At 39.1% G+C, this 72,089-nt stretch overlaps 1 protein-coding gene across 2 annotated transcripts; it reads right to left on the bottom strand.

Annotated features, from left to right (window-relative positions):
• Window positions 1–18,628: 18,628 nt before the first annotated feature.
• LOC145087166 (pectinesterase-like) lies at window positions 18,629–55,001 on the bottom strand. 2 transcript variants are annotated; one of them, XM_079025087.1, is made up of 3 exons: window positions 53,925–55,001; window positions 19,423–19,539; window positions 18,629–19,314 (listed from the first exon to the last, which is right to left on the bottom strand). In XM_079025087.1, the coding sequence occupies exons 1-3, from the start codon at window positions 54,883–54,885 to the stop codon at window positions 18,848–18,850; spliced, it is 1,545 nt and encodes a 514-aa protein (XP_078881213.1). In that variant the 5' UTR covers window positions 54,886–55,001; the 3' UTR covers window positions 18,629–18,847. The 2 variants fall into 2 exon arrangements, with proteins under 2 accessions (XP_078881213.1, XP_078881205.1); XM_079025079.1 differs by having other exon boundaries at window positions 18,629–19,539; window positions 53,925–55,000.
• Between the last annotated feature and the right edge of the window lie 17,088 nt (window positions 55,002–72,089).

Genomic DNA, 72,089 nt, shown 5'->3' on the forward strand with positions numbered 1-72,089 from the left:
ACTGATCATTACCAAATAACCAATCTAATAAATACCAATAATTACCAAAATACCCCTGGAAGACAACTGGTCAACCCTTGGTCAAAGTCAAAGTCCTCAGTCAAACTCAACCTTCCTGGTTGACCCTACTCGCCGAGTCAACCCGTTGACTCATCGAGTTCCTATGCTCAGAAACTCCCATGCCAAGACTCAACTCGCCGAGTCACCCTAAGACTCGTCGAGTCCAACAAACTCAGAGTCCCTTCTTGCTCAACTCACCAAGTCATCCCCCCCCGACTCACCGATTCACAGCTCAACCAAAGTGGTTAGGACTTCACGACCAGACTCGCCGAGTCCAAGAACAGACTCGCCGAGTCCAAGGCAATATTCAACAGACTCGCTGAGTTGTTCTTCCAACTTATCGAGTTCCTGCCCATCTTCATACAACTCGCCGAGTCTAACCATGTGACTCGCCGAGTTATTATGCGACTCAAGATTGATATCAAGCCCGACTCGCCGAGTCATATCCCAGACTCTCCAAGTCCATACATAATATCTTCATTCAGACGATCACATGCCATTCCATTGCTTCCAATACATAGATTTGGACTCCTAGGGCCAGATTCACACGTAAAGTTTCCAACTTTACGTGCATGCAAGGCTCAACAAGCTCTGATCAAGCTAAAATGAAGGTTTAAGGCAAGGACACTCTCAATCAAGCCCAAAAACTGACGCTTTCTGCCCTTATGACTCCATTACAACCTAGATCTGAAGTTGCAACTTCAGATTTAACCTCTAAACCCGAAATGGATCCAAACCAATCTAAAGAATCCCCAAAACAACCACCATAGATGACAATAAGGAAAAAGGCTTAAGGCAGTGGCTTCTTACCCCAAAGATGAGCCTAAACTGATGTAGACTTCAGATCCACAATCCCCCTTGATGCTATCCTCAATTTTCTCCAACTTCTCTTCACAAATTTCCCCTTCCATGTTTCAATCTGCTCAACAATCGAGCCTCTCACGATTTAGGGTTTCTCTGGAACACTCAGGGAAGATAGAGGCTAAAAGGAAGGCATATCATTCTTTAAATAGGGTGCAAACCCCAGGAATTAGGGTTTGTCATTCCAGCACGGACTCGTCGAGTCCAGCCTCCGACTCGGCGAGTCCGGTCACTTAACATGTGCCCGACACACGCTTCGACTCGACGAGTTGAAGCTCCTACTCGCTGAGTCCTTCTTTTCCAAACTTACACTTTACCCCCTGAACTCTTGATTCTGACTTGGGATGTTACACAACTTAAGTCCATAATTTACCAAATATACCCTGATTCCTTAAATCCTTTTCAAGTTCAGCCCACAATTACTAAACAACCCTCAATATTAAAATCCATTGCAATTTAGGTACAATAATTACCAAATAGTCCCTTAGCCTCCAAAATCTCTTCAAATGAAGTCCTAGAAGTTACCATATAGCCCGTGCCTTCATAAATATTACAAAACTAATCTGAAACTTACACTTTTAACCCCCGACTTCTAAAATTATGACAATTAGCTCATCGAGACTAACCTTTGATATATAATTATTTATTTTAGGGCCACTATTCGTTCATTAATTTATTTATTTATCTAATAAATAAAAAGGGTGTTACATGTTTAGAAGGCTATATATAGCCCTTCTCAATTACGAATAAAGTAGAGTTTCTTTTGTCATTACTTTTCTATACAATGCATAGTTAATTCATTTGTGCAGAAAACTTCTTTTCTCTTTTCTGTCATTATAATCGAGTAATAAACAAACACAAGTGTTATTCTTACTGTGAGTTTTGAGGGTCCATAATCTATATTTGGTATCAGAGCACCAAGCTCATACCTGGTTCCTAAAAAGACAGAAAGATGACTGATTGCAACCTTATGTAATCAGGTCAAGAGGAAGATAGCAAGCAGCAAGGTTGATCAAGTTTAGTGATTAGAAGAAGAAGCAACATAAATTTTCTGTATGTTAGCAAGCAAGAAGCAAAACGCAAGCAACAAGAATCATTAATCAAGAAAGCAATCACCAAGAAAAAAGAAGACAAGAAAGTAGTAGCAAGAAAAGAAAGAAGGCAAGAAAGTAGTAGCAAGAAAAAGAAAGCAGTTAGGAAGAAGCAAGAAGATAAGAAGCAAGAACGAGATCAAGATCGTTGTGGAACTCAAAAGTTTAGCAAGAAATGCCAACAAACGTAGGAACTATCCGTGATCAAGTTCATGTACCACTTCAGTGTCCTAAACTAACTGAAACGAACTACACTTCATGGTCAATTATGGTTGAAACGGTGCTAAAGGCATATAATTTATTGGAGTCGGTGGATCCCGGAGGAACTGTGGAAGCAAAGAAGAACCACACCACCAAAGCCAATATCTTTCACACTCTACCAGAAGATATTTTGTTGCAGGTCTCTAAACATGAAGATGCAAAGGATTTTTGGGAAGCGATTTGGGTTCGATACTTAGGAGTGGATCGAGTCAAAAGGCACGTTTGCAAACTCTTAGGAGTGAGTTGGAGATGCCAAAGATGAAGGAAAACGAGACAATTAATGATTCTTCGGGAAAGATAAGTTGCATAATGGCAAAATTCAAAAGTATCGGTTCAAGCCTTGAAGAAGAAGTGGTGGTGAGAAAGCTTCTCAATTCAACCCCAAAGAAATATTTACCAATCATTGCTTCTATAGAGCAATTTTCAGAGATTGAGACCATGTCCTTTGAAGAAGCAATGGGAAGACTCAAAGCATACAAAGAAAGACTCAAAAGCCATGATGAAAGAGATGAAGAAAAAGGACAACTTTTATTAACATTTATCGATACGAAGCTACTTTACACTGAGAGATTTAAGGGATATGTAGATCACTAGTGTAAATAAATGTAAGGTCTGTTTATGCTTATGTTTCGGTATTGATGATGACATCCCTAAGTTTTAATATAAACAAAATACATTTCTTGATAATATATTTATAATGTTTTTCTGGGAACAAATTCCGCAACACTTTTCTTTAAAAGGATACTATGATTTTTAAAATAAAGCATAAACAAATCGATCTTTTCTGGTCGTGAATTTGAGGATGTCACAACCACCTGGGTGTGGTGGGTCCCCGAATCCATCACCCCCATGTCCATGACCCATAACAATGGTCATGGTGTACAGAAACAAGATCCATATCGACACTGTTGCCTGGAAAATTATAAGATATACAAATATAATTTCTATTCCAATTATGGCATTGTAATTTAAACAATTATATTATGCTGTTTTCTATTGTAGTGGTTTACTTTCTGTTTTCATTGTCAATAATAGCATCCTATTATATATATATATATATATATATATATATATTTTACAAAAAATAACATTCTTTATAATAGCATCCTACTTTATTTGTTTTTTCAGTAATAGTATCCTGCAATAATAGCATTTCATACATAACTTATACACACATGCAATCCTACAACAATAGCATTTTTCAATAATAACGTCCTACAATTATAGAATTTTTCAATAATAGCATCCTACAATAATATCATTTCACACATAATTTATACATGCATACAATCCAAAAATAATAACATTTTTCAATAATAGTATCCTACAATAATACCATTTTTTAATAATAGCATCCTACAATAATAGCATTCTCAAATATATATAATTTATACGTGCATACTGATGGGTTTGAGCCATAAGAACTTTCCTATGTGCACATGCAAACCCTAATGCTTGGATCTAGGTTTCTCTAATTGAACATGCAATGTATCCAAGGCTTACAATTCTAGATCTAGTGTAAACAGTTGAATCATATCATATGAAATCAGATCTAAAAGAATACCTTAAGTTGCTTGCTTGAAACTTCTTATTCTTGGAGCTTAGAGTCACAATTGTCACTCCTCTAATGGCTTACAAACACCAACTAGCAAGAGGATGATCTTGAGAGAGAGAGAGGAGGTGAGGAAATCGGCTCAAGGGTTTCTTCCTTGCAAGTATGGCCGATTTCCCTCACCCAATGGGTCTATTTATACTATGAGCTACTAAGGTTTCACCTTTAACCCTAATTGAATAACTTAGGCCCTAAGCAATCTAAAGATCCTCCTAGACATGAGGCTTGGACGATTTTAAGATATCCAAACCCTAAAATCCGTCCACCCTAATATACATAAAGGATACATAGCCCAAAACACAACTATCATACATTTGACAGTTTATGCCCCTTTATTCAGTTAACCTCTTTAAGCCACCAAATTAACTCTCAATTAATTTATGAATTATATCAATCAAATAATATTATTATTCCTTTAATATATTACACTCATAATATATTAAAAATAATATCTCTTCTCTCCTTACAAATCACCCTGTCAAGTTGCTATGGTGAAGGCAACCTAAAAGGACCATGCACAACCGGGTCAAGTACTTACCAAATATAGTTACAGCCTTAGACACTAATCTAACAGTCTCCCACTGGATAAGTCTAGTAATTATATATGCAAACACAATCTGATTAGCAATCGTAGCTCTCAAAGACACTGTCAAACTTTGATCTTATCAATATCCTGTCCTTTAGATAAGGGATCGTACAGTCCTCTGTTTAAATATTGTGCAGACAATCTCATGGAGTATAGTCATACTTACTGTCCAACAGTTGGTTTCTCGATTTCAGATTCATTTGACATAGAACTTAATTGAACACATCAATTCACTCCTGACCGGGCCCGACACATAAGTCAAATCAAATCATCGAGGGGCCCTGATATCGCTTTTACCCTCTTAGGATAAAAGTAACAGATAAACTTCGACTTATATGTATTTACTATTTACTAATCAACTATACACAACAATGCATTTTATGACATCAATTTACTGATGCGGTTTCGTATTGTCAATGCACAACCAATTAATAAACAATAAACCATATATCTTGGTTTTAAGACCATATGATATTATCGTCTTGCGATCACTTGCGTTATATTCCATAAAGTGATTCCAGCAAGCGCGGGTTTATTCCAATGCTTAAAAACTTGTTCATAAGCACTCATGAACGTTGCAGCAAACCTTTGTTATGTCTAATACCTTTTAGACAATCGACACACCAATTCATGACAATCTTCATTCATACCTACTTCCAACATATGAACGATTGTGGACCATTCGAATAATTCGATTATTCTTAATAACTCAATTATTCAGGAAGTCAAAACATGCAAAGTGAAACAATAGTTAAAAAATTAACATAAGACAATAACTTTACTTATAAATAATACCCTTTTATTTAATCATCAAATGTCAATTACATTTATCTATTACATGTTTCCAAACTATCTAATCTAAACTAATATCGTCTTTCAGCCCAATGCTCCTAGCGTGCTGCAAATGTTTAACCCTACTCAGTCCCTTCGTAAGCGGATCTGCTGGGTTATCCTCTGACGATACCCTCTTTACTACGAGGTGTGCTTCTTCTACTCGATGTCTAATAAAGTGATATTTTCTGTCGATATGCCGAGATCTACCATGATCCCTCGGTTCCTTGGTCAAGGCAACCGCTCCTTCATTATCATAGAAAAATTCCATAGGCTCCTTTATAGCAGGAACAACTCCAAGGTCACCAATGAAGTTCTTCAACCGCATCGCCTCCTTTGACGCTTCGCTCGCTGCAATGTACTCTAATTCGCACGTTGAATCAACTACGCTCTCTTGCTTGGAACTTTTCCAAGTCACTGCTCCTCCATTAAGGGTAAAGACCCAGCCCGACTACGAACGGTAGTTTTCCCTGTCGATCTGGAAGCTTGCGTCACATACCCTCGCACCTTTAAGTCATCACTCCCTCCGAGGACTAAAAACCATTCCTTGGTCCTCCGAAGGTACTTAAGGATATTCTTGACCATAATCCAATGAGCTCTGCTAGGGTTCCCTTGATATCTACTGACCATGCTCAAAGCAAAGGCCACATCAGGGTGAGTACAAGTCATAGCGTACATGATTGAGCCAACTGCGGAAGCGTAAGGTGCTCGGCTCATCTCAGCTATCTCGACTTCTGTACTCGGACTTTGAGTCTTACTCAATTTGGCATTACTCTGTATCGGTAGTTCTCCCTTCTTCGAGTTTTCCATACTAAAACGTTTTAGTACCTTATCCAAGTAAGTATTCTGACTAAGTCCTATTAGTCTCTTACTTCGTTCTCTCACTATCCTTATTCCTAAAATATAGGAAGCCTCTCCGAGGTTCTTCATAGCGAAGCACTTCCCAAGCTAGGACTTAACCTCCTGCAGAGTCGGGATGTCGTTTCCTATGAGCAGTATGTCATCGACATACAGAACGAGGAAGCTAACTATACTCCCACTGGCCTTGACATATACACATGATTCATCTTCACTTCGTACAAATCCAAACTCTTTGACTTTCTCATCGAAGCAAAGATTCCATCTGCGAGATGCTTGCTTAAGTCCATAAATGGACTTCTCAAGCTTGCACACTCTATTGGGATGCTTCGGATCGACAAAACCCTCTGGCTGAGCCATGTAAACATCCTCAACCAACTTCCCATTAATGAAAGCGGTCTTGACATCCATCTGCCATATCTCATAATCATGAAATGCAATAATGGCTAGCATCACCCTAATAGACTTTATCTTAGCAACCGGCGAGAAGGTCTCATCATAGTCAACTCCGGGAGTTTGAGTAAAGCCCTTTGCAACCAATCGTGCCTTATACGTGTGCACATTCCCATCCACGTTGGTCTTCTTCTTGAAGATCCACTTGCACCCAACCATCTTACGTCCGGGCACATTGTCAACCAAATTCCTAACTTGGTTGTCATACATGGATTGAATCTCGCTGTCCATTGCCTCTTTCCATTTTGCAGACTCTGGGCCTACCATGGCTTCCTTATAGCTATTAGGTTCATCTAGATTTATTAGCATACCATCACTAATATACGTGTCCCCTTCGGTAGTAATATGAAAGCCATAAAACTGGGGTTGAAATCTAACTCTTTCGGAACGTCTAAGAGGTAAGGACTCGTCAATCGGTTCAACCGGAGTTTCCTCGGATTGAGCGCTAGTGATAAAGGTTCCTTCATCGCTCGACTCTTGAATCTCTTCATGATCTATTTGCCTCCGACTGTCTCCTTGGCTTATGAGTTCTCGCTCTCGGAAAACCCCTCTCCTCGCAACGAAGACAATATTGTCACTCAGTCTATAGAAGAGATATCCAAAGGATTTATGCGGGTAGCCGATGAAAATACACCGCTCACTACGAGGTTCGAGCTTGTCGTGAGTTTCTCGTCTCACGAAAACTTCACAGCCCCAAACCTTGATATGTTCCAACGAGGGAGCTTTCCCTGTCCACATATCGTGAGGTGTTTTGGAAACCTTCTTTGTAGGGACTCGGTTAAGGATATGGGCGGCAGTCTCTAAGGCATACCCCCAGAATGAGATAGGTAGTGAAGCACGACTCATCATAGAACAAACCATGTCTAACAGGGTTCGATTACGCCTTTTTGCCACACCATTCAACTGCGGTTTCCTAGGTGGCGTCAATTACGAAACTATTCCGCATTCCTTGAGATAGTTTTTGAACAAACCTGCCCAATTGATTCTCCACTTCATGTTTGAACTCTTTGAACTTTTCAAACGTCTTCGACTTGTGCTTGATTAAGTAAATATACCCATATCTACTATAATCATCGGTGAAAGTCACATAGAAGCGGTTCCCATCCTTTTTGGTGGATCTAAAGGGCCCACACACACCGGTGTGTATGAGATCCAATAAACCCTCACCCCTATCACAAGTGCCAGTGAAGGGTGACTTGGTCATCTTTCCGAGTAAACAAGATCCGCACGTGTCATCTTCCCTAAGGTCGAATGACTCCAACACTCCATCCTTTTAGAGTTGGGCTATGCGCTTCTTGTTGACATGTCCAAGACGACAATGCCACAAGCATGCTTTATCCATACTATTGGAAGAATCCATACACAACACATCATTTCCTAGCTTATCTACAACCATAACAGTTTCATAAATTCCATTACAAGACATTGCTTCAAAATATAAAACACCATTTAGATAACCATAAATCGAACCATTCTCATTATTAAACGAATATCTAAATCCTTGTCTAAATAAACCATGAAAGGAAATGTTGTTTCTTGCCATATATGGCGAGTAGCAACAATTATTTAAATCTAAATTCAATCCATTACTAAGCACTAGAGAATACACTCCAATCTTGGTCGTAGGCGACGATCTTCTGTTCCCCATGATTAGATTTATTCTTCCATGCTCCACATCCCTATTTCTTCCTAGTCCCTGCAAATCAGAACATATGTGATAACCACATCCTGTATCAAGAACCCAAGAAATAGCATGAGATGAATCATTAGATTTAATTGTGTAAATACCTGCGAAAGATGGCTTGATCTTCCCATCCTTGATGGCTTGCAGATATTCCGGGCAGCTTCTCTTCCAATGCACTATTTTGTGGCAATGATGGCACTCTGCCTCCTTTGGGTTTGGGTTGGGCTTAGCAGGGTCAAATTTGGTCCCACTAGAAGAGGAACCATCTTTGGACTTTCCCTTGTGGTGGTTCTTTGAAGAAGCGTTCCTCTTCTTGCCCATTCCCTGCCCAATAGCCAAAACAGGAGTAGCGGGTGGATTATGAGTTAGTGCAACAAACTTGTCCTTGAGGTTGCTCTCAGCAGTCCTTAGGAGCCCTTGGAGTTTGCTTAGGGTGACCTATTCCTTGTTCATGTGGTAGGTCATCCTAAATTGGTTGTAGCACGAGGGCAAGGAGTGAAGAACAATGTCGATAGCCAAATCTTCCCCAAAGTTAACATTTAACTTGCGAAGACGAAAGACATATCTTTGCATCTTTTGCAAGTGCACGGTTAGAGAATCTCCACTTCCCATCTTAGCAGTGATCATATTCGTTATGATCTCATAGCGCTCTTGCCTCGCGCTTTGGTGGTATCTCTCCATCAAGTCTTGATGCATCTCATAAGGATACATGTCCTCATATGACTTTTGGAATTCGGGGTTCATCGTGGCTAGCATGATGCAATGTACTTTCGTTGCATCACGCTCATGGGTCTCAAAGACAGCCATTTCTTCAGGAGTAGCAATTTCTGGATTGATCTTTTCGAGCTTCTCATTGAGGACATACTCTTTGTCCTCGTAACGCGCAATCGTGCGAATGTATCTTATCCATTCGCTAAAGTTCGATCCGTCAAAAGTAACTTTTTGACAAAGGCTCATTAGCGTGAATGAGCTAGCAGTAGCGTTGTTCGCGTTAGACATCTACAAATAAAAAGGAACAAAGTTTGATTAGAGTTAAGTCCCTAATTAACACCCAAAATAAAAAATTAGGGCTATGACCCAACAACATTATTTACACATTAGAATAGGGATGTCGTAATCCAACATGCAAATATGTTGGAGGTAAGTGAATGACGATTCACTAATTCTTCACCATGAAAAACATAAGCTTAAGTTTTAAATGTATTGAGAATTCCTAGATTTCTTTGAGATTCATTGAAATTTTCAATGGCATGTTTAAATCTCGATATGCCCCTCTAGTTTGTGACTGAGATGCCGAGGATCACAAAGCGGGTGTGAATAACCATGCAAATCTACATGGTGCCTTCATTGTTACAGTCATCTATTCGATGTGCCGGTAAACCACACACGCTCCATCGAACTATGAAAAACAATGAATCACCCTTTTCCACCTTTGCTTAGAACCAATTAGTGTGCTGGTTAACCACACACGCTCCACTAATATCTTAACAAGGATGCAAAGTGTAATTTCATGGGATTGCATCAATTCACTTTTCCTAAAGTAACTAAGATTGGGATTTTTTTTGAAACAAGTTTAGTTAATTTATATAGATTCATTATACTTATTAATGAGGAGAGGATTGCCCTATCCTACTCGTTCGGCTAACGACCCTCCACTAGTCAAGCAAGCGGTGGGTGTGAGTGTACACCCATTAAGCGCCATTTTATAGGCAGCAACCTTATACACACCTTATAGACTGGCTTCGTGAATGAGGCCAACTAACGGTAAGACTAGCACTTTTAAATCATACATACATATATATATATATATATATATATATATATATATATATTAAGCTTGTAACAATATATTAGTATAGTGTTGAATTTTAAACTTGTAAAATTCTAGGGTTTCAAATTTAAATTATTCAAATTAAACTTTTAATCACAAAACATAAATTTCAGTACTTAAGGACAAGTTTTAAATTTTTCAAAACATAAGGATTAAATAGAAAATAATATAAATCAACTAATTAGATTATTTAAATTTGATCTAATCAATATTACTTGCAAGACAATTCACCAATTTAATTCAAATAATCAATTATTATCATATAAGGAAATTATTATTCAATTAAATGGTAATTATCTTTTGTTTGGTCAAGAATATACTCCAATATATCATAAAATTCGGATTTTAATGACCACAAAACAATTAAGGAAAGTATCCTCAAGCAAAACAGCAAGAAATCCCGAAATCGACTCTTTCTGGTGCTAGAAATCGCCGAGTTCCACTGTGAACTCGCCGAGTTCACCAGTCAGAATCACAAAAATCGAATTTTTTAAGCAAAAAGCAATTAACCAAAGCATCAATTCAATAGAAATCAATCAAAGCTCTGATACCACTGATGGGTTTGAGCCATAAGAACTTTCCTATGTGCACATGCAAACCCTAATGCTTGGATCTAGGTTTCTCTAATTGAACATGCAATGTATCCAAGGCTTACAATTCTAGATCTAGTGTAAAAAAGTGAATCATATCATATGAAATCAGATCTAGAAGAATACCTTAAGTTGTTTGCTTGAAACTTCTTGTTCTTGGAGCTTAGAGTCACAATTGTCACTCCTCTAATGACTTACAAACACCAACTAGCAAGAGGATGATCTTAAGAGAGAGAGGAGGTGAGGAAATCGGCTATAGGGTTTCTTCCTTGCAAGTATGGCCAATTTCCCTCACCCAAGGGGTCTATTTATACTATGAGCTACTAGGGTTTCACCTTTAACCCTAATTGAATAACTTAGGCCCTAAGCAATCCAAAGATCCTCCTAGATATGAGGCTTGGACGATTTTAAGATATCCAAACCCTAAAATCCGTCCACCCTAATATACATAAGGATACATAGCCCAAAACACAACTATCATACAGTTGACAGTTTATGCCCCTTTATTCAATGAACCTCTTTAAGTCACCAAATTAATTCTCAATTAATTTATGACTTATATCAATCAAATAATATTATTATTCCTTTAATATATTACTCTCATAATATATTAACAATAATATCTCTTCTCTCTTTACAAATCACCCTGTCAAGTTGCTATGGTGAAGGCAACCCACAAGGACCATGCACAATCGGGTCAACTACTTACCAAATATAGTTACAGCCTTAGACACTAATCCAACACATACAATCCACATTTCATACATACATACAATCCATATTTCATACATAGAAATACACATTATACATACAAATACACATATACACACACATAAGATCCATATTCTTGTTTTCATACATATAAATACACATTATACATATATTCACGTATATATACCATGTAAATACACATAGATATATACCAAATATACACATATGGAAAATTTCACATAATATACACAAATACACAAATTTGAAAATAATATCGAAATTAACATAAGAAGGAACCTATGATGGCTAGAAATCAACAATGGTGGTCGGAAATCAACAAGGTGGTGCAATGGTGGTGGTAATCGACCCAGTGATAGCAACAACTGAGAAAAACTGAAATCAATGTTGTTTTTGCAATTAACTCAACTATAAGATAGGAAACGACATTACAATAGATAGAGAAAGAGAAATTAGGAAGGAATTACACTTTAGTCACCAAAATTGAACTTTAGTTGCTGGAGAAGAAAACCGGTTGCCGGTGATGGAATTGGTGGTCAAAATCGTCGCAGATTGTTGGAAGCAGAAGAGGGAAGAAAGACTCGAGTGAAAATGGAAGCCAGAGAAGTTAGAAATAAAGCCGGAAATGTGTTTATCTGCGTTGGATTTTAGCGGTGACAACTATTACCGGTGATGCCAAGGCAATGGTGGTGACTTATAAGTATTAGAGGTGACGAATTTGAGGGAACTTATTCACGGTTCTTATTTTAGACCTTTAGTGGCAATATTTTTCGACTTTAGCAGCGAATTTTTGTCGTAGGTATTTGGTTTGAGTGAAAAGGAGCCCCAACCATTGGATTAGATACACGATCGGATGGTTGGAGTTTACCAGAAAGGGTTCACGTGGATTCGGTCCCCAAGGCATTACCGGCGACCCTTTAGTAAAAACTAACCACTCTTGGCTCAATTCTTCAGTCATCTTGATCCATCTTCTTTGCTCTTAAGCCTATTCATACACATATACAAGTTTCTTAAAACTTGTCTTAGCCTATTAAGTGCTTAATGACTCTCTTGGTCAAAATTAACACTTAATGCATCGTAATTCTATCTTCTATCTTTTACTTCTAAATCCTATCCAAACAATGAATTAAGCATCACATACTACCTAATTCATTATAATCTACATCTAATGCATCAATCATAACCTCACTAGTTAGGGTTTCAAACCCTAACCCATACTAGGTTTATTTCACCATGGAAATCATTTCCAAGCTTGATTAAAGCTTATGAACAATCTTAAGAGCATAATCAAGCTATAGGTTGATCAATTCAACCAATCATACCAAAAAAACAATTTCACCGAAATGGAGAAATCTTACCTTTTGTGGAGAGGATGAAAATCCTTGCAATCCACCATCTCTAGCTTGTTTTGGGACCATTTTGGTAGCAAAATCTCCCTCTTTATCTCTCTCATAGACCCCCATGAGAATGATCGAAAGGAGCTCTTAACAGGTTAAGACCAGTGTTCTGGTTGTGCGACCATGTTGTGGTGCCCTAACATATTCAATGCCAACATAATTATGCTTCCAAATTGTGGCAAGCTATCCACCCCGCCATGGTGGTTGTAGATCACCATACTACATTGTTGACTCCATTCCAACCATAGAGATAACTTTTGTCCCATATTTTAAAGCACATAACTTCTTCGTTCTAAACCGATTTTCTATAATATTTATATGCACACGAAGGTGGGGATATAATCTACAACTATGTTAAGTCATTTCTCATTGAGTTAATATGGATCCTAATATATTAAATCACAAAGTTGGCTCAAAAGCATAAAATTTCCTATATTACATTTTTGACCAAAATGCATCTTTTCATGTATTTCTTTCCTTGAACTTACACATCCAATCTCATCTTAGTGACTTAAATCTATCTTGGCCATTTTCATGAAGTCACAACTTCATAAACTTACATAATTCTTATAAATGACAATTTTGCCCTTTTGGTTAATATTTTACTAAAAGACAATTCTCTATAAATTTCAGGTTCTTACAATTAACACATTACGATCAGAATCCTCCATGATTGATTTTGGTTCTCTAAACTATTTTCTTGGTATATCTGTCGTTTGAGATTATCATGGCATGTTTCTATCTTAACATAAATATGCAACATAGATTCTTGATCGTGCCAAAATGTCCAAATACAAACCTACCCGAACACATGCTAACACACATTCCAAGTTCGAAGGCACAGGTCATCTGGTTGCTAACCTGACCTTATATTTCAGTCTTGTTGGTGCACTTCAATACTTGACTTTCACACGACCATATATTTCTTATGTTGTTCAGCAGATGTGTCTCCATATGCACGACCCCAAAGAGCCCCATTTTAATGCTCTTAAACAGATTCTTCGATATCTTCATGGTACTCTAGATCATGAACTATAACTTTATGCGTAACATGCACATTGTTTAGTTGCATACTCTGATGTTGATTGGTCAACTTGTCGTACTTGTCCACACCCCACTTCTATTTATTGTGTTTTTCTCAGTCGGAACCTTCTATCGTGGTCGTCTCAACAACAAGGTGTGATTACGTGGTCTAATGTTGAAACTGAGTATCGAGGTATTGCGAATGCTGTTGCCGAGATAAGTTAGCTTCAAAACCGTCTACATGAGTTATCATATCTACCTCTTACTTCTACCGTGTCACACCCCCAAACCAGGATGGCAGAAACATCCGGGGGTGGATGACTTTCATGTATTGTATCATAACATAGATAATAATAGTGACCAAAGCAAACACAACCATCATAAATATAATTGAAAAGGTTACATTATTTCATGAGTTACATGGTTCAAAATCAATTACAAAATGATGATAAAAAATGATTTGTCTGACGTCTTAGCGTCCTATCCTCAAAAGCTGGCAGTTACCTGTTTTAGTGATTACCTGAGAATACAAGTAGTCTTGAAAGAGCGTAAACAATTAAGTTGGTGAGTTCATAAGTGTTTGTATGTAGAGTTGAAAGCCTTTCTTTATAAAAAGATAATGTTCGTTCAAAAAATCCAATATTTTCCTTTTTGAAATGAGTTGTATTCTTAAAGCCCAAAGACCGAAATGTACAAGTATTTTCCATACTTATAATAGTATCTGTAGTTTTAAAAAATATAAAACCGTTTTAGTAAATGCATTCTCGTAAACTATACGTATCGTTGTTTTCCTATGTGAGTTATTATAAACGTGCTATCGACATAGATGGCCTGTTACGACGTTCTTCAGGCTTCAGAATGTTATGACTTTTGTCACCCCAGACCTGCCGGTCTAGCTTTTGCAAGCAACTTAGGTGTGGGATTGTCAGTCTCATATAGATCTATACACAATTATCACGCTCTCTTACTGGAGACTCCGATTATAATACATGACTTTTGTAGGTACACTAATTTGTACGTGAAGATTTTGGCTCACAAAGTTTGATTCAACGAGTTTATGTGTAGTGTAATGAAAACCCTTTTGTAAGTGGAATAATAACCTTTCGTAGGTAAATTTCATAGTGTAAAAGACCCATAAACTATACCGATTATTGCTTATCATAAATGTTTTGTAGTGACGAAAAACCTTTATATATATATGATTATCACCTTTTCATGGAAATAAAATAGCATGAAAATAATCAATATACATTTCCTTAATATTATACACTTTGTTCAACATGTTACAAAGTGTTGATGTTTCATAAACCATACTAGAATAGTTTATTATAGTATTCAGTATTCGCACCCATATGTATGTATTTATACTTACATAGGGGTTAATATACTTAGATATTCACATCCAATAATTATTTTTACATCAAACATAAATACGTGAATCATTTGTACGAAATGGTCATTTTTCTAGTTTTTAACTTTTTTGTTCACGTTTTTAGAAAAATTGTAGAAAAATCAACGTAAGTCAAAAACTGGATTTTTAAACTCTCAGACCTTAGAAAATGAGTCTAATTTGTCCATAATTTTTATCCTGACCTTAAGTGGTTCCTAACCAGAGTGAAAATGTTTGTTTTCACAAATTGGTCTGAAACTGTTCTGAAATGACAGGCAGTTTCGTAAAAATCACCATAAATCGTAGAAAAATCGTATGAACGCGTGCGAGTAGTCCTCAAAAAGTTATAGACCTGAACTATTTTCATATTGTATAGTTTTCAAAAATATTAAGTTTAAGATGGGTAAACAGTCTGTGAACATACCTCAACTTTTCTGGAAAAACTGATTTTTAAGTTTAGATTTTTTTAGTGACATGACTTGTATCCCCCCCCCCCCCCCCGTGGGCCCTAAAATCTTGGAAAAAAACTAAAAAATGTAGGGGTATGAACTCATCTTATGGGTTTTCTTGAAGAGTGGAAGGTTGATGAAGAGTTTGAAGTCAAGATCACTTGAAAATGCTTGGAGATTTTGATGATCCTATGGACATTAATATGTGAATATATGTGTAAATGGTTTACGATTTTTATGGAAGTATGTAAAAATCTTAGAAGTTGGAGGAAATACTTACCAAAAAGGAACCCAATAATGATCTTGCAAAAACGTTGCTGGAGGGAGAGGGTGGGAGTTCTTGTGTGGAGAGAAAGTGAAATTTTGGAGGAAATGGTGAAGTGAGATTTTCATCTCCTAATCATTCTTTTTAAAGGGAGAAATAAGCAATTGGATGGGTTGTTGGGATGTGTAAAGGGATGATGAATTGACCAATGGAGATTAGAGAAGTGACATAAAGGTGACTTGGGTTTGATGGGGGGTCCGCTTGATCCACTTATGCCATTACTTTAAGTATAAAATAATGTAATATTTTTATGACCTTTAGATATTATTTTATGCAAATGTGTGTTTTATATTTAATAAAGCTTAAATAAGAGCATTAAAATATTAGTTTAGGAGGTCTAAGATGTGAAAAATATGAGTTTGATGGAAATCCGACGTAAAAAACTCTTAAAAATGACGAAAAGTGTGAAACTGTCAAAAATACGAAGTTAGAAGGTGTTTCAGAGGGTTTGGGTGCGAAACCTTTGCAAGCTGCAAAGGTGCAGGCTGCGAGAGTCAGAGATGCGAAAGTATGGGTTGCGACATTCGGATACGAAGGTTTTCGCTGCAAGATTGTCCGATGCGAGAGGGTTACTGCGAGAGGGTCACTGCGAGAGGGCCATGAGAGGGTCACAAGGTTCACTATGAGAGTGAGAGGGTTCATAGTGAGCTTGTTGTTTCCCATTTTCTCCTCCCATTTCGATTGGTTTTCAACACATTGAAAGGTTGGGATGGTATGGGTGTTTATGGAAAAGTTTGGAAGTGTGATACTGAGAGAGATTTGGGAGAGATTTGAGAGAGATTTAGGAGAGAAAGAGAGAGAGAGATTGAGAAAGATTGTGTTTGTAGTCTTTGTTATGGTTGTCCCCCGTAGTGTTAGGATTTGAACTCCACTATGTCGTGGTATGAGTGTTATTTATCCCTGAAGGATACGTAGTTGATATTTTATCGTGTTGTTACGTTACTCACCCTATCTAGGGTTTATATTTAACAATTTGCAAATTCCGAGTGATACTTTGTATTATGATAGTCAGTTGTAGATTAGGAAACATAGTGTAAACCCTAACGTACTAGTACAAGTCGAGTTGACTTGCTGACTTTGTGTGACCCAAAGTTGACGGTTGTCACATACTCTGGTTTACTGTGATAACATTAGTGCAATGTAATTGTCAAGCAATCCAATTTAGTACCAACACACAAAACACATTGAGATTGACATACACTTTATGTGTGATAAAGTTACATTGGGGAAAATTTGAGTTCATGTCCCATCTTGGCATCTTTGTTGCAGTATGCTGATATATTCACCAATGAGCTTTTGTTTACTCTGTTTCATGATTTTAGATCCAGCCTGAACATCCGTTCTAGATCTCCCGTTCGGACTGAGGGGGATGTTAGACGTATATGTATGTAATATTTTATATTGTTTGTATCTTTATTAGTTGGCTTGGTTAGGCAACCCAATTTTGTAGTTAGCCCAATGTACATTTGTAGCCTATTTGTATTTTGAGGTATTGTAGTTAGCCCAATGTACTTATTTATATTTTGAGCTATTTAATATATGTGAGAGGCATAATGCCAAATTTATGGGAAAATATAATCTGTAATATTCTTGATGTGACCCTTCTCAATTAAAATCCTTAGATGGTGTCCCATTGATAATAATAGATTAGAAAGATGACAAGAGATAACGAAGATACCAAGTTCTCCATTTCCACCTAAATACCATCTGTTCCATGTTTTTTGCACTAGAAGGTCAAACTTAGCGAATCAAGCAATTTTTGAATTCATTATTTATAATTAAAGCCTTTGTAGTATCTATCTTAACCCGTGAGATAATCTCATTGATAAGCAAAGGTTTGTAATCGATGTTGCGACCATTAATGAAAGATCATTTGGGCCGAACTAAAAATCTCATCAATTACTATTTTTGTTCTTTCTACATAAACTTTCAAGATGATCGTATAAACTTGTGGTTAATGGCTCTATAATAAGAAATAGATAACTAATCAATTAGTTTAGGCACCAAAGTGGTAAAAGAATAGTTCTAACACTACCTAATGATCAAGGATCTCTCGTAGTGACCAATCAAGAAGGACATCCTCTCCAAAAGTTTAGCAAAATTAATTGAGTAAAGAAAATGAAAATCCTCCTGGTCTTGACACTTTATCACTACAACATATCTAAATCGCCTTCTTCACTTATCAATTGTAAATGGTGTTTACAAGAAAGACTTTTGTGAGTAAGATAAATTTGCTTTAAGTTTCAAAAAGATTTGTGTAATTGGTTTTCCTCTCGAGTCACACTTATATTGCTCTGTAATGTAATGCTCTAATGTAACTAGCATTTGAGCCCTCCTCTGTTTCTCTGTTTCTAAATGATTTATGTTTTAAAAAAATTTATCTACACAAAGATTGTCTCAATATTGGACATTACATATTTCAGTCCCAATTAATTTTTATGTTTATATTGTTATAAAGTTACGTTGTTTTTTTATATTATTATAAAATACGTTTTTAGTGCATTATGTTGGTAAAAAAAACACTACATACTAGAAAGGAACGCAGAAAAAACAACAAGCTTTCTACATTTGAGATGAATAATAGAAGTTATCGAAGAAAACATTACACTCATCAACATATTATTAGGTACATTGTTTCAAACCCCAATAAATTTCTAATTAAATGTATTATACACTTTGATGGTATACCAATTGTGTTACAAATTATACGTTCCTCAGCCTATCAAACGTTTTATTTGATTTACGAAAAAAAACTAAGGAAAGTATCACAACCCAATTCAAAGGTGTTGTTAATCAAGAAATAGTTATCATTACTATTAAAAGAGAAGCCAGAAAGGGAAGCCAGTGAATGGCAACCAATACCAACCATCGATAAAGACTGCAACAGAGAAAGGCATCGCATCAAACGCAGTCCACATCACACCCCAACCTTTCCACTTTACCCTCTTTGACGTATCAGCCCCAGGCCCCCAGTTACGGTACTCTCGATAATACAAAGTATTGAGTGCGAAATCTCCTTCCCATGGGGACCATCCTGCAGGATCTATCACGTCGCTAATGAACGATTGCATGATCACTGTTCTTGAATAGTTCTTCCATGGCCTTCCCAGATACGTTTTAAAATTGGCTTTAACCGGTTCTAGGTCAGTAGTTGCAGCTATTTTGCAACCCTGGATAACGATGCCAGTGTTTTGTTGAGGATCGGTTCGGCCTTGAGCAGTGACCATGTTTCCTTGGTGGGGATTAGGACGACGGGCAAGGATGTCGCATAATTGGAATACAACTGCAGCATTACCAAAAATAAAATCAACAGTTCCGACGATCGTGCACTTGACGAAAAACTGACGTCCGGAGGTGACATAAAGGGTATCTTGGAATGCGATCATATTACATCTATAAAACGCAGATAAATCGGATCCAACACGTAGTGCCACAGCTTGATGACCTGAGGCTCCGGCTGTATTCTCAAATGTTATATCACGAGCTAAGAATCCTTCACCCATAGCCGCTGTCGACGTCAATATATATATATATATATATATATATATATATATATATATATATATATATATATATATATATATATATATATATATATATGCTACATATCAGTACTCCACCATACAACAGCTATATAAAAACCATGCATGACTATGCTAAAAATAACAAAACTCCTACCATCAACCCGTGCTTTGATAGAGCATGGTGTACTCTATGGTAGAATCAAATGCACAGATTAAATCAAATAAGAAAGACGATGTAATTATATTTATGTTTATTGTTTTTATAAAAATAAACTCTTATCAGATTATAAGATATCAACATTAACAAGTTATACATAGCAAATGATGTCCAGCCTAGATGGTTGAAGCATCACATTTTATACGCATGTAGGGCGTGAGGTTGGAAGTTCGATTATCTTAAACTACCTCTTGCAAGTATGCTTTCACATAATTCATTAGCCTTTTCCAAAAAATAAAAAACAAGTCAGACATAGTAATCTTTCATATTTATTTGAAATTTGTTTTTTTTTTTTTTTTTTTTTTTTAGTCCTAGTTTGTGATTTAGGAAAAATATTAAAACAAACTATTATATATATATATATATATATATATATATATATATATATATATATATATAAGCTCGAATTCGGGGTGTTCGTTTAAATATTGCGAGTAGGTTTCCATTTTATTCGTTTGCCATTTTTTTTAAAAGTTATACTTAAAAATCTTTCATATTTATTTGAAATACGTTTTTTTTTAGTAGTCCTAGTTTATGATTTAGGAAAAATGCTAAAACAAAGTATTAAATTGAATAATATATATACATATAAAGGTTGTAAATATTTGTCGGGGATTAATGGAGGACAATAAATTATTAATAAAATATTAAAATTAATCAAAGATATATATATATATATATATATATATATATATATATATATATATAATTAATGTTTTAATTAATATTTTGTTATTGAACATTTATTATTATTATAATGATCAATTATAATTCTAACATAATGCCATCTCATGAAATTAAATTCAATATATTGCAATTATCAGTAATTATTAGCAATGTTTTATTTAATGATTATATTATATGGTTAACAATTTTTTTTTTGGAAATGGCAGAGTTTATACTTAAATGAGAGTAAACATGAATGTTAGACACGGGTCCGGTCATAAGCTGGCCTGACCAGAATCGCCGCCTTTCTCCACACACCTAATTTCACCACTTTGGTCCGAGCAAGACTCGAACCCACCATCTTAAGGAGAAAACCACACAAGAGGAAAAACTTGGATGCATAAAGATCATTTGCAACAATTTTTTTATTTAATCATAATGTTTTGTTTATTTAAACTTTGTAACACATCGTATATAAACCTCTATATATGTGTAGATTTTATATATTTAGGTATTGATCTTTTTTTAAGAAATTACTAGATTTTCATTTTTTTTTTTTTTGTAAATCGTTGCTTTATTTACCGAAAAAGTCAATTAACATTTTAAATAATTGTAAAAAAAAATAATAAATCATGAATAAAAATGTTTTCAAAAATAATAATAATAATACATCATGAATAAAAATGTTTTCAAAAAACATCATTAATTTAAAAAAAAAAAACTTTTCTCTTAAAGTACAAACATACTTCTTTTACTGAAATATATCTCTTTAAATCATCTCCAACTTATTTTCATTTTTTCTTTTAAAGTTCAAATAAAAAGTGGGGTAAATAGTTTTTCAACTCCTATCATACTCTATTTTTTACCCTAGTTTTACCTCCAAAAAATATATTCAATTCTTTTAATTTATATAATTGTCAAACGCATCCTTATATTAATTTGATTTTAACAAATATATAATCTATATTTTTTTCATTACAATAATATTAAATAAATAAGATTATATTTATAACACTTAATTATAAGCTTTTGTAAAATAAGTTATCGTGTTCTAAAATTTCAATATTTATTTAAATTTTAATATGAATTTGATAAATAAAAACAAACTTTATATTTATAATCAATTATTATAATTTAATATATAACACAATATTATAAATATTAAATATTACTTTTAAATTATAATTAGCAGATAAAAAAACCAGAAATGTATAAATATATAAAAAGAGATACTAAAATCGACAACTCAAAGTTTATCCTCATTTAGGTGAAATGAATAGTATAACACCAAATATAGTGTTAACTATTCATTTCCCCCAAAATCTAACATAATAAATGAAAATCAATTTTGCCAAATGTCATGTTCTCATTGAATTTGACACATGTTATTTTCTAAGAGTTTTTAAATTATTTCTTTTCTACTTGTCATTTTCTTAAATTTATCATTTTTCTTAAATTTAAAATTCAAATTTTAATGAGATTTATATATGTAAAGTAAATCATTCTATTAATTTTCATAATAAATGCTCTACAACCTTTATTACTTACTTTATTTATTATATTCTTTGTATTTATGTAAAATTATTACTTTAAAAAATATGTAATGCTTATAATTTTATATTAAATTTTTTTTATAAATCTGTGTAATACATGGACCTCACACCTACTAAAGGAATAAATGAGGTAGTTTTGGAGAGGAATGTAAGAAGAAATAGAGAAAATAATGGAAATTAAGAATAGATTGGAGATGCTCTTAATGGGTTGTAAATTATCATGCTTAAAATTCAACATACCTTATTTGATTATGAAATAAGTGGGCCGAAGTGTCTGTATATAAATAATAATAATAATAATAATAATAATAATAATAATTAGAGAAAACAAAAAACAAAAACCAATACCAAAAGATGTAACTCTAGAAAAAAAATGTTTTATTATATATTTATTATTTTATTCTGGAGAAAACTAAAATTTTCGGTGTGGTTTGGATCCATACCCAAACCAAATATCCCGAATTATGTGATTATATATAAGCGTAATTCATTAATTATTTAAAAAATCGAAAGAATTATCATATATTTATGGTTACTATTGAAAATTAAAATAATAAGAGTAAATTACACGAATGGTCCCTATGGTTTGGGGTAATCTGCACGCTTGTTCCCTAACTTTTTTTTTTTTTTTTTAAATTCGGAAGGTCTGTACTATTTGTTTTTGTTACATGCTTGGGCCCTACTGTTTGTTTGTGTTATGCGTTTGATCCGTGTGTTACCTAAAAAAACTATTATTTAAATACGAAAAAATGGTGAGATATGTAAGATAAGGTAAGGGATAGGGTTGAGGCTGTGTTTATTTATATAAATTAAAAAGTGAAAAAGCATCATAAATGGTCCATGTGGTTTCTCAAAATCTGAAGTTTAGTCCCCGTGGTTTAAAAACGTCATAGATGGTCCCTATGTTTTCAAAACTTTTGACGATTGGTCCTTATTGCTAACACTGCTAACTTTTGTCTGTTAACTGAAGAACATTTTCGTCATTTCACTACCACATGGACCATTTAGGATGTTTTCTCATATTTTAAAAATAAATAAATAAATATAATTAAATATATAAAAGCTCTCTCTCTCTCCAGGCAAGAAAAAGTAACACCCGACTTCCCCTGTACCATCTTTTTTTCCTTATTTGACCTGCAGCTTAACTACACATACATAAACACAATTAAATTTGAAACACATCAAATTTATACCAAATTCTGAAACAAATTGTATGGAGATCACCAGAACATGTACCACCGGTAGAAGAATAATGAAAAAATGGAAAAGGAAGCGAAAGACCTAAGAAGAAAAGCACCTTATGTTTATCTTTCTTTCCCTTCCCCGTCCCTTCTTCATCTTTAGCCTGAACATGTGAGGAAAATAATGATTTCAACCTCCGATGTAGAGTCCAAACTCATATATGGAGTCACCGGAGCACCAGAATCACAAGACCCTAACATATAAAGATAACTGAATGAACAGTGAGAAATAAACACCCACATACAAATCAATTTATGGTAGGATGAACACCCACACACAAATCGATTTCTAAAAATGAGAACACACACACTAACTCAAATTGATTTACGGAAACAAAAAAAAAACATGATTTTAGTTTTTGATTCGAATTTAGGATTCTGATTCTTAAGTTACCATTGAGAATAAAGCTCACAAATGATTTCCATCGAGTTAATATTGAGGAAGAAGAACCAGAATGTGCTGGTTGTGACTGGAAAACCGAGATTGGAGGAAGTGGAGTTATAAGTACCATAATTCAACCACCAAACTCTTCATTTGTTTCACTTCCTACCTCCCGACATCATTGTATATCTTTGAAGATGTGTTCATCCAAGAATCAAATTAGTACTTGTCCATAATGAAATCGAAGGCAGATCCAAACCGGATGAATTCGAATAGCCCTAGAAATCGTAAGTGGTTCCTGATGAAATTGATGGAGGAGATCGGTCAACCTTCTTCTCCACCAGGACACCATCAAATACCCTAAATGGGAGCCTCAAATTAAATCCCAAAAAATCCAATTGGAAGCGTCACTATGTATCGTAATTAGGTTTCTAGTTTCTATTTGGGTGAATGTACATGTTTTCCGACGATTGGATGAAGGATTTATGGTATCTTTAGAGATATAGATGAGAAGAGGTGATGTTGTACAAAAGGAAGAAATGAATGAACGAAGGGGAAAAGAAGAGAGAGAGAGAGAGAGAGAGACCTTTTATATTTAAGTATATTTAATTTTTTCTTTTTTAAAAAAGACGAAAAAACATCATAAATGGTCCCTATGGCAGTGAAATGATGAAAATGCCCTTCAGTTAATGGACAAAAGTTAACGGTGTTAGCAATAAGGACCAATCGTCAAAAGTTTTGAAAACACAGAGACAATCTATGACGTTTTTAAACCACGGGGACTAAACTTCATATTTTGAGAAAACCACAGGGACCATTTATGATGTTTTTTCTTAAAAAATCAATGACAAAATAGTCTTTTTAGGTAAGACGGTGACCAAACACGTAACAAAAACAAACAATAGGGACCTTTCGAGTTAAAAAATAAGTTAGGGACTAAACACGCAAACTACCCTAAACCATAGGGACCATTTGTGTAATTTACTCAAATAATAAGCATTTTTTTTAACCGTCGTATATTATTTTAAATTTTCAATAGCAAATGTAAATCCCAACATTTCTCCTATCAAGTGGCCAAGTTTGAGATGGTTATTAGAGCTTTTTTGTGGGTTATTTGGTGGTAGGTATCTCCGACCCAACACTAAAACTTATATTAAATAATATTTTATACCAAAATTTATGCTATAATGCTCCAACTTAACACTAAATTTGTCACTATACTATATATAAGGTTGGTGTTTATCAACACTATATTTATTGTTAAAGTTACAATAATTCATATTAGGGGACAGTTCCTATTAGTGGCTGAAGTTTGAAATTACATATTTTTGTTTATTTCTTATATAATTATAGTTTTTGTTTAATATATTTACCCATGTTGTTAGTTTTAATATTTCAAAATGCAATACATTATTTATATAAAAAACACACACACACACATATATATATATATATATATATATATATATATATATATATATATATATATATATATATATATATATATAAAATATAAAAAAACATAAATGATTACATGTGTTCTTTTAAATAACATGATAATCGATTATGAACATTATCTTGATGTACCAATTAAATTGCAATAGAAATACCACCGATAATGTGGAAACAATGATAAATCTTGCTAACAAATTCCAATATTTTATTGTTCGATATAGACACATCAAGGATAAAGAAGCTCTTTGTCATCCCGACGAAGAGGTATTTTCAATTTTAACCCTATGTATGAAAGGATATTGCATTTTGATCATCGGGATTGAGAAAGATTGCAATAATGGCACATAGTGGCATTTTGGTAATTTTGGCCAATAGATTAGTAAGCTAAGTGTGCGTTGTGTACGCTAGACGTACTGGGGCGGACCCTAGGATGTTGGGAGTACACCGTGTACGCAAGGCATACGTGGTAAATCCTTAAACCCTAATTTTTAGGGTTTGGTCTGTATATAAGCATCATTATCCTCTCATTTCTCATTCCTTCATCAACCTCCATCTGAGAAAATGGCCCTCTAGCCAACCCTAAGCGAGAAGAGTGCATCTTGAGTTTATCTATGTGTTTTGTGGTATTCTTGAAGAAGAAGAAGGTGGTGAGAAGAACTTGGAGCTTGGAAGCAACTTGGATTTGAGAATTAAGATTATCTCTTTGCTAGCAACCTCCAGGAGGTAAAAAGCTCATAACTTGATCATCTTATCTTGTAGATCTAGCAATTTCTTCATCTAGGGTATTTTTGGTCCCAAATAGGATGATTCTTGAGCATGGCATGGTCTTAGTCGAATAAGTCGTCCTTTCAGACCTAATGAGGGGTCTTGAGTCATAAGAATGTAGTCTTGATGCCTAGTTTTTCTTCATACATGCTCTAAATGGTGTTAAGGTGTTAAGAAGTTGGGATTTTGTGTATTAAGCACTTAATGGACATGTAAAGTCATAAATTTAGAAACTTTATGACTCTTAGCAGTATTTTAGCGTTGGATTTGAAATTTGGACGTGAGAGCTTAATGCATTAAGCTCTTATTGAGAAAAGAAGATTTTGAGCGTATGTCGTACATACCCCTGCGTACGTCGCGCCTACGTGGTCAAACTCTCGACTCCAATCAAGGCAGGATTACCCCCACCGTAGGAGCTGAGTATGCCCCGCATACTCAGTTGAGTAGATCAAGTTGACTCCTTGACCCGTTGACTTTGACCATGGTTGACCAACTTTGACTTAAGGGTATTTTGGGTATTTTGAGCTATAGTTAAGCCTTGGTCTCTATATGTTGAATATGTGACCTGTAGAACCGGTATTTGGAGCAGTGTATTGTTCAACTATTCATCAAACTGTGAGGTGAGTTTTCCTCATTGTACCCGTGGGTCGAAGGCACCAAGGTCGGCCCACTAGATTATTTATCCTAGTCAGGATATTGATATGATAGTTGTAGTTGTTCAGTAGATCCGTATGATTATATGTATTTGTTGACTCTGTGTTTATGTTTGTTTGTTGCATATGTGAACATGTTGGGTTGGTTTAATGCAGTCCCGCTTTGTGCTGTAGGCCAAGACACTCAGGGACAACCGGATAGGTTGTAAGCCCTAGGAGGCAGTCCAATCATGCCGAAGGCTTGTAGAGCGGTCCCGATAGGTTGTAGGCCCAATAAGGCGGTCCATTCATGCTGGCTATTCATAATGTATGCTTGATTGTTGTGGTGTGCTGGTACTTTGGGGGAACTCACTAATCTTAGCCTTACTTTTTGGTTTGTGGTTTCAGGTACTGCCGAGGATCGTGGGAAGGTAAATGCGTGATCGTACACATCTTCCAATTTTTTTGTCTTCGGGTCTTGGGAAAATTCTGATTTGCAATAATGCTTTTGAAATAATGACTCTTTTTGTAAACAATATCGATTCATGGTTGGTTTTAAAAATTTTAAATTTATTGTGATTGTTAGAGTGTTACAAGTTGGTATCAGAGCTTTGGTTTGAAAGAATTGGATGAACATTTGTGTGATTCCAGACTCAAACTAGGGAACTGCAAACGTTTTTAAAAGTAACCAAGGAAGAATGCGATGTATACGATCAACCGGAGCAATAAAGTATACCCTAAGTTACCCACACTATTATTTGATATTGTGTTATGTTAGAACAACATGCTAGTGATAGGCTAGGGATCTTTAGGAATTGCATGATAGAATTGCCTGATAATTGATGCCTAATAGCCTAATGTTTCTTTCTTGTATGAAATTGACATCATTACTATAGTTTCTTAGTGTATGCATTGTATTTGTACATAACTAAGACTCTATAGCATGAGAAAGTTTGGTTTAGCCTTATTTCTAGTTCGTTTTGATGAAGGGCTTAGTGTAGAATCATGTATTCGATTGTCTATAGGATCCAATGTTATGTATGATTAGCATACACGAGTACTGCAGGGTTAGTGAAAGTTTCATGGATTAGTTATGTGGGATTAGCCGACCAGTTGAGGAATGTTTATCCCTTCTCTAGGAAGTGAGAATAGGATGTATGTGTATGTTAGTGTGTGTTGTTAGGGTTGTTATGATGATCACCTGAGACATATACGAATAAGTGCAGAAGGTTGTATGGGCCTAAACTATTGGAAGCACAAGAATCGTACCTGTAGTAGGGAAGTCCCAATCCCTAGGGTTTCATTATTTGGAATAGATCCTATGATATGAATTGCGCTTTATATGATAGTTTGTGGTTTATTTCAGTATGGTGTTCACGAGGGCATCTGGATCAGGAGTCGGAGCTAGTGGCAAGGATAGCCCATGACTGACTGAGGACCAGGTTAGGGAGATGATTCATGTTGAGGTTGTTTTTGTTGTCTGGGGGTAGATACCGGAGTTTTTTAGGTCTATCAAGACCGCCATGATGGATTTCTTTGATGATCGATACGCTGCACTTTCTAAGGCTGCCGCTGCTGCAGCTACCGCGACTGTCACTACTATAGGGATTGGCAGGGGAAGAGCCTTCCAGTACAAAGACTTCACCAATACGAAGCCCTCGGTGTTTGATGGAGTCTAGGATCCGATCATTGCCATGAGGTGGCTGTCCGATCTCGACAAATGTTTCTTTACTTGCTCTTACCCAGTTGACCAGAAGGTCAAGTGCACTTTAAACCTTCTTCAGTCTGGAGCGAAGGATTAGTGGAGACTGGTTACTAGTTCATACACTCTAGATCAGAGAGTTGTTGTATCATGGGAGCAGTTTTTGATATGTTCCGCTCGAGATACGCCCCTTTGGACGTGTGTGTGTGTGTGAGTGAGTGAGAGAGAGAGAAAGAGGGAGATTAGCCCAGGAGTATTTGGACCTGAGGGAGGGGACAGAGTTAGTGACTGAGATCACCAATATGTTTACTGAGAGAGAATCGTTTTGCCTTGATTTTGCTGCTTCTAATCAAGCTCATATGACCCCGTACTTAAGCATGCTCAAGATGGACATCCACCAGTGTGTGTCTACTCATCGTTATGGTACACTTGTGGAGTTATAGGATGCCGCTAGGTGGCGGGAGATTAAGTTGGAGCTCCAGACGAGGGAGTGGAGGCAGGCACTGGTGACGTCCTAGCCTGCGGTGAGGCGGTTTAAGGTTGTTCATGTGAGATCTGGGAGTCAGATGGGCTACACTTGTGGCAAGTGAGGAAAGGTTCATAAGGGTTCTTTTCAATCTACTTCTGTGTGCCACAAATATAGCAAGGATGGGAATTAAGACAAGGACTGCCGCGAGCATGTCCCCGCACCGACCACTAGGATCTGTTATCACTGTAAGCAGGTTGGCCATATTAAGGCCAACTTTCCTTTGCTCACGGTGGGACCAACGTAGGCTCCTGCTCTAGCTACTTTGAGGATCACTGATGGGCGACAGGGTAGGGCGGAGCCCCTGAGGGCTCGAGGTCGTGCTTTTCAACTCACGACAGAAGAGGCTAGGGCGGCGCCAGACTTCGTTACTGGTATGTTTCTTTTTATCATATTGTTGATTATTTTATGGTATGCTTATGTTTATGTTTCTGATAGGTACCTTCTTAGTGAATTTATTGCTTGCTCTTTTGTTATTCGACTCGGGCGCGATTCGGTCCTTTGTATCTCGATATTTTAGTAGGGATTTTGATATGCCCCATAGCAAGTTAGAGTGTGTGTTGCGGGTTTCTATTGCCAAAAAAACATGGAATTTCTGCATCTAGAGTATATCAGGGTTGTATTCTGGAGATTTTCGGGGTGCCTTATTCGATTGATTTGATTCCTATCCCCATGGGGGATGTATGCGTGATAGTAGGGATGGATTGGCTAATCAGGTTTGGTTCTATGATAGATTACGAGGGGCAGCGAGTAGTGGTTCGAACCCCAAGTGGGGGAGAATTGGTCATATATAGAGAGGGTAGCAGGGTTGGATCAGAGTTTTGTTTGGCAACTAGGTCTCGGTAGTATATTCAGAATGGGTGTATGGGTTATCTTACCTATGTGGTTGATACTAAGGTAGGGAAGCATGTCTCAGTTTTAGATGTGCCGGTTGTTAGGGAGTTTGCTGATGTGTTTCCGGAGGAGTTGCCCTGTGTGCCTCCCGAGAGGCAGGTTGAGTTCAGGATTGACCTGGTGCCAGGTGCGGCTCCAATTGCCAAGGCATCGTACCTTTTAGCTACACCCGAGATGCAAGAGTTGTCCTCTCATCTTCAAGAGCTATTAGGAAACAGTTCATCAGACCGAGCAGTTCACCGTGTGGAGCGCTGATATTGTTCGTCAAGAAGAAGGATGGTTCACACTGGATGTGCATTTATTATCGGGAGTTGAACAAGTTGACGGTGAAGAACGTTATCCCCTTCCGCAGATTGACGACATCTTTGATCAGTTGTAGGGTGCATCTTGGTTCTCCAAGATTGATCTAAAGTTTGGGTATCATCAGGTAAGGGTTAAATAGGAGGACATGGAGAAGACTTCATTTCAGACTCGTTATGGACATTATGAGTTCGTGGTGATTTCATTTGGGCTCATCAATGTGCATGAAGTGTTTATGGATTTGATGAATCGGGTATGCATGCGAATGCTCGATCGATCAGTTATTGTTTTTATTAATGATATCTTGGTGTATTCTAAGACCAGAGAGCAGTGTGAGGAGCACCTTCGAGAACTTTTAGGAGTGTTGAGGCGAGAACAGTTGTATGCCAAGTTCTCGAAGTGTAATTTTTGGTTACAAGAGGTCCAGTTCCTAGGGCATATCGTTAACCAAAAATGGCTTCTGGTCGATGTGGCCAAGATTAAGGTTGTGATGCAGTGAGAGGTTCCAAAGTCTCCCTTGGAGATTAATATTTTCCTGGGTTTAGTAGTATATTATTGGAGATTTATCAAGGATTTCTCCAAGATTATTGTACCCCTCACTCGTCTGACGAGGAAGGGCGTGGATTTCCGATAGGCCCCTGAGCAGCAGATGGCGTTGAGACACTGCGATAAAGATTATGCGAGGCCGCAGTATTGATCCTTACGGATGGTGTTAAGGATTTAATTGTATTTTGTGATGCATCTATCACTGGTTTGGGGCGGTTCTTATACAGAGGGGGCGAGTGCTTGCTTATAGTTCTCGACAGCTGAAGCCGCATGAGACATATTATCCTACTCATGATCTGGAGTTTGGGGCAGTAGTGTTGGCCCTCAAGAGTTTGAAATATCTTATGGACCGGCCGAAAGTGAACATGAGGCAACACAGGTTGCTTGATGTGTTCAAGGATTATGACTGCAAGATTCTTTACCATCCGTGTAAAGCCAACGTGGTCGCGGATACTTTGAGTCGCAATTCGGTTAGATCTTTAGCTGGGGATATGTGTATAAATATATCCGTTGATTCCCCACTTTTTGATTTGATCAGAGGATCATAGGCAGAAGGAGTCAAGAAAGAGAACTAGAAACATGAGAATATCAAGGGGAAATCGGCATATTTTTCACCGATAGTTGGGGATCGTTGGCCCAGTGTTATCAGGCATGGGTTCCGGTTTTTGGTGTGATCAAACAGATAGTTTTGGAGGAGGGACATAAGTCTCACTTTTTGATACACCCGAGAGCCACCAAGATGTATCGGGATTTGAGACTAAGTTACTAGTGGCCGTGTATGAAGAGGGAGATAGTCTGGTATGTGGAGAGGTGCTTGACCCAAAGGATGGTCAATGTAGCACTTGAAAATTTTGTAAAGTTTAATATGTAATCCTTCCTTTTTAAAAGTATTACATTTTGGTCCTTAAGCTAGTATGTTGGGCGTACGTGGAGTACGCATGGTATACGCATCGATTAATGAAACCCTAATTTTAGGGTGTTGTACCCAATTTAAACCTTGTAATAGCCTCACTAGGTTATGTTTAGACAACCTCCATCCCCTCTTGTCCGGAAAATCGAACCCTAAGTGAGATCTTGAGAGTTTGAGCCTTAAAGTGTGATTTTTGGGTGCTTGTGAAGAAGAAGAAGAATGAACCATTTAGAGTTGCTCTTGGAGCTTGAAGATCTAAGATTTGTTCTTCATTTGCTTTCCTTATGAGGTAAAAAGCTTCCATCTTGCTAATCCATGTTTCTAGATCTAGTTCGGTGCCATTTTGTGGTTTTTTGAGTCCATGGTTGGGTCCCTTTGACCTAGTTCGGTCCATTTTGTGCTTTCCTTATGAGGTAAAAAGCTTCCTCTTAATTCACTCCAGAAGTGATTGATGGTATATCTAGGGTCCTTTAGGTCCCTTTGACCTAAAAAATGTAAGCTTTATGGAATTTGTGGTCTCATGCATGTGTTAATTCATGTATTAAGCTCTTTTGTGCTCTAGAACCTCATTAAGCCATGCATGCACTTAAAGTTGCCAACTTTACGTGATAAACCATCTAAGGAAGTCATATCTAAGTGTTGGAGTGAAATCTTAACCCTTTAAGAGTTGAATGAAAAAGTTGGCTAAAAGGGTGGAGCACGCTGGGTGTACAAGCAGGTACACTATGCGTATAAGCCCTTAAGCAAGTACGATTAGTGTACGAGCTGAGTACGCCATGTGTACTTAGGAGTTGGACTTCAAAATGATTAGGCTCACGGTGTTGGGCCATGTTTGGACACTAGATGATTAGGTCCATGTCGGGCCATCCAAATATTATTTTTGGGCTAAGGATATTTTATTGGAACTTTGGTTGAAGGCCCATGAAGGGTTTGGGCCCAATTTGGAAAATTGGGCCATATTTGGGCCTTGGATGATTATTTTGGAATTTGGGTTTTTTGGACATTAGGATTTGGCTTTGTCCTTGGGCCAAGTTAAGGGAAGGGTAAAAAGGTCTTTTGCCCTAGGTTGGACTTTTAGTGTGAGTCGGGATCCAATTATTAATTGTGTAAGGTCCTAGAAACAGGATCTTAACCAGTGATCAAGCAATCTAACAATAAAATAAGATGAGAATGGAGTAGAAGAAGAATGAATCAAAGCTTGCACACGTTTTTATTTAAAAAATGTCTGGTACAAATCTGATGATGACCGTAAACTCTATGGATCATCAACAACAACTAACAGACACAGACTGATCCTATATATAGGGGAGAAGACATGACCGTAAACTGGACTTGGTAGTAAACAGGTTTACGACCGTAAACACACTCTTGACCGTAAACACACCAAAAACACTTCTATTACAAGACTCAAAGTACAAATGACCTATACATCCAAAATCCTAGCCCAAACCATAACGTGGACCCTTCAATCTCCACCTTGTGTTATTTTGTGATAGCACGGGGATTTTAGCGGACTAGCAGCCAGGGATTTTTCTGTGAGATTCAACAGTGCGAGGTTAGTTTCCTCACTATGTTTAGCGGGTCGAAGGATCAAATGCCGACCCATACTTTATTATAATAGGATGCTAGATGTCTACGTGACTCTTGCATGTGTATGCGTTAGTATGTATATCGTGTGGGGCTCGATGCCAGGCGAGGTCCAATGATTGTATTGTATGCTATTATCTTTGTTATTATTTCATGTGTTAGTATGATTATAAGTTTTATGTTGTATATGTATCGGGTGGTGCCTAATGAATGACATATCTGTAAACCGAGTAGGGCTCAATGCCGGGCGAGGCCCGAGGCTGGGTGGGACTTGATGTCGGGCAGGGCCCAATATGTATTTATTTATGTTGGTATGTGGTATTTTTGGGGAACTCAATAAGCTATGTGCTTAGGGTTTTCATTTTACGTTTCAGGTACATCAGGATCGAAAGGGAAGTACCTGAGATGATTACAGAGCACACACCACCTTTTTCCGCACTTTGAGAATTACTCTCATATGTTTTGATGTATTGTCAGATTTTTATCTTTTGGGGTTGTATGACAATGTTGGATTAATGTTTTTATAAAATCAAAAAATGAAATTTTTGGGTCTTATTTTTGGGACGTTACAAGTTGGTATCCGAGTCTTGGTTTGAGGGATTCAGACATACTCTCGTTGTGTCTGAACTCAAACTGAGGATTTGGTAAAGTTTTTCGAAAAGAAATGTATTTTTAGGAAAAGGGTTTTCTAAGACAAGAAAGGGTGTGGTGCATATAGTCGACCAAACTCAAGTAAGTTTTCCTAAAATATCCATACATGTTATCTGATATGATTTGATATGTGAATATGTGAACCGCATGCTAGTTAGGGCTAAGGATATGCTCAATATTTGCATGATAGAATGCTAGGAGAGATGCCTTCGTATGCCTTTTTATGAGATTGTAGACTTGCATGATAGTACTGATATGTCAGTGAAAGGGTGGCCTGATTATGTGATGCTTGGTTCTGATTACTTGATGCTCGAATGCTGCTTGCTTTTGTGCTTTTTAGGAGTTCTCACTAGCTTCAACTAACTAGTAAGCAAATATGTTAAGTTACATATCAAAAATAAATAGTTTTAGAAGGATAGGTTTTAACTCTATTGCATAACTCTTGTTTGAGTCCAACCGTTGTAGTGTGAGACCTCTCATTCGAAGAATTTTCTGGTTTCGGTGATATGTAATTTTATGCGTGATCTAGTTATAGGAAGTTAGCAGGAGTTCCTTTTGAAGCTGATGGTGGAGAGTGGTGTGGAGTTTTCCCTAGGAAAACATAGTATGAGATCGAGTGTTGGGAGCCTTGTCTTGATGAGGGTTAATTATATGGATATAAGGTGACTTGGCGGATTCAAGACAATCCTTGAGTAAAGTATGGATAGATGTAGAAGTTAGTATAAGCCTGTACTGCTGGAAGCAGAGGATCCATACTTGAGTCAAGGAGAGCTGTTATGAAACCAAGAAGCTTGTAGAGTATGTGATCCCTCGATATATTTTGATGCTTCTTTTGATGGTTTATATGGTCTATTTTCAGTATGGTGACTCTGCGGGGCAGATTTGTTGGCAGTTATTGTATTGGGGAGGGCTCGGGCTCAGGTTCTGGAGCTGGGCAGTTGGATGATCAGATAAGGGAGTTCCTTTCGTCTAAGATTCCAAGTTGCATTCTTGAGCAGACTCCTGTGATCTGTGGTACGATCAAGGATGCATTCTGTAGATTTTGGATAAGCAGTTGAGCTCGTTTCGTTTTGAGATGGTGGCCTTGGTAGGGGCGTGTTCTTTGACCTTCATGGAGTTATGGGCGTGTGGGGCTCCAGAATACTTCGGGGAGAAGGACCAGATAGCGAGCATGTGGTGGTTAGATGATGTTACTTAGGTTTCCGCACCAGCAGCTGTCCCGAGGGGCCAAAGGTCAGACTTGCATCTTGTCTTCTGAAGGACAGGCACGAGATTGGTGGGAGGAGGTTGGGCGCTCAGTTGGTGACGAGGCTGTTGATTCCATGTCTTGGGATGATTTTGTGACTAGGTTTAGGGCTGAGTTTTCACCAGTATCGACATGCAGCAGTTGGCACGCGAGTTTTAGGATCTCCGCCAGACAACTGGGATGGTAACTGAGATCACCGTGATGTTTCGGGAGAGGACACTTTTGGTTCCGCAGTATGTGACGAACGGGGAGATGAAGAAGGTGAGGTATCACGAGATATTGAGGAGCGATATTTGGAAATTTGTAAGTCGATCCAGTTGCAAGACATTGGAGGACATGATAGCGGGAGCCTGAAAAGGGAGATTGATATTGAGATGGAGAGGAAGAGGAAGCCAGATCAGGCTCAGGTTTCAGGGGGATCGGGTAAGAGGCCTAAGGATCAAGATTTGAGACCGAGAAGCCAGTGGGCCGAAGCCGCTGTGGGAAGTGAGGCAAGACCCACGAGGGACCGTGCAAGATTGGTGGTTTGTGTTGCTTCAAGTGTGGCCGGACGGGTCATAATAGCAGAGATTTTACAACTGCCATTACCACCCCAGGATCAAATCTGATTTGCTTTCATTGTAATCAGAGGGACCACAAGAATGCCTAATGTCCGAGTTTGGCTGCAGCAGGGCCGGTGTTAGGACCTGCTCATGTGACCCTTTGGATCACTGATGGACGCCAGGGTCAAGGCGGATGCACCAGTGATGAGCAGGGCTTTCCAGTTGACGATCGAGGAGGACCGTGCGGCACCTGATGTGGTGATGGGTATATATCTTCTCGTTATCTCTTTATTATATTGATTTTTCTGCTTATATTTATAAGTTTTATTTTAGGATCGTTCCTTGTGAACGGTATACCTGCTTTGGTGTTGTTTGATTCGGGGGCTACCCAATCCTTTGTATCGCTTACGCTTAGCAAGAGTTATGCTGGAGCTCCGGGGGAGCTAGATGGTCTATTAGATATTGAGATAGTAGATGATAGATCTATTCGAGTTGCGAGGGTTCATTGGGGTTGTACTCTTCAGCTGTTCAGTGAGGAGTATTCGATAGATTTAGTTCCCATTCCTTTCTGGGGGAACAAGGTTATTCTAGGTATGGATTGGTTGAGCCCCAATCCGATGGTGTTCGATTGTAAGCAGCAGTTATCCTGGATTCGACCCCCTAAGTGGGGGAGAGTTTGTGGTTCAGGCAGAGAGAGCTCAGAGTGGGTCGTTATTGTGTTCAACAACGAGGGCCAGACACTATATTCAGCAGGGTTGTTCAAGATTTGTCGCCTATGTTATGGATACCTGGGATAAGGATAAGGCGATTGTGGATGATGTAACACCTCGTTTATTTATTAGATAAATAAATAAATTAATGAACGAATAGCAGCCCTAAAATAAATAATTATAAATAAAAAGACAATCTCGAAGAGCTAATTGTCAAATTTTAGAAGTCGGGGGTTAAAAGTGTTAGTTTCGGGTGATTTTGTAAATAATTGTGAGGGCAAGGACTAGTTGGTAAATTATTGGACTTAAATTGAAAGGAATTTGAAATTATGAGGGCTAAATAGTAATTTAGGATCAAATATAAAAAAGATTTATCGAGGAGGGGTTGTTTTGTTACATTTGGACTTAATTTGTAAAGGTTTTAGAGGGTAGGGATTAAATGGTAATATTCGGGCTGATTTTTAAAGAAAAGATGAAAGGAGGGACCAAACTTGTAAAATGGGCAAAGGTTTGAGGTGAAGCAGGATTTAAACCCGACGCCTTCTTTCTTCCTGTCATATTACCTTACCCTAAACCTAATTGAACAAGAGCAGCCGCCAATCCCTTCTTCTATTGTCGGCGTTGCACCATCGGTTTCACCCACCTCCACCATCTCCGGCGCTGCAAACCCATGTTACCGCCACCACCAAATGTCGCAACTATTTCCTTCCGGCGAGAATAGGTCGACGACGGGACTGTCGGGTGCGACTGTTACCCCCCCTCCGTTCTCCATTCTCTGTTCTCCTTCTCTTTCTCTCGTCGCCATCCTAGAGCTCCAGCTGTTGCCTTTCGAATTGATGCATTGCCCCGAAGCAACAACGTCACCCTAACTGTCGGTGATGTCGTGAATGAACGGAAGAATACCCACGGGCGATGCCAAGTTGTTGATGACGACGTCAAGCTGCGTGTCGCCATCCCCGGACGCACCTGCTCCGACTGTTGTATGCTACCACACGAGGGTTGTACTGGTATGTTGCTGTTCTCATGGACATTTTGTTTGGCCTGAAAACCGAGAACAACCACCATGGTAGTTGACCATGGTGGCTGCCACAGGTGTGCAACTGTTCTGCGACCACCTACTGCCATGTGGTGTGGCTGTGTGCGATATTTAGCGATTGTGTGTGTGCTCTCATAAGGAAGGGGTTGTTTGATGGGAATTTGTGAGAGCAGCTATCGCCACCATCGTGAGGTGGTGGCTGCGGCCAGGAACCACCGTATGTGTGTGCTTGTTTTAGTGTAGTGTGTGTGTTTATTTTGAGTCTTAGCTTTGTAAAGTGTAAATTACAAGTTGGATAATCAAAAATAAAAACCAAAAACCACCACCGTGAGGTGGTGGTTGCCGCCTCCTGCCGCCACCAACCGCCGTGTTGGGTGGCGGTGTGCTTGTTGTGTTTGATTTGGTTTGGGATGTTTGGACAAGGGACTAAAACCCTAATGGGCCCAATGAAGCCCTAATGGGCCCAGTGAAACCCTAATGGGCCTGGTGAAAACCCTAATGGGTCTATTAGACCCTAGTTGACCTAAAAAGCCCATACATGTGTCTAATGGGCTTAATGGACCCTAATGGATCTAGGGATTTAGCTATTGGGCCTATTGGGCTAAGATGGGTTGGAAACCCTAATTAGGATTTAGAAAACCCTAATGCCATGAAACCCTAATTTGGGATTTATCGGGACCGCATCAGAATTATTTAATGAACTTAAATTATTAATTAATAATCATTGCAAATTAACCTAAGACCATGTGGGACTTAATGGATTAAATCCATAATGGGTTAAGTAGGAAAACTTAACCCTAATCATCATTTTATGTGAAAACCCTAATTTCAACTGGGCCTTAAGTTGGGCCTTTCTATTGGGCTTTGACGATTGGGATAATAATGGGCCATCCAAGAACAAGCAAATGGGCTAAAATAATTTAATGGGCCTAGGGTAAGGCCCATGTATAGGGTTTGGGCCAAATTTGGAAAATTGGGCCATAGATGGGCCATAGTTTGGGCCTTAATGATTATATGATGTTGGGCCTTGATTCATAGATTAACCGTTGGGCCTTTGGATAGGGCCTTGAGTTTGAATCAAGCTAAGATGGGGGTAAAGTAGTCTTTTACCCCCAAGCATGGGCTTATGATTTTGAGTTGGAACTCAATTATTAATTGGGTATTGTTTGATGTTGACAGTTCGGGAAACTGTCAACCAACACTAGAGTTTTATTTGTGGGACTTCAGCAATGCTAGGGGTCTAAAGCACCAAGGCCGACCCATTATGTGATTATGTTATATGTGTTGGTCATTATGTGATTTGATATGATATGTGATTTGTTATAATATGTGATTATGTGTTTTTGCATGAAAGACCCCAGGGGGAGCCCGTGGCATTGGATATAAGACCATGTGGGGTAGCCTATGGCATTCCTAGGTAAAGACCATGTGGGGGAGCCCATGACATTGGATATAAGACCATGTGGGGTAGCCCATGGCATTCCTAGGTAAAGACCATGTGGGAGAGCCCATGACATTGGATATAAGACCATGTGGGGTAGCCCTTGGCATTCCTAAGTAAAGACCATGTGGGGGAGCCTATGGCATTGGATGTAAGACCATGTGGGGTAGCCCATGCTAGTCCTAGGTAAAGACCATGTGGGGTAGCCCATGGCATTCTTACGGGTTTTATGTATTCATGGCTAATATGATATGTGGTATGCGGTAGAGATAGCTTGTACAGCTAAAGTGATATGTGTTATGTGGTAGAGATAACTTTTATAGCTAATATGATATGTGTTATGTGGAATGTGTGTGGGGTATGCTCTGGGGAACTCACTAAGCTTCGTGCTTACGGTTTACAGTTTTGGTTTTAGGTACTCGTTCTCAAAGGAAAGGAGTCGGCTTGATCGCAGCACATCACACTATGTCTTCCGCACATGAGATCATTGGGTTTACACTCGGATATGGTTTTATGATAATAGGCACTACTATTGACACTTTGGTTTTGACATGAGATATTAATATGAATGTTTTTATATTGATGGTTTTATATAATAACTTAATTAAAACGAAATTTTTGGTCTTGAATTTTGGGTCGTTACAAGTTGGTATTAGAACCTGGTTTGAGGGATTCGGGCACACTCCCGGGTGTATCTGAACTCAAACTGAGGACTTGGTATGAAAAATTTTCAAAAATAAAATCATTTTATAAAAAGGAGTTTGAAAAGAATTTAAAAAGATAAATGAATCTTGAAAAGAACAAAGTGTGTGATGCGTGCAATCAGCTGAGCTCAAAGTAAGTTTCCCAGAATACCCACATATGTTGTCTATTATGATTTGATTATGAATCTTTGAATCACATGCTAGTTAGGGCTAGGGGAGATGCATGTGTATGTTGTATGAGCTGGTAGACTTGCATGCTAGTACTGTGTAGTCAGCAATAGGTTGGCCTGATATGTGATGCTTGTAGCCGCGAGAATATTGGATGCCATGCTGGAATGAGAATGATAACTGGTATTTGTAACTGCTATGTGTATGCTTTTAAAATTGTATACGATTTGGATCTTATAGCCTTGGAATAATTGATTTGGCCTTATTTCCTGTTCTGTGTATAATTTGCATGAATAAGGCAGCCGACAGTGAGGATGGATGGATGTGGATAGCATGAGTTATGGTATGTGGGCGGATTGTTCTATGATAGTTCTTTGGATCAGAGTGTTACTGCACGAATGCTGCTTGCTTTGTGCTTTATGGAACTCTTGAGTGATGGGAGTCAGCTACTAAGTGGATGTGACGATATCCAGGAGGTGGATGGCTGGCATCATGGGGAGTTCTTCAGCAGTTGATGGCATGGCGAGGTCAGGAACCTAGGAACGCCTACGATATGATTCAGCAGGTTAGTAGTAAAGACTAGTGAGACTTGGGTGCATCAGTTTGAGGAAGTGACTTGGAGGATTCGGGAGGATTGCCGAGGAAAGTATGGATATGTGTGGAAGGTAGTATTGGGCTCGTACTACTGAAAGCATAGGATCCATACTCGAATCGGTGAGAGTCTTGGAGAATCTGAGAAGCTTTGGGGAGAAGTTTGTGACCCGGTTTGGGGACAAAGGACGTTCCAGTTGTTGCAGCTTGGCCATTGGCAAGTAAGCTAGCAAGCGTGACAGGGTGACAGACCCTGAAGGATATGATTTCCAAGAAGTTGCAGATACGATATCGATTTAGAGCACCCTGGAAAGAGAGGGTTGTGCCAGGTGCGTATAGTAGAGGGTCCCGGGAAGAGACCCATGACTTCTGATCATCGGGTGAAAGGCAAGCAGGGCCGGAGTCAGTGCAACACATACAAGACAATGCACAAGGGAGTTTGTCGCTCCAAGGGTTTAGGCTGCTATAGGGTAGCGGGGTTGGTCATGTCAGCAGAAGGTGATCAGTATTCCTCCAGATGTTGCGGGTATGTCATCTTCTATTGCTACTAGATGGATGTTGGGGATTCGTCTCTTTGGGATTGTGAGTGAGTTTGGATAAGTCATATCTCAGGGCGGTTTTCTGCTAGTGTCTGGGTTATCAAGGATCATATATGTCATCCTACATGTCGAAAAGTCCTTGATGAACCCACAGAGGGACGCATCTTGCGGAGTGGGTTCCGCGTGTACCGTTATCATTTCGGATCTTTGTCGGGATCTGTGCAGGAGTAATATGTAGAGCATACTCAGTCAAGGTTAGAGCGATAGTTCTCCAGTGGAGTCACGTTCAGTTGTTCTATCATGGTTCGGGTGTGGTCAACAATTGTCTATGGATGAACTTAGTAGTTCAAGGCACTACTATTGCTAGGAAAGGACCGATAGCATGAAGATGGTATTGTTAGTTGCGGGTGTTATAGGCATAAGTGGTTGGTCATTGGATGTTCAAGAGAATTGTATTTTCGCATGGGCTATTGTCGGTTAGAGTTCAGTGGTGCTGCAAGGTTAGAAGTGGGAATGAGGATTAGCCAGCCAGAGTGAAGATTAAGGCCTTTAGTTGACAGCATGATAGATGGACTAAGGTGTCAGACTGGACCAGATTTCAAGAGTCCCTTTTAAGATTTCAGAGGATGGGCGATCTTAAGATTTGTCTTGTAATTGATCGTTAGCATTAGTAAGCACGGGCTGTCATCAACGAGATACTAGAAAGCGAGTAGGATTGGGAATCCTTCAATTCTCGCGTACAGTGAGGACTTAGTCAAATCTAAGTGGGGGAGAGACTTTTTGTAAAGTTCTCCAAATGTGAGTTCTGGTTGCGCGAGATGTAATCTCTTGGGCACTTGTCAACCAGAAGGGTATTCTGGTCGATCCAGCCAAGATATAGGTTGTGATGCAGTGTGAGATTCTGAGGTCTCCAGCTGAGGTTCAGAGTTTCTTGGGTCTAGCGGGTTATTATTGGAGATTTATATGGTACTTCTCTGAGATTGTAGTTCCTTTGACTCGACTAACCAAGAAGTCGGTGGCCTTTTGTTGGGGGCCTTAGCAGGATGCAGCCTTCGAGACTTTCGGACAACAGGTTTTGGGAACCAAGTTAGAGATCCAGTTAGGACTCGAGCTCAATTGTGTGTTAATTCGCATGCGTGTTCGACCGGTATGGAAAGTGTTGTAAGACTACGGGGGTAGCCGTAGCATTCACTAGCAATCAGGTAGTATGGAAAGTGATGTATGACTACGGGGGTAGTCGTAGCATTCACTAGCAATCAGATAGTATGGAGAGTGTTGTAAGATTGTGGATGTAACCATAACATTCACTAGCGGTCCGATAGTGTGGGAAGTGTTGTAAGTTTGCGGGTGTAGCCGTAGCAGTCACTAAGTTGGTAGATAGCAGGAGCACGTTGTTAGGTAGCGGAAGGAACAGGAGTACCCACCAGTTCGGGTGCAATAGTGAGGATATGAAAGTCCACGGATTGGATTAGGGATTTACACAGAGGGATTAGATCTGCTTAAGCCAGTGATAGGACGGTAGGAACGTCACTACAGTTATGAGATTAGGGAAGCAATGGACTACTTAAGAACGTGTGAGATAAGGCTACCATTGGTCAGGTAGAAATCACTTTCAGTCTTGGATTTGATGATGACAGGATTCGACGTATGGACCCGATCAGTAAGATCAGAAGGTTATTAGAGCCTCAGTGGCATGATAACTAGTGGCAACTAGTTCCATAGAAGGATTTCGTTCAGAAGTCGTGTGAGGCGACTAAGTGGGAGTCCCTTGGCTCTGCAGCCGGTCCAGAACCCAATATTTTAGATGGTTAGTGAACGAATTAAGACCAGGTAGGTCTCGTTAGATTTTGGAAAGTAGCCATGTGGCAACATACTGCTTCAGGCAGTTCAGTGTTCGGGCAGTTTCAGCATTTGGGCAACATTAGTATTTGTGTTCTAGGTTGCAAGTTCGGACGGAATACCAGATTGTTTGGGTTATGCTAAATGAATTGCAGGGAGACCATGGGTTTGTGATCTCATTTTTCCAAAGGGAAACTACAGGTTATCAGAAGTTGAGTAGTCAGTTGAGGGATAAACAAACTCTTCAACGATAATGATTCAGTATGAGTGGTCTGTCAGGGATTCTTACCGTCTCGAGACAATAAATTTCGGATCAAGTAGATGTTATTTTCTTGCGAGAAATTCATTCATTTGTGAATTTTAGGGCTTTGCGAAGATTGGTCACGGCTACCCTGAGAAAGCTAGGGTGCGCCCAGGATGGTGACCATATTATAAGAGTGGTTGGGTGTGGAAGGAATGGTAAAGAATGACTTCGATGACGAAATCTAATTTAAGTGGGGGAGAGTTGTAACACCCCGTTTATTTATTAGAAAAATAAATAAATTAATGAACGAATAGTAGCCCTAAAATAAATAATTATATATAAAAGGACGATCTCGAAGAGCTAATTGTCAAATTTTAGAAGTCGGGGGTTAAAAGTGTTAGTTTCAGGTGACTTTGTAAATAATTGTGAAGGCATGGACTATTTGGTAAATTATTGGACTTAAATTGAAAGGAATTTGAAATGATGAGGGTTAAAGAGTAATTTTGGATCAAATATAAAAAAGATTTCTCGAGGCGGGGTTGTTTTGTTACATTTGGACTTAATTTGTAAAGGTTTTAGAGGGCAGGGTTTAAATGGTAAAATTGGGGCTGATTTTTAAAGAAAAGATCAAAGGAGGGACTTAATTGGTCATTATGTAATTTGATATGATATGTGATTTGTTATAATATGTGATTGTGTGCTTTTGCATGGAAGACCCCGAGGGGAGCCCGTGGCGTTGGATATAAGACCATGTGGGGTAGCCTATGGCATTCATAGGTAAAGACCATGTGGGGGAGCCAATGGCATTGGATATAAGACCATGTGAGGTAGCCCATGGCATTCCTAGGTAAAGACCATGTGGGAGAGCCCATGACATTGGATATAAGACCATGTGGGGTAGCCCATGGCATTCCTAGGTAAAGACCATGTGGGGGAGCCTATGGCATTGGATGTAAGACCATGTGGGGTAGCCCATGCTAGTCCTAGGTAAAGACCATGTGGGGTAGCCCATGGCATTCTTACGGGTTTTATGTATTCATGGCTAATATGATATGTGGTATGCGGTAGAGATAGCTTGTACAGCTAAAGTGATATGTGTTATGTGGTAAAGATAACTTTTATAGCTAATATGATATGTGTTATGTGGATTGTGTGTGGGGTATGCTCTGGGGAACTCACTAAGCTTCGTGCTTACGGTTTACAATTTTGGTTTCAGGTACTTGTTTTCAAAGGAAAGGAGTCAGCTTGATCGCAGCGCATCACACTATGTCTACCGTACATGAGATCATTGGGTTTACACTTTGATATGGTTTTATGATAATATGTTTTGATTATTGATACTTTGGTTTTGACATTAGATATTAATATGAATGTTTTTATACTGATGGTTTTATATAATAACTTAAATAAAACGAAATTTTTGGTCTTGAATTTTGGGTCGTTACAGATAAGGTGCCGATTGTTCAGGATTATCCCAATGTGTTTCCATAGGATTTGCTTGGGGTGCCTCCCGAGAGGCATGTTGAGTTCAGGATTAATCTGGTTCCAGGTGCAGCTCCGATAGCCAAAGCACCGTATCGGTTGGCTGCTTCCCAGATGTAGGAGTTGTCTACACAGATGTAAGAGTTGTTAGACAATGGATTCATTCGACCGAGCCGTTCGCCACGGGGAGCATCGATATTGTTTGTGAATAAGAAGGATGGGTCTCATTGTATGTGCATTCACTACCAGGAATTGAATAAGGTAACAGTGAAGAATCGTTATCGACTCCTAATGATTGATGATTTTCTTGACCAGCTTCAGGGTGCATCTTGGTTTTCCAAGATTGATTTGTGATCGTATTATCATCAGATAAGGGTTAGAGAGGAGGATGTGAAGAAGGCAGGTTTCTGGACTCGTTATGGTTATTACGAGTTTGTGATGATGCCTTTTGGGCTCACCAATGCTCCAGCCGTGTTCATGGACGTCATGAACCGCGTGTGCAGGCCGATGCTGGATTGGTCTATGATTGTGTTTATTAATGATATTTTGGTTTATTCCAAGACTCAGTCGCAGCACGAGGAGCACTTGAGGGAAGTGTTGGAGACTTTGAGGAAGGAGAGATGTTTCGTGAAGTTCTCATAATGTGAGTTTTGGTTGCGCGAGGTGCAATTTCTGGGGAACCTTGTCAACCAGAATGGTATTCTGGTCTATCCGGCCAAGGTCGTGGCTGTGATGCAGTGAGCGGTTCCGAGGTCTCCATCTGAGATTCAGATTCTCCTTGGCGTTGCTGGTTACTATTGGAGATTTATCTAGGATTTTTCCAAGATAGCAGTTCCTTTGACTCGGTTGACGAAGAAGATGGTTACATTTCACTGGGGGCCTGAGCTGCAGGCAACTTTTGAGACATTGAGACAGAGGTTATGTGAGGCACCGATTCTGACCCTGCCAAAGGGCGTTGAGGGTTTTGTGGTTTATTGTGATGCGTTGATCACGGGTTTGGGAGAAGTTTTGATGTAGAGGGGTTGCGTGATCGCTTATGCTTCGAGGCAGCTAAAGCCTCATAAGGCGAATTATCCAACGCATGACTTGGAGTTGGAGGCTTTGATTTTTGCCCTCAAGATTTGGCGGCATTACCTCTATGGGGTCCGTTGTAATATTTACAAGGATCACAAGAGTCTGAGGTATCTGATGGATCAGCCGAATCCGAATATGAGGCAGCGGTGGTTTTTGGATGTGGTGAAGGATTATGATTGTGAGATCCTTTATCACCCAGGGAAGGCTAATGTGGTGGCAGATTCTCTCAGCCGCAAGGCGGTTATGACTCCGATTAGAGACATATATTTGAGGATGATGGTGGTTACTTCGCTATTGGAGCGGATTCGTGAGGCTCAAGTCGAAGCTATGAAGGAAGAGCACCGATAAAGTAAGCATATTGTGAGTCATGTGGCTTCCTTCGATTATGATATCCGTGGGTTGTTGACTCTACATTGGCGGGTTTGGGTTCTGTATTGGGGCGGTGTGTGTCATGTTTTGATGGATTAGGCGCACAAGTCTAGGTTTTCCATTCATCTGGGGCGATGAAGATGTATACAGATATTCGTCCTTATTATTGGTGGCCCTGCATGAAGCAGGATGTGGCTTGGTATGTGGAGCACTGCTTGACTTGCTGGAAAGGCAAGGTCGCGCATCAGCAACCTCACAGCAAGATGCAGCCATTGGAGATTCTCGTATGGAAGTGGGAAGATATTACTATGTATCTTAACATGAAGTTACCCCGTACTGCGCATGGAGTGGATTCGATTTGGGTCATCATGGATCGATTGACCAAGAGCACACATTTCATTCTGATTCAGGAGAGTATTTCTGCATTAAATTGGGTGATATTTATATCAGGGAGGTTGTGGCATGTCATGGGGTGCCAGTTTTTGGTAATTTCCGACAAAGATGTTCGGTTTACTTCTAGGTTTTGGAAGAGGTTCCATGACGAGTTGGGTACTTGTCTCCATTTCAGCACAACATTCTATCCACATATTGATAGTCAGAGCGAGTGGACGGTTCAAACATTAGAGGATATTCTCCGGGCGTGTGTTTCGGACTTTGGTGGGAGTTGGGATACGTATCTTCCTTTAACGAAATTTTCGTATAACAAAAGTTATCATGCGAACATTGATCTACCTCCTTTCGAGATGCTCTATGAGAGGAAATGCAGGACCCCGATTTGTTAGGGCGAGGTCGGACAGCGTGTTATGAGGAGTACTGAGGTGGTACTCAAGACCACTAAGTTGATTCAGCAGGTTCGGAGTAGACTCAAGACAACTTAGACTCGGCAGAAGAGTAATGCCTATAGAAGTCAATTAGATTTAGAGTTCTAGGTGGGGGATATGGTTCTCCTGAAGACGTCACCTAGGAAGAGTGTCATCCAATTTAGGAATTGGGGTAAGCTGGGGCCCAAGTATATTGGTCCTTTCAGGGTTTTGGCTCGGGTAGGCCAGGTTGCATATCGCTTGGACCTTCCCTACAAGCTCAGTCATATTCATATGACGTTCCATGTCTCTCAACTGCAGAAGTGCCTAGTAGCTGATTCCACAGTGATACCATTGGAGGATATTCAAGTGGATGACCGCCTAAATAATATCGAGAAACCGGTGGAGATTATTGATTGGAAAACGAAAAGCTTGAGGAACAAGGTTTTGGAGTTGGTGAAGGTGCAATGGCAACACCGCAAGGGTTCAGAGTGGACTTACAAGCCAGAAGATGAGATGAGGGAGCACTATCCAGAGTAATTCGGTGCAACGGAGTTGGAAAACGAAGTCTGATTTAAGTTGGGGAGAATTGTAACGCTTGGAAAAATTTTAAGTTTCATATGTAATCCTTCCTTACTAAAAGTATTACATTTTGGTCCTTGAACTAGTATGTGGGGCGTACAAGGTGGTACGCTTAGCGTACTAGCTGGGATTTGGATTGTGACCTTGGACCACATATGTCGGGCGTACATGGAGTACGCATGGATTAATGAAACCCTAATTTTAGGGTTTTGCACCCTATTTAAACCTTGTGATAGCCTCACTAAGTTATGTTTAGACATCCTCCATCCCGTCTTGTCTAGAAAATCGAACCCGAAGTGAGATCTTGACAGTTTGAGCCTTAAAGTGTGATTTTTGGGTGCTTGTGAAAAAGAAAAAGAATTAAACCATTTGGAGTTGAGCTTGGATCTTGAATATCTGAGATTTGTTCTTCATTTTCTTTCCATGTGACGTAAAAAGCTTCAATCTTACTAATCCATGTTGCTAGATCTAGTTTGGTGCCATTTTGTGCTTTTTTGAGTCCATGGTTGGGTTGTTGAGCCTCTTGATTCACTCCAAAAGTGGATGATGGTAGACCTAGGTTCCTTTAGGTCCCTTTGTCCATAAAAAATGCAAGATTTATGGCATTTATGGTCTCATGCATGTGTAAAGTCATTTATTAAGCTCTTTTGAGCTCTAGAGCCTCATTAAGCCATGCATGCGCTTAAAGTTGGCAACTTTACGTGATAAACCACCTTAAGGAAGTCAGATCTAAGTGTTGGAGTGAAGTCTTAACCGTTTAAGAGTTAAATGATAAATTTAGCTGAAAGGGTGGAGTACGTTAGGCGTACAAGCAAGTATGTTGTGGGTACAAGCCCTTAAGCAAGTACGCTTAGCGTACGAGCTGAGTACGCCCCGTGTACTCAATAGCCGGACTTCAAAATGATTGGGCTCATGGTGTTGGTCCAGGTTTGGACACTAGATGATTAGGGCCTTGTTGAGCCATCAAAATATTATTTTTCGGCTATAGATATTTTATTGGACCTTTGGTTAAAGGTCCATGAAGGGTTTGGGCCTAATTTAGAAAAATTGGGCCATATTTGGGCCTTAGATGATTATTTTGGAATTTGGGCCATCAAAAGGTCTTTTACCCTAGGTTGGAATTTTAGTGTGAGTCGGGATCCAATTATTAATTAGATGTTATTTTGTGATAACACGGGGATTTTAGTGGGCTAATAGCCAAGGATATTTCTGTGAGATTCAGCAGTGCGAGGTAAGTTTCCTCTGTGTGTTTAGCGGGTCAAAGGCACCAATGTCGACCCATGCTTTATTATAACAAGATGCTAGATGTCTACGTGACTCTTGCATGTGTATGCGTTGGTATGTATACCGAGCAGTGCTCGATGCCTGGCGAGGTCTGATGATTGTATTGTATGCTACTATCTTTGTGATTATTGCATGTGTTAGTATGATTATATGTTTATATGTTGGATGTGTATTGGGAGGGGTCTGATGATTGACAGATCTATAAATCGAGCGGGGCTTGATCCTGAGCGAGGCCCGAGGCCAGGTGGGACTCAATGCCGGGCGGAGCCCGATGTGGGGCGGGCGCCTAATATGTGTGTATTTATGTATGGTATGTGGTATTTTTGGGGAATTCACTAAGTTATGTGCTTATGGTTTTCAGTTTATGTTTCAGGTACATCGGGATCGATAGGGAAGAACCTGAGATGATTATAGAGCACATACCATCTTTTTCCAGACTTTGATATGTTTTGATGTATTGTCACATTTTGATATTTTGGGGTTGTATGCCAATCTTGGATTAATGTTTTTATTAAATCAAAAATGAAATTTTTGGGTCTTATTTTGGGATGTTACAGTTAAGGCTGAGCATCAGAGGCCACATTGCAAGTTACAACATTTGGAAGTTCCCATGTGAAACTGGGAATAGATCACCATGGATTTTATCACCAAGTTACCAAAGATTGCCAAGGAATTTGATGTTATCTGGGTCACCGTGGATCGATTGACCAAGAACGCCTACTTTTTAGCCATCCGGGAGAGCTCCTCGGCTGAGAAATTGACTGATGTGTATGCATAGGAGATTGTTGTGTGTCATGGGGTTCCGGTTTCCATAGTATCAGACTGTGATATTCGGTTCACTTCCTGATTATGGCAGAAGTTCCACGAGGAACTGTGTATGAGGCTACATTTCAACACTACTTATCATCCGCAGACCGACAGCCAGAGTGAGTAGACCATCCTAACACTTGAGGATATGTTTCGGGTTTATGTCATAGATTTTGGTGGGGGTTGAATTCCTACCTACCTCTTATGGAGTGTTCCTACAACAACGGTTGTCACTCCAACATTAGTGTCCTGCCGTTTAAGCTCCGGTATGGTCGGAGATGCCGTACCCTAGTTTGTTGGGGGGAGATTGGTCACAGAGTCATGGGAAGGAATGAAGTAGTCCTCCAGACCACAAAGCTTATCCATCAGATCAGCCAGAGATTGCAGACCGCTCAGAGTTTAAAGAAGAGTTATGCCGACTGTCGCCGATCAGATTTGGAGTTTCAGGTCAGCAATATGGTAATACTGAACGTCTCACCATTATATTACACCGATCCATGTGATCGCCAAGGTGGCTTACCGGTTGTATTTGCCAAGTAAGCTCAGTTAGATCCACAACACTTTCTATGCTTTACAGTGGTGTAAGTACGTGTTGGACGATGAGGTAGTGGTCCCTTTGGATGATATTCAGGTCGATGAGCGCCTGAATTATATTTAAAGGCCGGTAGCGATAATGGAGAGAAAGATGAAGATCCTACACAACAAGGAGGTACCTTTGGTAAAGGTTCAATGACAACATCAGAGAAGCTCTTAGTGAACCTGGGAGCCAAAGGTGGAGATGCGGGATCATTATACAAGGTTAGTCGTGACAGCCAACTTCGAAGAAGAAGTTTACTTCAAGTGGGGTGAATTGTAACATCTTGATGATGAGGTGTTTTCAATTTTAACTCTATGTATGAAAGGATATTGCATTTTGACCTTTGGGATTGAGAAAATTGCAAGAATGGGCCATAATGGCATTTTGGTAATTTTAGTCAAGAGATTAGTACGCTAAGCGTACATTGTGTACGCTAGGTGTACTGGGGCATACCCTAGTACGCTGAGCGTACACCACGGAGGCGGGGCATACATGGTAAATCCTTAAACCCTAATTTTTAGGGTTTGGTCCATATTTAAGCATCATTATACCCTCATTTCTCATTCCCTCGCCAGTCTCCATATGAGAAAACGACCCTCTAGCCAACCCTAAGTGAGAAGAGTACATCTTGAGCTTATCTATGTGTTTTGTGGTATTCTTGAAGAAGAAGAAGGTGGTAAGAAGAACTTCGAGCTTGGGAGTAACTTAGATATAAGATTATCTGCTTGGTAGCAACCTCGAAGAGGTAGAAAGCTAATGACTTGATCATCTTATCTTGTAGATCTAGGCATTTCTTCATTTAGGGCATTTTTGGTCCTACATAGGATGATTCTTGAGCATGGCATGATCTTAGTCAAATTATTCATCCTTTCAGACCTAATGAGGGGTTTTGAGTCATAAAAATGTGGTCTTGATGCTTAGTTTTTCTCCATGCATCCTCTAGAAGGTCTTAAGGTGTTAAGAAGTTGGGATTTTGTGTATTAAGCACTTAATGGACATGCAAAGTCATATAGTTGGAAACTTCATGAATCTTATTGGTATTTTGGCATTGGATCTAAAATTTGGACGTGAGAGCTTAATACATTAAGCTCTTATTGAGAAAAGAATATTCTGAGCGTACGACGTGTGTACCCTAGCGTACGTCGTACGTACCCCAGCATATGTCGTACGTATGTGGTTAAATTCCTGACTCTGGTCAGGGCAGGATTACGCCCAACGTAGGAGCTTAGTACACCACGTGTACTCAGCTGAGTGGACCTAGTTCACTCGTTGACCCGTTGACTTTGACCATGTTGACCAACTTTGACTTAAGAGTATTTTGGGTATTTCGAGCTATAGTTAAGCCTTGGTCTCTATCTGTTGATTAGGTGACCCGTAGAGCCGATATTTGGAGCAGTGAATTGTTCAACTATTCGTCAGACTGTGATGTGAGTTTTCCTCACTATACCCGTGGGTCAAAGGCACCAAGGCCGACCCACTAGACTATTTATCCTGGTCAGGATAGTGATATGATAATTTTAGCTATTCATTAGAACCGTATGATTATCTGTATTTGTTGGCTCTATGTTTATGTTTGTTTGTTGCATATGTGGACATGTTGGGTTGGGTCGACATCGTCTTGTTTTGTGTTGTTGGCCAAGACACCTCAAGATGTCCCGATAAGCTATAGGCTATGCGAGGCGGTCTAGTCGTGCCGAAGGCTCGTAGAGTGGTCTAGATAGGTTGTAGGCCCTACGAGGCGGTCCAGTTAGGCTGGTTGTTCATACTTTATGCTTGGTTGTTGTGGTGTGTTGGTATTTTGGCGGAACTCATTAAGATTAAGCTTACATTTTTAGATTGTGGTTTCAGGTACTTCCGAGGATCGTGGGAAGACGAAGGCGTGATCGTACACAACTTTCAATTTTTATGTCTTCGAGTCTTGGGAAAACTCTGATTTGCAATAATACTTTTGAAACAATAACTCTTTTTGTAAACAATATTGATTCATGGTTGGCTTTAAAAATTGTAAATTTATTGTGATTTTTGGAGTGTTACACTCATTTCGATCTACGAAATCAACTTATTAACCACTTATGAGAAACATTCAGTACATAAATATATAGTATTTTTAAGTGTATGTATAATATTTTTAAAATGTATGTATGGTATTTATTTTTATTTGAATTAAATGTTATTTTTTTTATTTAATAAACAACTTGTTTCAATAATACGATAACTAATTATATATGAATAAGTAATTAATGTAATAGATTTTTAATAATACAATTTATATAGTTATATTAATAAAAAGTTATGGATTGAGTTTGTAAAATCTTAATAAATATAAATATAGAAGTTGTTTTAGTAAAATTATAAAACTTAGATTGATATGAATATACCAAGAATATTATTCTTATATAATAGGTTGGGGATGTTTAATTTTAAGAATATATTTACACTGTAATTATAGGTTTTAGTGTATAAGATAGTATCCGTCGGCAAAAATGTCATGTGTTCTAATGACAAGATGAAGTTATTGATGTTTGTATTTTTATGTTCTTTATGGTTTTTTCTATATAAACGTTGATAATAAAAAGAAATATACATAAAATGATTTTTTTTTTCTAAAAAATTAAAACCAAACAATTGGTTTTTAAAAGGTTTGATTTTTTACTCTTAATTTTTATTTGGGATAATGACTTTAAAGGATAACAAATTTTCAATTTTGTTCATATTTAGTCACAAAAGTTTTTTTTTTTTTTTTGTGTGTGTGTTTGATATATCCCTGATTTATTTGAAATTATTCAAAATTTACACTTATGACCGGTTGTAACCGATCATGAGGGCAAAATGTAAACAATTTCAAATAATTTCTGATAAATCACGCACAAAAAAGTTCAATGACTAAATATGAACACAATTGAAAGTTCGGTACAATTTGAAGTCATTATCTTATGAATGGTTCTAATTATTAAGAACGACTACAATCGGAATATTAAGGTCACATAAGTAAGTATGTTTTAATATTCATGTGATATATCTTTAGTGTATAAGTTACAAAAAGCAACACTTATAAATACAATATGAGCGACTTCAGTCACATAGAAACTGAACAAAAACAGATCGTGGTGGGTTCAAACATTTACTCAAGACATAGACAACAATCTTCATTCTAATGGGTGGAGATGGTCGTTGTAAATCGTACGAAGAAAAGAAAACATATGATAAAGAAGTATAAAGATAATGTGATGTTGGATTTGAATGATGTTTTTCTCTTTACAACAACAATAGCTTTGATTAGAGAGTGTGTATGCATAAGCTCATGGTCGTGGAGCGATACATGAGCAGTAAATGACTTTTCGAGGTTTTTCTCTTACAACAACACAACCATGATCTTATGCACCCACGCTCTTTAATCAAATATCTTATTGTTGTAAAGAAAAAAACCTCATTCAAATGTAACATCAAATTATCTTCACACTTCTTTATCATATGTTATCTCTTTCTCGTACGATCTACAACGACCATCTTCACCCTTTAAAGTGAAAATTGTCACTTATGTCCTAATTAAATTTGAACCCATCACGATATTTTTTTCCTTCAGTTTCTATATGATTGAAATCGCTCCTACTGCATTTCTAAGTGTTGTTTTTTGTACCTTATATACTAAAGATATATCATACGAATATTATAACATACTCACTTTTGTGATCTTAAATATTCGCTTGTGTTCATTCTTAATAACATTTAGAACTATTTATGAGATAATGACTTGAAAATGTAACGAACTTTCAACTTGGTTCACATTTAATCACTGATAGCTCATTACCCTTTCAAATCAAAATCCCTTTTTCTTTTATCATGGGTTTTTGGTGCTTAGTCATTTTTGATGCACACCCCTAAATAATAAAAAACTTTATATTCATGTCCAATTACATGACGCGCAATATATATATATATATATATATATATATATATATATATATATATATATATATATATATATATATATATATATATATTTGGTGGAGTTTCATTACTCTTTCAAATCACTATTTTTTGATTTCAAAGAAAAAGAATATCACTGGTTAGAAGTCATTTTGTCATGTTTAGAAAAAATATGTTTGGTTGTTTTTAAAATTAATTTGCCTTGCAATTTTTTTTGTTATTAAAATAATAAAATGGTTAAAACTTTTTTTAATATATGTAATATTTTTCTTGAAAACTTTTTAAATATGAATCGCTTTATGAAATATGTTAGAAGTATGAATCACTTTTCTATAGAAGAAAAACACACGTCCAAAAAAAATATATACGTGTACACTAACCTACGGTTGCGGAGAGCCAAGTAGTGCTACCACCCGTGACGCTCTTATTCCCGGTAATAATTGTTGTATTTTTGTCCTCCCCGATAAACATTATGTTGGTTTTGTTTTTTGGAATTTCAACATTCTCCCTGTACACCCCTGCCAATATCTTTATCACGTACCTGTTCTTGCTCTTCGCCGGCGCTGCTGCCACGGCTGCCGCCACTGTTGTGTAATTTCCCTTACCATTCTTCGACACAATCACGTTTGGCGTCGGTCCTAGCGGCAATAACTGTAGCAATTTCCTATCTCTCCTAGACAACCACTCCGGCCACTTCACAACCTTTTTCTCCTTCAGCTTTCGTGCATTCGAATCTGCCTTATAATTGGCCATATCTGTGTCTGTCATGTTCGTGATCATACCCAGCACATTGCTACACATCTTTCCTCCCAAATCCTGACCTTCAATGATTGATTCGCGCAATCTCCGGCAGTCTGCATCATAGGAGAGGCCGTCCAAGCAGGCTTCCTTGTTGGTGATGGCGGTGCTCATGAGGGTTTTGAGGTCGTCAGCATGTTGTCTGAGGGATTTCTTGGTTGGATACTCCTCGAGTTCTCTGATCACCCTGTCGAGATCTTCTAAAGTTCCAGCTACCATCTCTAGGCAATCATGGAGAGCCAATTTGCCGCGATTAGTGAGATTAGCAGTGGCTGTGAGCTTCTTTATGCTGTTGAAGTTTTCTTGGATTATCTCTTTTGTTTTATTGATTGCATGTTGGATTACATCCTTGTTAGTTGCGGGGTTTTTGGTTGTGGAGAGGGTGGAATAGCATATGTCGGGGTATAATGTGGTGGCACACGAGGATTTGATGATGTCGGAGTCTGGAAGATGAGTTCCACTTCCATGGACGTGAGAAGTTAGTAGGAGGGAAGCAAAGAGAAGTAAAAATACTGTGGTTTTTTTGTTGCTGGAGATGAACATAGTGACAACAACTTGTGTGATCGCGTACTGTGGTTACTAAATTAGAAGTGGAGGAGACGCATGCATGCATGCGATCGGGTGGATGAAGCTTGGTGGTGAGTGGAAATAATAAGCTAATAGAGTAGAAAGAAGATGGGATTTATTAATTAGGCCGACAAGTAATTGATACGTCAAAATTGTTCTTCAAAAGGGTAGTCATGTGCTGAATAAGTTTTTTGTAACTAATCATTCTTCGTTTTATTAATTTTTTTTGAAAGGCAGGCAAAATATCACTAAAACATGAGTAAATAGAAAGACACAGTCAAGAAATTCGAACCAATTGTAAAAACAGTCTAAAATAAGAAATGAGTTCCAAGCAAGCCAACTGGTATTCACAACGCATTGAACTTCATAGATTTCAATGGATTGCCACATTATTTTTTTTACAATTCATACAACTCTATTATTTTTTTTTCCTACAATGGATTGAACTCTATAAAATTCAATATAATGTTACAAAATATAATTTATAATAAATATTTAAGAATTAAAAACTTTCATTTTTCCTATTGAAGAGTTAAATAACTATTGAATTTCAAATCTATTGAATGCCAAGATGACATCTAACAATAATAGAGTTTCATCCATTTAATAATACAAAAACTTATCATCTCATTCAACTTTCTCGTTGAACTCACCATTATGAATGCTCTAATATGATTACACTTACACCTATTTTTAATCCAATTAAAAGTAATTAAACTAATACTCATTTTATTAATTAATTAATGAAAGTTGTAAATGTGTTATAAATATCAAAGTTAGCTCTGTTAAATTATCAAAAACAGAAAAACCCCATGTTTACGTGTGGGCTTTATTAATTAGGCCGACATTTGTTTTTTGCTCTTTTCAAATGAAAACCTCCATGCCTACATACACATAACTGCAAGCAAGTCTGCAACATTACTTCCTTTTTATTACTACGATATAGATTTTTTAAAACCATATATAGAGTATGGTAAAAAGCCATAATTTTCTATTCTTCCGAGTTTTCAAATATTCTTTTTTTGTTTTATCAATTCCTGCGTAACCATTGCTGCGTAACCATTGGAAAGAACAATGATATGTAATAAAATCATGGGGTTTTATTCTTACAACCATAGAGTGCCGTGAAAACCTTTAAGAAGTTATTTGGTATAGTTACTGGTCAGGAAAGAATCTACTATTTTCTGGTTAATTTTATTTTATGCTTCATTTTTTAGTTCGAATAACCTGACATTCTTCTTCAACATTTTGTATAGTCAATTAACTATAATTGCTAATGATCAATTTGATTTATTTATGGAACTTAATTGGTAATCAGATAATAATAATCGGACAAATGTTGTTGTATCTAAGTGGGTGTATAGAACCAAATATCATGCTGATGGTACCATTGATCGTCATGAAGCTCGACTTGTTGCACAAGGTTTCACTCAAATTCTGGGTTTTGACTTTTCTCATACTTTCAGCCATGTAGTAAAAGCACAACTGTTCGTGTTGTTTTATCTTTGGCCATTACAAATTGTTGGAGTCTTCATCAACTTGATGTTAAGAATGTTTTCTTAAATAAGCATCTTAGTGAGACTGTGTATATGGAACAACCTCCTGGTTATATTGATCCACGTTACCCTCATCATGTGTGTCGACTGAAGCCCTTTATGGCCTTCGTCAAGCTCCTCGATCTTGGTTTCAACTAGGGATGAGCTTTGGAACCGGACCGGTTCGGAACCGGAACCGGTTTTCCTATATTATAAGAACCGGGAACCGGATCGCCGGTTCTAGCGCCGGTTCCGGTTCCGGTCCCGATTTTTCGGTTATTTTTCAAAATAGAACCGGTTGAAATACTATAGATTTTATGTTATCTTCTAGAACTTGTAAATGATTCAATATTTAACCAAATTATGACTTTTTACATTCTAAATTGAAGTACAAACACTAAATTACATGATGAAAAAAGAATCAAGTAATTCCGACTTCATATGAGTGAGTTATGTGCATTTTAAAAACGGTGACAGATTCCAAAAAAATAAAAAATACTGAAACAAAAAAAAACGCAGCATTAATATGTTATCTTCCGGGGTCTATAACTGATTCAATATCTAATCAAAATATGTGTTTTTATAGTCTAAAATGAACTACAAACACCAAATTACGTGCTGGAAAAAAAATTAAAAAATTTCGACATCATATGAATGAGTTATACACATTTAAAAAAACAAAAAAATAATGCTGAAATTAAAAAAAAAAAAAAAAAAAAAAAAAAAAACGCAACATCGATATGCTTTCTTTCGGGGCATGTGTCTAATTGCATATCTAACAAAAACATATGTTTGTACCATCAAAAATGAATTACAAACTTCAAATTACATGTTGGAAAAAAATCAAATAATTTCGACTTCATATGAGCGTGTTATACGTATTTTAAAAAATGAAAAAAAATGTCATACCTGTTCCGGTTTTTAGAACCGGGACAGATTTTCATAAAAATGAAGAACCGGTAACCGGACCTATTACCAATTCCGGTTCCGGTTCGGTTCTGGTTCAGTTCCGGTTCCGACGGTTCTAATGTTCATCCCTAGTTTCAACGCTTGAGCTCCTTCTTAGTTTCACAAGGTTTTAAGTGCAGTCAGGCGGATACATCCCTCTTTATTTTTCATCGTGGATCTTTTTTACTTTATCTACTCGTTTATGTTGATGACATTATTTTGATCGGTAATGATGTTTCCTCCATTAATCGCTTCATCACGTGTTTGAAGAATGAATTTGCTATTAAAGACCTAGGCAAATTGAGCTATTTTCTAGGACTCGAAGTTTCCTACACATCTGATGGCTTGTTTCTTAGTCAAAGTAAGTATGCTCATGATATCTTAAGTCGTGCAGGTCTCCTTGACTCCAAACATGTTGGCACACCTTTAGCCACTAATGATGTTTTCACCACCGACGATACTCCTTTTCATGACTTTACTCTTTATCGGTCCTTTGTTGGTGCTCTACAATATCTTACTATCACCAGGCCCGACATTTCTTATGTTGTAAATTAAGAAAGTCAGTCTCTTCACTCTCCAACAGTAGAACATTTTGCTCTTGTTAAGCGGATTATGCGTTATGTCAAGGGTACTCTTCATCATGGCCTTACTTTTTTGTGTCCCTCAAAATCTTTACTTGTTGGTTACTCTGATGCGGATTGGACACACTGTATTGAAACTAGGCGATCCACTTATGGCTATTCGATATTTTTTTGGAGGAAATCTTGTTTCTCTGAGTGCTAAGAAACAACCTATAGTCTCAAGATCGAGTTGTGAATCTGAATATCGGGCTATGGCAAACATTGCTGCTGAAATCATCTGGATTACTCATCTCTTGCGTGATTTAAATGCCTTGCCTACGGAGCGTCCCACCTTACTGTGTGATAATTTAAGTGTCATCTTCTTGAGTCAAAATCTGGTCGCCCACAAGAGAGCTAAACATATTGACATCGATCATCACTTTGTTCGAGAGCTTGTCCTGTCTGGAAAATTGCACACCAAGTTTGTTCCTACTAAGCTTCAAGTGGCTGACATTTTCACAAAACCTTTACCCAAACCACCTTTTGACCAGTTTCGTGAACAACTACACATTGGTCCGCCACCAGTTCGCTTGGGGGGGGGGGTATTGTAGATTAAATCATATAAATAATTAGTTTAATTAATTCCTTATTATAGATGATTATTTACCTTGTATATCTCCTAGATTCGTGTTGTAATTTGTATATATACTTTCATCTATTGTTCAATGACACTTAATTGGGAACGATTATCCCTTTATCACAGTTATAACAATTGGATAATCAATCATTAATATAATTATTAACCTGGAGATAATGACTTAAGAGGGTAATATATTTTTTGATTTGTATACATTTGGTCACTGATTTCTTTTGTCAACATTTACCCTTTCAACTTGTTAAACTGTACATATTAAGTCCTTATGACCGGCTATTCCAGGTTAGCCGATAAAAATCACTTAATAGAGTAATATATTTCTCACTTTGTACACATTTAGTCCTTAATATATATATATATATATATATATATATATATATATATATATATATATATATATATATATATCACTAGCTACTAGAAAATCAAGTATTAGTGTAACATTCGTAAAATTCATGAAAAATTTAAACTTTTTAATTATCTCAAAACATTCACTGTTTACAAACTATTTTCAAAATAATATAACATCAGAGAATCCCAGAAGTCATGACATAAAATGTGAGGAGGTGCACGATTAAGCCTTCGCCTTCCCGCGGTCATCTGAAGTATCTGAAACAAAATTCACAACTGTAAGCCCGAAGCTTAATGAGTTCCCCCAAAATACCGACGCCATATAACATAACAATTGTGAGAACAAGATCGATGCGTAGGGATAAGGTTTGAAAACTCAAACCTTGAGTGAAGATCAATGTCTGCTTGCTAATAAATGTTCAAGTCAAGCGTGGAAAGACCAGTCAAGTCTTAGATAATATATTCAACAAATGATCAATTCATTAAATGAAGAATGAGAGCAAATGATCAAGGTAAAGTTAATAAATGGAGAACAAGAAGAATGTTTGAAAGAAGTTTGAGAAAACTTAGTAAAGTGACAAAAGTTGAATGAAAGATCCGTAGTTGACTTGTATTGAATGCTCCTATAAATAGAAGTGAAGGTTACAGCGAATTAACTAGAGTGCTTACATAGGACTGGACAATATAGATGTTTCTGACATTCTGATTGTCTAAATACAACAAAAGACTAAGTCCTATGAAACATCACATCAATACAAAGACAAATATAATAAATGCACTTAGACAAAATAGAGTTGCTCCGGATCAGCATCCATTCTGGACATGAGAGTCATTCTGGAATGTCTTCAGTCTTCACATCTTCATCTTACCTGGTCCGGACAGATCTCGGACCACTCTTCATCATCGACTCCAGAAAATATACTCCGGAATGTAAATACTTCAGATCTTGGACTTAGGATTGCTAGAGGTTCACTTTTAGGTTCCAACAATCTCCCCCTAAGTGAACTTAGCAATCCAGCAAACTTAGTTCATTTCTTCCTTGATAAAGGTGTAGGCTATGAACAACCATTCTTGGACTGCAATGTACCATGCCAATTGACTTACAAACTTTTCCTTGACTTGTTCTGGAGCATTAGACTTGGACGCCCGGGATATAAACTTCTACAAAGCTTTGGTCGGAACTAGATGTTTGTCAAGGACTCGGAAATAATCCTTCTTGTTTTTCTTTCTTGTTGTGTAGACAAACCATAGAACCGGTTCTTCAATAGGACCATCTGCAAGAATTTCAGCTTCCGGAAGAACAAAGTCGATTTTGGGAACAAATTGTTCAGTTTTGTATAGATGTGCATGCTTATAATCGCGTCGGCAAAATTCAGCAACATAGTCTTTCAGGAAGCTCAAAGTAGCATGATAAGCTCCCATACTGATGTCACCCTTTTGATTTTCTCTAAAGTAGGTAGCTAGAGTAAGGATGTCATTAGGATTCATGAAGGGAAAGTCAGCATCAGTAACAGTCTGGGGTGTTGGCTTGTTCTGGAGGAGGTGAAAACGGAATAGAGGACAATTGAGATCAAATTTCACCAAAATTTTTCTTCCGAAACCTTGAACTTTGGTAATCCTCTTCCTCGTCCATACTTCCTTGAGTGGTTGAGCGTGCTTGGAGTAGAAGGTTTTAAGTCTTTCTCTCTCAGTCCGAATGATCATCTGCGGATCGTCAGATGGGTGAAGAGGAGAAAATTTAGTGTAGAATTTGTTGTAGGGAGAGAGAGGAAGATCCAATTGTTGGGAGTCATTTGAAGGAATGTCATAGTACATGTACATAACTATTTCTTCAACCTGGAGAATGCCTTCACGGCAAAAAGGAGAGATGCCACGCATCGGATCAGGATTATCCTTCAGAGCTTGGATCGAATGCTATCCTCTAATTCCTGGTTGATTTCCTCCTAAGACCATCCATGTTTTCGCTTGAGAGGAGGTCCGGAGAAGAAGGCTTGTTGCTCGTCAGTCATAGGTTTCTTCCCTTTGTCTCTTTGAAGTGCAGATATAGCGAGCTTTATGTTTTCATTGATCGTAAATTCTGGTGTGGGATTTGGAAGAGGTTTTTTCAGAATTTCATCAGGGATCCGGAGAGGAGAGCCCTGGTTGATTGGAGCAATCTTTGGGTCCGGAATGGGGGGGCTGCATGGAAGGAGTGACTCGGAAGGCTTGAGCGATTAAAAATGATTTTTGCCTTAGCCATTTGAATGCCCATCCGGAGAGCATCAGGAAGAGAGGATGGCCAGGAAACAACAAACCAAATTCTCTTTTGTTCTTCTATCATTTCCTTCGGAATGGTCAACTTGGGAGCTTGAAGACCAAGAACTCCCTTAGGAGCCTTATCCGGAATATATTCGTCTTCATCTTCACTTCCTTCTTTTTTAGAGTTCCCTAGCATTCCGGAGATGATTTGAACTTCTTCTTTGGAATCTAGTTCTTCATCTCGGAGTGTAAATTCTGAGGCTGGTTTCCAAGGTTTGCTTGGGCCTTCTCCCCCTCTTGCATCGGTGGACTTCGGAACCGGTGCAAGTACCAAAGTGTTCCGGAGATCATCAAATTTTGTGAAGACTTTCTAAAGCCCTGTGTTGAGTTGAAGTGTGAGGGTATCATAAGCTTCGGACGTGGGAGCTTGTGCATCAAGGTGATCGAACAAATGCCCTAAGATGGCTAGCATATCATCAAACTTACGGTTCGGAACATCAACAATGTTCCAAGTGGAGCAGAGAAGCTTGATGAGGACTTGTTGAATGATCGTCTTCATTTCATCCTTCTTCTTGATCTCCTTCTCCATTCTTTGAATTTTTTTATCATGACGAACGTGCGTCTACTTAATCAGGTCGTTGGTAGCAGCCACCAAGTCGTCATGGACTTTGAGAATGGAAGTAATGGTGTTGAGATAGTGATCAACCAGAATATCATACTTGGTGTCAACTTCCTCCATTGTGTGCTTGAGCCAGAGAGAGATTACTGATCCAGTTGGGCTTCTCTTTCAGCAATAGATGGTCCGGACTGTTGGGATATTGACTAAAGAATGACATCAAGTTTGGAGTCAAGGCCGAAGACTTTTTGATCAATTTTCGTGTTTAGCTCTGTGAAAGAAGTTTCGATACATGACACTTTCTTCATAGTGTCTGAGACATTGGTCTGAATCTCGATGAGAGCGAAGGGGTCAATATAGTCACCAGCGGAGGATTTTGAATCAGAATCTGAGTCGTGCGTGGGAGCTTGGTGTGAAGAAATATTTGTGGATGGACCCGGCTTGGTTGCAACATCATCTTCATTCATTTTGAAGTTGAGTTCAACATCCGGAGTGGCTAAGAAAAGGATCCGAAGTCATAGGCAGACTTGGATACGGAGGCCTTTGATTGAAAGTGGGGTAAAGTCATGAAATCTGTGTGCGGAACAGTTTTTGCTACATCATCCAGCATGACTTCTTCGGAGAGCTCTTCATTCGGATTGGTTTGGAAAACGCCTTGATGAGTGGTAATAGGTGGTAGTTCAGAAGTGGGTTCGTTTGCGGCATCAACATCAGTGGGAGGAACATAAGGCAAGTCGCTTTTGATTGTCCTGTTCCTCATGGAGATAATAGTGGACTCCACTTGAGCTCTAGTGAGATCCGGACGTTTAGATGCGGCCATGTTAACAAAATCTCCCCATTGGGGATCATTAGCACATGGTCGTCCTATACACCCTCTGGGTATCAGACCAGTTGAGGCTTCCAGAGTCGGAGATACCGCTCCATCTCTGAAAAGCTTAGGGTCCGGAACAGAGGTTCCAGAGTGTGTGCGTGTAGAAGAGATAATGGGATCATCAAATGTGACGTGTGAGTTTGTTCCAGGGGCTGCAAGGAACTATGGTCCAAACTGACATCACCTTTTTAGGAAGGTGAGGGTGGATTATGTGGAGACTCCCCGTGAGTGTGTGTAGGTGATTTTGAAACATTGAAGGGTACCTCAGACGAGTGGGCACGAGGGGTGTTCGGACGGCCAGATTCAGCCTGAATGTCATGAGCATCTTCCTTTGGAGAGGAAGAGCTGACTTTGGTTCTCTTTTTAGGATTTGACTTGGTGGGAAAAGCCTTTCGCTTGGCAGGTTTCTTAATCTTAGGTCCGGACGTAGTAGGATTGGCCTCTTCTGAAATGGGCTCAACTGAGACCGGGGCAGGTTGTGTTGGGTCGAACAAAACTAAAGTCTCTAAGTGTTGTTTTAGATAAATGGACTCGAAAGGAATAAGGGCCAACATCTGGTCCAGAAGTCGTCGAATCGGACCAAAATAGGATTGGTTCGGAATCCTATTAGCCTTAACAACTTTGAATGAAACACATACCTCCGGAGGAATGGTGTTAACCGAAAGTGGTTCGGACAGCTCTTGGAAGATTTGTTGGAGCGTCAGTTCCTAGAACCTAGGGCTCGAAATCTCGTTCTCCTTTCTTTCGATGGCAAATTTGCAAAAATCTTGCCATAAGACTTATGGAAGATCCACTACATTGTTGTGTCCGGAGTAGATGTTGTAGATGACATTGAGCCAGTCCTTGCTTAGTGTCTTAGGTCCTCCATGCTTTCCGGACATCCCTCTGATGATGAAGTGCATGAGCACGGTCCAGAGTCCAGAGACGGCGGACTTCTTGAAATCTTTAGCCCTGTAATCTTGATTGTACCCGATGCAGGTCAAAAACGTCTGAAACTCTTCAGCCGTTGGTTCTTGTACCACGAAACCCCTTTGTAACGCTCTGTTCCAAATTGACTCCTAGTCTGAGGCTGTGACTCGAAGGTCGGTCATTATTAGGATTATGGCTCTTGGGAAGGTAAGGTCTAGGCCCATTTGGGTGCGGGTGATGCATTAGAAGTGATACGGGTGTTCGGTTCGTATTTTGGGAGCCTAGGGGTATTTTGGTAAAGTGTCAGCTCGGGCTTTTGGGGAAAATAGATTTTTGTTTGGAGGTCTTAAGAAAGGTTTGGGTTGTTAGAAGTGTAGGGCTTCTCGTCACCTTTCCGTGGATATAAAGATCGTCGGAATCGGGTTTATAACGAAGAAGTTATGGTCTTTGGAAGTTTCGTGGTTTTCAGGCTTAGCCGAGTACGTTGGGTGTACACAAAGAGTACGCAGGGCGTACTAATGAAGAAGGCAGTATGCTAGGCGTACCTTGGAGTATGTTGGGCATACTGACCAGGATGGTTAAGAAGGTTCCGAGGAGTACGCTGGGCGTACTCCAGTCAGATCAGAACCCTATTTTAGGGTCTTGGACCCTATTTAAATTCCTTATCTCATAACTTAACCCTAATATCTTTAGACTCCATCCATCTAAACCCTATAAATCGACCCTTAGCCTTCATTTGAGTGATTCTTGAGCTTTTTGGTGATTTAGTGGGTTTTTGGTGCTTATTGTGGAAGAACGAGTTCCTTGAGGAAGCATTGCTTGGCTTGAAGTTTGTTGATCCAAGCCCTAATGATATTGATCTAACTCCAAAAAGTATAAAGTTTGGATCTTGGTGGCTTTCTCATGTGGATCTAGTTGGGTTATGACTTGTTATGTTTGGACCTTGAAGAATAAGGAACTTGGTGATCAAGCTATGGTTGCAGTCAAGCTTCTAAATCCAGAGCCTTCATCAACTTTGCAAGCTTTTGGAGGTATAAAGTCTCAACCTTGACAACTCTTTCATGTAGATCTAGCTAGGTGGTTTTTTTTTATGGTTTTGATCCCTTTGTGGTGGTTCTTGTGAGTAGAAGTTACTCTAGAACCTTTGAAGCTCTATATTTGGTCCTTATTGAGGTTATGGAGTCACAAAGTTTGGATCTTGATGGGTATAAACCTCCCATGCATGATTTGGTGGTCATTTGATGAAGTTTGGGACTTAGGGTTTTGGTTTGGACCCCATTGAGTTACGCTAAGTCATAAACTTGGAAACTTTATGACTTAAGAGGTCCCTTGAAATCAGATCTGGGAGTTTGGACTGAGGTCTTAAGGTATTAAGAAGTTTTGAGACATTTTGGGAGTGATTTTGACCTTTAGGAATTCATCTTTGGTGTTTGGGATTCATTAAGCCATGCAAAGGCTTAAAGCATTCGACTTTATGGATTAAGATGTCGAAGAGGACTTGGATCTGTAATTGTAGCTGATGGAATGGAGTATTAAGCACTTAATGAAAAAGTAGCTTAACAGATGAGTACGATGGGCATACATGTAGGTACGCGCAATGTACACTACCTTTAGCCAGTACGCTTAGCGTACAAGGGAGTTCGCCCCGCATACTCATCATTTGTGGGCTTGGACTGTTTTGGGCCTTGGGTTGGGCCAAGCGGTGGACTTTGGGCCTTTGGACCATAGTGGACCATTAGAAGTCAGATGTTTTGGGCCAGGAATATGTTTGGGCTCAAGGTAAGCCCATTAGAGGGATTGGGTCCAATATAGAATATTTGGGCAATTAGTGGGCCACCAGTGGGCTTGCAAAGCCTACTTAGTGTTGGGCTTTTGTTTTGGGTTGAGCCTTAGTTTTGGATTATACTGGGCCAGGGGTAGAATGGTAATTTTACCCCATGCATGGATTAAGGATTATGGTATGGGACCCAATTGCTAATTGGGTATATTGATTGGTGGTGACAGCTCGGGAAGCTGGCGGGGCAGCAGCTAAGGAATTCATGTGGGAAGCTTCTGCAGTGTGAGGTGAGTCTCCTCACTATACCAATGGGTCTAAGGAACCAAGGTCTGCTCATTTTATGATATGTGGTACATTAGCTGAAGTTGCATTATTTGTCAAGTTAGCTGGTTATGTGCTAGGAAGTATGCTAGTGGTATATGTGGTATGTTTATATGGAAGACCGTGGGAGAGCCTATGGTACATGGATGTAAGACAATGTGGAGAGCCCATGGATTTCCTACTATGTTGTAGTGTTAATGTAGATTTACTATTGATATGTCTGGTATGCATGTATAGGTGGTATGTTAGCGATTATCTGGTATGCTAGTTGTCTTTGTGATACTTGCATGGAAGACCATGGGAGAGCCCATGGCATCTGGATGTAAGACCATGCGGAGAGCCCATGCTTTCCTATCGAAGACCATGGGAGAGCCCTTGGAACTTTGGTGTAAGACCATGTGGAGAGCCCATGGCATCCTAGAATAAGACCCTAAGGATGAGCCCACGACATCTGTATATGTTGATATATATTGAATGTGTGATTGATATGGTTTGTGTAGCTTCTATAGCTAATATAGATTATGTGATATTGTAGATTGTGTGGGGTGTGCTCTTGGGAACTCACTAAGCTTCGTGCTTACAGTTTTGTTTATTGGTTTCAGGTATCATTGATTTGGAAAAGAAGGGCTCGGATTGATCACAATGCGCGCACCCATGTTTTCCGCTATTAATGATTTTGGGATAAACTCTGATAAATGTTTTAACTAACGATGTTTTGGAATGTTTGGTATAAAGAATATCTAAGATTAGGCTATATTAAAAATGAATTTTACCCTTGATTTTTGGGTCGTTACAAGCTGGTATCAGAGCCTTGGTTTGAGGGATTCAGACACATTTTCGGGTGTGTCTGAACTCAAACTAAGGATTTGTAAAGTTTTTAAAAGAAAAATGTTTTCAAGGAAAAGTTTTCTAATAAAAGAAAAGGGTGTGGTGCATGCAATCAGCCGAGCTCAAGTAAGTTTCCCCAGAATACCCATATATGTTATCTGTTATGATTTGGTTTTTGAATATGAGAATCGCATGCTAGTTAGGGCTAGGAGAGATGCCTTTACATGTTGTATGAGCTGGTAGACTTGCATGCTAGTGCTGAGTAGTCAGCGATAGATTAGCCTGATATGTGATGTTGGTTGCTTTGGAAATATTGTATGCCATGCTTGAATGAGAAGGATTATTGGTATTTGTAACTGCTAAGTGTATGTTTCAAAATTGTATACGGTTAGGATCTTATAGCCCTAGAATAATTGATTTGGCCTTATTTCCCGTTCCTCGTCTGGTTGTGGTCCTAGGGTAGAGTCTATTATTCGACAGTCTATTAGATCATGTTCTATGTATAATTTGCATGCATAAGGCAGCCAACGGCGGGGGTGGATGTGGATAGCATGGGTCGTGGTTTATGGGCCGAATGTTCTATGATGGTTCGTGGGTTGGGGATTACCTTAGGGTAAGCCCAGGATGAGATTAGTGACATGAGTCACCTGATTGTGAATTGTATGTATAGGTAGAATTGTTCGATTGGAATATGTTGCTTAGTTTTCCGTTTTCCGAATGCTGCTTGCTTTGTGCTTTGTGGCACAGGCTGGATAATCTCAGAGTGGTGGATTTGGCCCTATTGCGTAGCTCTTGTTTGAGTATAACCGTTCTAGGATCGAGTCTTTTACTTGAAGGGTTATGTAACACCCAAAGTTTTGAAGGCCAAGAAAGGAAAGAAAACCCTAACTTTAAGGGGAGACTCGGTGAGTCCAAGCGGGATCCGGGTTGAGGAGTAAGTGACCGACTCGGCGAGTCTGGTCTGTGCGAGGAAAACCCTAAATTCGGGACTTGGAGCCTATTTAAACGTCTCATCCTCTCCCCTAGGGTTCCTTTACTGCCTCTTTCACCCAGAACATCGAACCCTAAGCCCTATTGTTGCCCATTCAAGCTTCCAAGCCATTTTTGGAGTTATTTGAAGGAAGAAGAATAAGGGGAATCATTGAAGCTTCAAGGATTGGCCTTAGATCTGAAGATTAGGGAAACTTTCTGAGTTATTGAAGGTATTAAGTCGTTTCCCTCCTTTAGATCTATTATGGTTGTGAGTTTTGGGGGCTTTTAGCCATGATTAGCTACCCCTTTTGAGTTAGAAGCCAGATCTGAAGTTGCTACTTTGGATCTAAGCATATTATGGTCTTGAGAAGCACAAAGTATCTGCCCTTGAGTTGACTATGGAGCCTCTTTGCCTTAAACCCTAGTTTATGGTGTATTTTGCCTAGATCTCCTTCTCTACACGTAAAGTTTGAAACTTTACGTGAGGAATAGGCTTGGGAAGGGTAGATCTACAGTTTGGAGTACATGCATGACTCAAAAGTCCTCTGCATGTATGGAGATCTGAATGGACTCGGCGAGTCCTTTGAGTGGAATTCGGCGAGTAGCATGAAGATTTGGAGGAACTCGACGAGTGGGATGAACAGCTCGTCAAGTCAGATGAAGTTGGGCAGGAACTCGACGAGTTGGATGAACAACTTGGCGAGTCTGTTGAAGGTTGTCTTGGACTTGGCGAGTCTGTTCTTGGACTTGGCGAGTCAGGTCGCGAAACCCCCAAACCCTTCGAGTTGAGACTCGAATCAGTGAGTTGAATGGAGACTCGGTGAGTTGGACAGGTCAGGACTCGGAAATCGATAGACTCGGCGAGTCATGGACTGACTCGGCGAGTCGAGTCATGAATAGAAGGACTCTGAAAATATGAACTCGGCGAGTCAATAGGGTGACTCGGCGAGTAGTGTTGACCTGGAAGGTTGACTTTGACCAGGACTTTGACTTTGACCAGAGTTGACTTGGTTGTCTTTCGGGGGTCAGTTAGACTCAGTGTTGCGTTGATATTGGTAGCTTGGGGAGCGAGTGGAGCAGGAGTTCAGAGGGTTGTCGGGCAGCAGCTAGTGGGTTCATCAGCAAGTTCAGCCAGTGCAGGTGAGTTTCCCTTTGTATGAATGGGTCTACGACCACAATGTCGGCCCATGTAGTTATGAGTAGAAGACCCGGAGGTTAGCCCTAGGCACAGTATGCTAGTATGATATTCGGGATGAGGTCCAATGATAGAGGGCGGGTGCCCAAGGAATGGTTTATGTGATAATTTATACTTGTTGTCTGTGTGATAATTGTTTGTGCCTGGTATGGAGGTGAGTGTGGGCGAGGTCCCGTATCTCACCAATAGCAGAGTGTGGATGGTGTTCCACATCTCAGTAGCAGCAGATTAGGGGTGAGGCCCAAGTTAGGGAAGGAGTGAGGGTGGGTTGCGCCCGTACCACACTATCAGCAGGAGTATGGACGGGGTTCCATGACTCACCAATAGCAGGACAAGGGCGAGGCCCAGAGATAGGCGAGGCCTTAGGACAAGATCCGTTAGTATGTGTTTAGCGTATGTGATGTGATGTGATATGTTTATGTGCAATTATATGTTAGTGGGCGAGGCCCTGTGACAGGCAAGGCCTAAGTGAAACAAATTTGTATCCGAGCGGGGCTCGAAGCCAGGCGGGGCCATTGTAGCGGGCGAGGCCCGGGGTAGGGGGCGAGGCCCGGGATAGCGGGCGTGGCCCAGTATGTGCGGTATGTGGTTATGCATGGTATGTGGTAGGGTGGGGAACTCACTAAGCTTCGTGCTTACGGTTTTCAGTTTTCGTTTCAGGTACTTCCGGTAGCGGAGGGAAGAGCTCGGGGTGATAGCATGGCACACACCAAAGATTAGATAGCCTGGGAATGTTTTACTCTGATGATGAACATGTGTTTTGGAAATTAATACTCTGATTATATTTGGATTGATGATTTTGCTTTAAGTAATGTTTTATTAAAAGAAAATTTTTAGTCTTGAATTTTGGGATGTTACAGGTTATCTGATCTCTGCTACATGTGGATATATTCATAAGGCAGCTAGTTGACATTATTGGGAATCTTTCAGCAGCTGAGGACTGGGTGGGTTGGGAACCTAGGAGATGCTTCGGTGGATATTGTGTTGTTTTTTAGCAAATATTTGGTACATCATGGGAGTAGGTGACTTAGAGGATTTGGGATGATTCCAGAGGAGAGTATGGATAGGTTTGGAAGGTAGTATTGGGCCCGTACTGCTGAAAGCACAAGATCCATACTCGAATAGGGGAAAGTCATGGAGAATCTAAGAAACTTGGTAAGGAGAATTCTTGGTTATGATTTGACCGTGGGGATAGCTTCTATGCAGAATGCGGATGAGCACACAAGGGGAAGGACTAGGGTTTGGTTCCGACTTCGATGGTGAGCCGGTTTGTGGAAGGACCACTAGGGAGTTGAGTCCGCGTTGGACTAAGGATATGGGAAGTGTTTTCGCACGAGCTCCTACCCCTTCGGAGCTAAGGTTTGGTTTGCCTTGGAACTCTTGTATCCAGCGGCAAGGATTGATTATGTGATTTATTGCGATTTGGGATTGGAGACTATGTCTTGGGAGTAGTTCATTGTCGATTTGGATCAGGGGTTGTTCTAGCTATTACAGTTCAGCTGTGACAATTGCGCTAGTGAGTGTGTCAGGGTGCGAGACCCTGGATGTTGCGGGTCCCGGAGCCCGAGGTCGGAAGATCGATTTGGAGTACCTTGAAAAGAGAGGTTCAAGTTATGTGCATTTAATGGAGGTTCTCGGGAAGAGACCCAAGAAATTCGGATTAGCTTTTGAGTGACCAGTAGGCTGGGTTCAGTACAACGCTTGTGGAAACTACACGATGGAGGTTCGTTCCAAGATTTTGGGTTGTCATTGGGATTGGAAGGAAGTGTTACCCCATAACCTCAGGGTGGTCGAGGTAACACATAGGAGGAGGAGGTCAGGATTCCTTCAGATGTTTGCAGAAATGATATTTTCTACCATTTCCAATGGATATCAGGTATTTGCATCGCTTGGGATTATGATAAGTTGGATCTCGGATTGGTTATCTGCTATTGTTTGAGTTAGCAAGAGTTGTCAGATGCCAGTCAGCATGTCAAAGAATCTTTGAGGAATCTTTAGACGAAAGTATCTCACAGAACGGGTTCTGCGGGTACTGTGATTTCTCCGAGTCATTGCTAGAATTCGTTCAGTGATCTGGATTGCTACAGGTGTAGCAGGTTCGACCACGTAAGCAGGGATTTCCCATAGGGGGGAGGGGCAAGCCCATTATATTCTCATTAGATAAAGGGCTTGTGCGAGGGAATCATGACTAGTTTTTAGTAGCCTTGGTATTTTTGCGATTGGAAGAGTATTCGGGATCGCCGAGGGAAGAAAGAGTTGTTGCAGAGGGTTTGGTTAGACTATCCGTTCCTTGAACTCCGAGATCAGAGCGTGATATCACTTTTAAGCGTCTGAAGTCATTGATTTTGTGGGGATACAAGAAGTGTTAGCTGGTTTTCAGGAGTTATGTTGTTTTGGGAAGAGTTACTCTTGGTGCACTAGTTTGGTAGGCACCAGTCGTCTGCAGGTTGATCATTGGAACGAAAGAAGGACTGGGAATCCTTCAATTTTTATGTGCCAAGCATACTTAGTGGAATCTAAGTGGGGGAGAATCGTGAAGGTGTTCAAGACAGGGGCAGGTATGAGACTAGGATGTGTTTCTCATCCTCATCGAGGAAACTTGGTGGCCCAAGTGGCTATTTGGTTTGAGGGTTGTCTGAGTTTGGAGTTCGGAAAACTCCCCAACATATGAATCGCTCCTCATTAATGCTTGTAGCAAAATTTGGGGAATCAAGTTGGGGTTCCGGTCATGGATTGAGTTTAGTTTGGGTGTGTTGATGTTAGTGCGGGAAGTGTGGTAAGACTATGGGGGTTCCGTAGCATTTGCTAGCAGCCAGATGGTGCGGGAAGTGTTGTAAGACTACGGGGGTTCCGTAGCATTCACAAGCGGTCAGATACTGTGGAAGTCGGCAGGTGTAGTCGTAGCATTCACGGATTCGTTCAGATAACTTAGGCCAGGGTGGTCCAGTTCGTAAGGTTGTGAGTAGGTCGTAACAAAATTGGAATCAGGAGTCAGTAGGTTGAAGGAGACCAGGTATGATGTAAGACTACAGTTATTCTGGTAGTATTCACCTATTGTGTTGGATTCAATGGCGACAGGTTGCAAGCCTATCATGATCATATGGATCAAATAAATGGAAGAAGCCATGAGTGGCTGTATAGGTAGGGTAGTTGTTTTCAGATGAGGTATACTTCGGGGATCATTCGGGACTGTTGTGTGTGTGTTTCAGGCTCTGTGATCGGGTAGGTGTCCGGTGGTTCGGACAGTTGGCAGACAAGTTGGGATCAGGGAGGTCCCAATTGTTCTTTAGGAAAGCAGCTATGTGGCAGCAAGAAGAGTTGGAGTGACTTCAGTGATTTGGGGTCTGTATGTGGAATTGCTTGTTATTTGGTAGCCGCAGTTGGCTGATGATTTTTCTCTTTTG

Source organism: Lactuca serriola, chromosome 1 (assembly GCF_051521515.1).
Source record: "Lactuca serriola cultivar US96UC23 chromosome 1, Lser_US96UC23_V15, whole genome shotgun sequence".
Taxonomy (NCBI): Eukaryota; Viridiplantae; Streptophyta; class Magnoliopsida; order Asterales; family Asteraceae; genus Lactuca; species Lactuca serriola.

Coding starts and splice junctions, on each gene's coding strand:
- LOC145087166 (XM_079025079.1), bottom strand. CDS start 54,885: ATGTTCATCTCCAGCAACAAAAAAACCACAGTATTTTTACTTCTCTTT. Junction 19,540..53,924: donor TTGGCTCTCCGCAACCGTAG/GTTAGTGTACAC, acceptor TGACGTCGACAG/CGGCTATGGGTGAAGGATTC.